This window comes from Podarcis filfolensis, assembly GCF_964270895.1.
Source record: "Podarcis filfolensis genome assembly, chromosome: 2".
NCBI lineage: Eukaryota > Metazoa > Chordata > Lepidosauria > Squamata > Lacertidae > Podarcis > Podarcis filfolensis.
In genome coordinates, this window is record NC_139605.1 from 56,546,093 (window position 1) to 56,618,023 (window position 71,931).

Here is a 71,931-nt window from a genome sequence, read left to right on the forward strand (position 1 = left end):
ACCCTATCATAACACATGCTCCATACAGGTCCCCTCCATCGCCAGCAGAGGACCTTAGACCTTCCCACTGAGGATCTGGTGCCATCACAGGTCTGCCTAGTACTCCATCTCCAGGTCAGACTAGCTGCTGCTCATCCAAAACCAGCTTGAAAAAGCCTCTGCGCATCCTCTCCTTTGAGTTTCAGCATCCTGACCCCAGTTGTTTCAAGCTTCATGCTGGAAACTCTTTTTAAAACTTCAACCTAGACTTAGCTTGAAGCCACAGACAATTGGATATTAAAGCTCTAGCACACAGCGAAAATGGCAAAACTAAGGGCCAGGCTGGAGAGGATGTAAATCATGTCGCTGGCCCATCATGCCTGCTTTTGTTCTCTGAAATAGCAGCTGCAAGGGACTGGAGCTGTAGCATGTGGGGAGGAGAGGACCTCCATCCAGATTGGGTATGTGCATAGGTATGTTGCTGCAATTTGCCTTGAGAGGAAAAGCTCCCACTGATGCCGATGGGAAACACAGACTGCCTGATTCCAGGACAGTCTTACTGTGGAGTTATTGACAAAGTGTTTTTGCTTCTTTGCATATTGAAATTGTTAGTATCTTCAATAGACACTTCTCTGAAAATTTGTTTCCCCCCTCATCTGATCTTCGTGAATCAGAGAACTGTAGAGCTGGAAGGGATTCTGAGGGTCATATAGCTCCACCCCCTGTGATGCAGGAATCTTAATTAAATCATACATGACAGATGACCATCCAACCTCTGCTTTAAAACCTCCAAGGAAGAAGAGTTCACCACGTCTCATGGGAGTCTGTCGAACAGGTCTTACCATCATAAAGTTCTTCCTGGTGTTTAGTCAGAATCTCCTTTCTTGTAACTTGGAGCCATTGGTTCAGGTCCTACCCTTAAGAACAGGAGAAAGCAAGCTTGCTCCACCTCCATGTGACAGTCCTTGAGATGTTTGAAGGTGGCTATCATATCTCCTGTCTGTCTGTCTGTCTGTCTGTCTGTCTGTTCGTCTGTCTGCCTGTAAGTCCAGAGCCCTTCAGGAGGCTTAAGAAGTATTAGAGAACGACTGATATGTCTCCTTAAAGTCAGCTTCTCCTGCATTTACTGGTGTACCTCAGTTCCCACTCAGCATTTCACATCCAATGACGGTAAGCCAAATGGACAGCTAAACATGCTCAATGTGGTCCAGGGAGGTTCAAATTCCTACTCAGTTGTAAAGCACTCTGATTGACTAGTCAGCACTTCTCAGCTTAACCTACCTCACAGGCTTGTTGTGAGGATAAAGCTCCATATTCACCAGCCAGAGCTCTTTGTAAAAAAGGAAAAAGGGCAGAGTGCAAGTTGCAATAATAAAAAATTAAATCAATAGGGGAAACAGTTGAATAAGGGAGGAAGGGAATGGCAAGGTTGTAGAGGAAATGAATGCGAACGCCATTTCAGCCAGCACATGATTTTTCCAGGCTCGACAAAGAATATAGTAGTTACCTGAGGGGAGGAGATGGGATTCTTCTTTCATGACAAAGGTGGCAGCCCAGCGACTATTCCAGATGAAAAGACCACACTTCTCTGACTTGCTTTGAAGACCAAACTCCCAAGCTACTCCCCACTGGCTTTGTTCGTGCAGTTATTCCCTCTGCCTGCTTCTTGGAGGGGGAGAAAGCCACTGCTAGCTCTTCCTTCTCCAAAGCGGTTTGTCCCAGAGGCAGCTCCTCTCAAAACACTGCAGGGCGAAACCAGCTGGTTTTGTTGAGGATTAGCTAATGCAGCTGGGGCGGGAAGCTTTTTCAGGCTAAGGGCCAGATTCCACACACACACACACACACACACACACACACACACACACACACACAACCCCAGTGGAAAGTTGCCAGAGGCATCATGCCAGAATTGGGCCATACTGGTAGGGGCTGGACCTGCCCCGCCCCCGACACTCACACACCCTTTGCACACAAACAGCTATTTCCCATGAAAACAGATTTATATTTAAATCAGGGTGTATGGGGTGCTAGCTCAGGGGTAGTACCTCTGGTGGGGGACATGTCATGCTCCTTCTGAAGTAGCTTGTCCACCTTTGGTACCCACCTGTGGCTTTTTGAAACTGTCAGCATGCGACAGCAGCCACACCCCCTGGGAACAACTTCGACTGGCTGGCGAGGGTAGCCGATGGGTCTCAAACCCTTTCCCTGCATGCAAAGGCAGGCTGCAGTGGATTGAGAGGGCAAGACCAATAGTGGGTCCAAGTCTCAAGAAGGCAGTTTCTGCATGTGCTGTAGAGGGAAGCGAGGGGCAGATGGGGCTCATCCACCTAGGAAGGTAGCTCATCTAGAAGGAAAACTCTGGCCCTAAACCTCCACCACCTGCAGGACATCTTTGGGAGAAGAAAAAGCGAAGGAGTGGAGTCCATAAGATAGTGGGAGGCGCCTTGTATGCCTCCTTCCAGCAACTCCTGCAGCCAAGTGGTGCCAAATGTATTGCTCTGCTTTCCTTTGGACCACATCAGCAGCGCATATGGGCAGCCCAGGACCTCCCTGCATACAGACTGCCCAGGCTTGCACCCTGTGGTGCCACCACAGCGGTTTGCCTTCACCCCCAGGCACACTCCATTGTCTCTTGAGACAGACGGAGGCCAACAATTTAAATATTAGTAATTCCATTCAAGTTTTACCTTCTGTTTTCTCCACAGACATTGTTTTTAAAAGTTTTTTTAAATGAAAAAAGAACCCTGTCGAACTGGCTTAGGAGGAAGGCCAATTTAGTCCAGCCACTGTGAGGTCTGGGAGTGAATGGGCAGCCCCTTCATATTTTGGGAAGAAGCAAGGAAATATTTAGGAGCCTTGGGGGTATGCAAAAGCCGTCAGCACTTGACCTTCCTGAGCCTGAGACTGAGGATATGGTGAAAAGAAACGCCCATGACATTGCCTCTATAGGCTCCCCCACCAGTAAGAACACTGTCCACTGATGGCTGAGAAAAATTTCCTGCATGCTATTCACCAGAAAAGGAAGGCAGAAACTCTGTAGTGTCTAGCCTCAGCAAGGCCAATGAGTACAATTTGTCTCTCCCTACTGCTTGAGTTCAGTGGTAGTGGAGGGCAGAGCTGAAATAAATCCACTTGGGATAGAGGGGGTGCTCATTCACATTCCCAAATGTTGAGATTGTAATGATTATCTGTAGCTCACACTTCAAGGCCAAAATCTTGACATTTCTTAAAGGATTTATGTACGTGTGTGTGTGTGTGTGTGTGTGTAGTGGTATCAGCAGTAGGGGTATTCACTTACTCTGCCATTAAGTACCAAATGTTCCCAGAAAGCCCATCTTTATCATAGTTCTGACCTTCTTTGAGGGTGTCTCTTTTTGCTTGTGATCTGCTTGGCACTTCCATATTATGCAGATCAGAGTTGAAACAAAGGAGCTCCAAAGTCTCTCTTAATTTCCATACAGAAATTACCACTTCAAAATCTCCAGGCCCACCTCTGCAAACTGACACTTCGTAGTTGCACAAAGTTCCATTTCCACTCTAGACAAGGGCACTACAGTCACAGTGATCCATGCGGCAGCTGGGGGTTGGGGGCTCTCCTCACACTCTCTGGCCTCACAGGGGGAATCCATCAATCCACAGTTCATCTCCACCCTCCGCTCACTTGGCCTTTACTAGTAAAGCAACCAGCTTCTTTTGCCATTCTCACAGCTATGTGGAAACATGCAGCGGCTGGCTCATAGACACGCTCTCAAAACTATTACCAAGATCCCAGCAACAAGCATCCCGCTTTGAACAAAATGGGAAGGAACCACTAGAAAACCAGGCAAGGTGTTAGCAATTAGGTGAGCGCAGCCAGAAAGCAATGCAGTCTCTGAGAGGACAGGATAGCATCTCTGACACCAGGTCAGCTGCAACAGATTTTGTGTCTGATTTTAATAACCAGGAGTTTCTCCTAAAATTATCTGATCACTAACAACCTATCAGGATGGAATGTCAATGAAGCCTGTGCCATGCTCAGGGAGAAGATGTGTTGTGTGTTAGGGAGGCGTAGGGCAGACAGAAACTCATGTGCCTCTCCCTCCCCCAAGAAAGGATATAATGAAGTGCTCCTAGATTCCAAGGTAAATCTGATTAGCAGGTCACAGTTGTGCCATCTTTCTGCAAGGGAAGGCATGCTAGTCACCACCTGGATGGATTGCCCAGAGATCACCTTATGAAGAAGAGGAGGAGGAACAATAAGATGCAGGCATCCCTCCAGCTTCAGCACCGACCCACTGGCAACAGGTGCATAGTCACAATATTGCTGGAGGAAGCTGGAATAAGAGATGGCCAACGATGCCAAATCCCCTCTTAGAAGGTGGGAAGTGGGATGGAGGTGGCTGCCAGAGAATGATGTAGAGCAAGAAGGGTGCTGATCTGGGTAAGTGATAGGCAGAGAGCATCATGATATGGATGCTGAGATCCAACTACATGGAAGATTTCAAGTATCTGCCTGTGCGGTTTTGGGAATCTGGGACAGGCAGCGTTCCTTTATTCTGCACATGCGTGTGTGCAAGCGTGCATCCACACAGATGCCATGCATACAGGGAAAAACAGCCTCTCCTGGCACACTACTCGCTCCATTTTGGGGGGAAAAAATTACTAACAGCATTTGCATAAAAACAGGATGTTTTGCAGATCTCTACTCCATCTGCTCCTGCTGAAGTCATAGCCCCTGCGCATGAGCTCACGGCAGGTTGCCATGGTGACAATTGTGATCTCACATGTGCAGGAGTGCAGCTTTCGACCAGGAAGGGGAAGTTAGAAGACACACCTGGCCAGAGCCAACTGAGCCAACTTAGAACACCAATGCTCATGTAGACTGGAACACGACAAAATGGCACCCACCAAACCTATGCAGGCTGCTGTATTTCGCCACTCTCTGCCCTTCATTATAAATTATAGATCAAAGCTGAAAAAATGTCAACATTGTGATGATGAGGCACAGGGCCTTCTCAGTGGTAGCACCAGAGTCATGGAACTCTCTCCCCAGTAAAGCTTGCCTTGACCTTTCTCTTATGTAATGTGTGTGTGTGTGTGTGTGTGTGTGTGTGTGTGTGTGTATATATATATATATGAAGAAAAAGCAAGCAAAAGGTCACGGTGCAATCTGCTACGTGGGCAGCTTCCAAGTTTCTGTTCAGGCCTCATTGCACACCAGGTCATTCCTTTGCACTTGACCAGAGCAAGAGTGAAAGAGGTGACTGTAGGAGCTGTTCCTGCTCCTGGGACTGCCTGGGTCCAACGGGAGTTGTAGTGGAGGGCAAAGGCGGTGGTTACAACAGGCAAGCTCCATCCCCATCTTTTTCTTTAAAAAAAATCCTCCCTTGCTCTCCTTGCAGAGTGCCATTTCCCTTCCAGCTCATCATGCATGTGAGTCAGAACCCTCAAAATATACTTTGCCCTTTCTTTGTCCATTGCTCACTCTCTTCACCCTCCTCTTTCCCACCTGCAAGCCAGCGTCAGAGCTCTCTCCTTCGCGGTCGCAGACTGCCACAGTTCCCTGCCATTACTCTTCGTTGCCGGGTGGGCACCACCTTCCTCCCCGCTTCACCAGCACCCTGGCTTGCCTATCTCACCAGTCCTAGCGCCAAGCTCTTGCAGCACTAGGGAAGATGGGAGCCGCCTTCGAAGACGCTGCGTAGCACGAAGACTGAGCCCCTCGCTATCTTCGAGCACAGAAGGTGCACAGGGGGAGGCAGCTGGCCTCCGGGCTTGGTCCTGCTGAGCGCAGCTGAGCCTGGCCTTTGAAAAAGCACCATCAAAGGCGACGGAGCCGAGGAAGGGCGGGAGGGAGGCAGGCAGCTGTTCAGCATTCCAGCTCCTGCACTCAGCCAACAGGTGGCTGCAGGAACAGAGTCGGGTTGGCCTGCGCTAGGTGCTTTTTAGGGTGCAGCCAGCCCAGAGCCAGTGGGCCACCTCTTCCGTGGGAACCCCATGTGTCCTGCGACAGCAATCCGAGCTACACACACACACCCCGGACGCCCTTGGAAGAGGGCAAGCGGAATCCCATTGCTTTCTTTCGCCCACTAGGGGGCACCAGGGAACACGGCTAGGGATAGATTTCCCCGCAAATGCATACACATCAAATGCAGACATAAAAGGATAAACAGAAACAGGCTTTGCATGTAGATACACTCATCAAAGCTTTTTCACACACACGTGCCCAAAGTCCACACTTTGCATGCAAACATCGGGCACCCAAGCCGACATGCATAATACCCTCCTCCTCACCCCAACACAGACACGCAAACTGCAGAATGGGGCTATCTTGGGGCAAAGCGCTGTGGTATGTTTCTTCCTTGCCAAAGCGGCCAGCGCTCAAGCACTCCATCTGTTCCCCCCTCTGTTATTATTCTCTCTCTCCCCGCCGCCACCCCCCCCGCACGCCGCCGCCCCCTGTTCAGGATGATCTCCAGCTCTGGCTTCTGGTGCTGCCAATCCGATGCCAAGAAAAACACACCCAGCAAAGTGTAGAGCTGGCCAAACGCCCCCACGCGGGGATGAGGGGAGGGGCGCCGGGAGCAGCGTCTTGCCTACAACTGATAAAGTGTGTGGCTTTTTATATTAGTGCTTGAACAAAACATCGCAAGGAAGGGAAACTGAGCGAATTCCCCTCATTTGCAAGCATATAATTCAATTTTGAGCGCTTGCAAATGATCACAACTTTCACAGAATCCTGGGTCTGGGGTGCAAACCGTTGCTTTCTAGGCAATGAAACGTGAGTTTTCAGACAAGAAATCTGTCTTTGGGCTAAAAAAGCGGGACTTTGAGAGGAAACTCTCGATTCTGTGCAGACGGTTTCTGTAGATCGAGTTCGGAACTTACAAAGAGAGAGATTTTCATGTGGGAACTGGAACTCATGTCTGGTTTGTTTGTTTTTTCTTTAAAAACAAACCAACCATGCTCTATTTCTGCTTTTTAAATTTTTAATATATATTTTTTTACCTTGGAGAAAAGCAACGCTCACAGAGCTAATCTCTCTTTCTTTGAATCAAGAATGGCAGGGGTAGAAAAAGCCCAGCCAGCCAAGAAACTAGTCAATTCCACATAGCCTTTCTTGATTCTGGTCTGACCCCATCCTTGTTACCCTGGCAACTCTGAAAGCCAAGGCTTTCTGTCCCCAACACTGTTGGGCACAGGGCTGGCAATTGAAGCTTGCTCTCTGAAAGGTTCGCACTGCACCACCACCGCCAACCTCCTGTGTCCCTCTGGCTTGAGACTTCTCACAGGCCAAGTCGGAATGCCCCTCTGATATGCCTCTGAATGCCCAGCCTCATTCCCCACATATTGAACGGGCAACCCAGGAGACAAGGAGCCAGCATTTTAAGCATTGAAAATGGTGGGCGGGGGGGGGGGGAGAGAGAAAGAGTGAAAGGAGGACAGAGTGCACGGGCAGCAAAGCAGGCCTTTATGCTGACAGCACAGTGTCTGATCGAGAAAATTGAACACTTATGCTCCCCTCGTTACCATAATTACCACCGCCTTTAATGGGGCCGCATGCCTGCTCTCCTTCACTACCACACACAACACTGGAGGCTGACAGCTCCATTACCAAACCTTTGTTCTCGGTCTGCTGGAAAGCAGCACAATCTCGCTGGCCATGAACACTTGGGATAAGGAGACGTTCCCCCCAAGAAGTCCTGACTGGCTCAAGGGGCGGAGGGTAGCGAAAAAGGGAGCTGGCGTTTAAGTAGGTGCAAGCTTCATGCAGCACACAATTAACTTGCAGAATCCATTCCTGCAAGATAGGGTGATTGCAACTTGATATCATGGTTTCAAGGGGGCTAGACCAATCCATGGGCCCCAGCCATGACTTTTAGCTATGAGCAATAAAAACAGAACTCCAGGGTTAAGATGCAGTGCGCCTGGTGACCAGTGCTTGGCACTAAATGTGTCCTTCATGCCCTCCTTGTCATTTTGCCAGGGCCATCTTGCTATCCCCTAGGGCCTAGTGGCAGCACCAGTGGCCTAGGTGGTCCTAGGTGGTCCTTTGGTCTAAATCAGCATGGCGACTATGATGTTCTCACTCCCAATTTCTGTGGACAAGAATGCAAGCTTCTCGAGTGGCACAGAATTGTTCCTTAGCGCATGACACAAAAGCTGTAGGAGGATCTGAGCTGAAGACTCCCCTCTCCCATTAGAAAATAGTCTAATAAATGAGATCAGCTGACTGACTGCTTTGTTACCCAATTTTTGAGCAGCTTGGTTCTGTTTTAGGTGGCAGGTTTGCTTTGGGGCTTCCCAAATGACTTCCTGCTCTCCTTACCACCAGGGCCAGCCCAAGAATTAATTTTTTTTCTGCCTGAAGCAGAGCAGCAAATTAGTTAGGCTGCACTGTAAGCAAGGCCAGCAGTTGAGCTTAAGGACCCTGAAACAGAAAATCTCACAAACGCCTTACCCCTTGCTCCTTGCCAGTAAAAATACAGCAATAATAAATTAAATACGGTAACTAAGATTTTGCTGCCCTTTTGCAACACCCAAATGCAGCATCCTGAGGGGCAGCTATCTTACTCTACTCAATGTGAGGCTTAGCCCTGCTGGCTTATTATTGCCTGGAGGTTACCTGTGGGCAGACTGAATCCCTAACCGCTCTTCTCTAGGCACCACAGCACCTGTAAAGGGCCTGAACCAGGCCTACAGGGAGGCTTCTCCTTTTTTGCCAGCTCCTTGGGAGCAGCTCTCAAGGGCCATCGTGCCTGGAGGAGGAAGGAGGGCCTGAACTGCTCGGAAGGCCTTGCGTTTTGTACTTTCTGTGAGGCGCTCAGCTCTATGGGGAAGGACTCCAAGGAAATTGGAGGATGGATAACTCTGGCTGTGTGTCAGTTCCTGAAATCCTTCATTTAAAAAATCCAAGGGCTACATAAAACTGGACATGGGCTCTGAACAGCAGTAGCTGGGAATCACAACTGGGAGAGGGTTGCTGTTTTGCTCATGCCCAGCTTACAGGCTTCCCACAGGCATCTTGTTGGCCATTGTGACATTAGGATGCTGGACTAGATGGGTCATTGGCATGACCCAGCAGGTCTCTACGTATGTGCTTACTTGGTAAAATGCTCAGTGGATTTACACCATAATCTTCTCCTCAAGGCCAGACTCACAATCTAGGCCCCCCCGCCCCCAGCTACCTGCTTCATTCTTTTGTCCAAGACATTTCCATTGCATCCACTTCTCCAGGGCCAAATGTGTCCCAGTCCTACCATGTTCTCTCGTGCCTCAGGTATTGCCCTCATCTGGGCAAAACTAGGTGGCATTTGGAGGACCAGCACACCTTGAGGTCATTCCCACCCTACTATTCTTCTGCACATCTCTTTTCTTTTCTCCTGTCTCTCTCTCTCTCACACACACAGTATATACACACATGCACACACAGATTGCTTTCATCATTCATTTTCCCCACCAGCCAAATGGCAGGAAGTGGACAGCAATAGGGCAATGAAACCTGTCAGGCTCCTCTCCACCCCACTGCAGTCCACCTAGGGGCTTTATGTCCAGGTTGCCTCTAACTGAGAGCAAGGCCCTGTCCTGAACATGACCACGAGCGCTCTCCTTCCAGCTCAGCTCCCCCCTCTGCCAATAGATGGTGGTGGCAGCTCCCTTCATGGGAGAAGCGGCCCGTGCAGCCGCCTGTGTGCGCTCTGATGAGTTAATAGACTCTAATTAATACAGATTGGGGAGATCACTTTCAATTTCCCCAGCTCTCCCTCTTACTGAAGAGCCGCAGAGGATGCTGGCTGGAGTGTCTGCAGAGGCTTCAATGCATAACTAGGCCGTCCTCTTCACTCAGCCTAGTCTTGCATCCTTGGCTTTCACAAGGGCCACAGAAGAGGTCTGTCTGCCCAAGGTTGTGTGAGAAGGTCAGATGTCCTGCACATCACTGGCATCCATGTCACTTGCTCTTGCCAGGAGATTGGACATCAAGTGCATGGAAAGAAGTCTGGTTTATGAAACTGTCAGGTGGAATGCCAGGCCATGGGGAAAGAGCAGCATGGAGCCTCTTCTGCATCCAAGACAGGAAGGGGAAAGATTTTCCCTCCAGAACCAGGCTAGGGAGCCTGCAGACCTCCTGTTGCTGCAGAATTTCAGCTCCCAGCAGCCATAGCCAGCATGACCAATGGTCAGGGATGATAGGAGCCATAATTCAAAAATGTCTGCAGGGCCACAGGTTCCCTAGCCATTATAAAACGAGGCCCTTAGATGTGGTGCATCTCTTCCTTGCTAAGTTGGAGCTTCTCCCCTCTTTTGGAGCAGTCATCTAGAAATCAGACGCAAACAGAAATTAAGCAAATATTGGAAATGTAGCTCTCATTGATCCAGCAGCTGATCCAGCCCAAGGGTGACTTTTAAAACAATAGGAGTATGGAGTTTTTACATTGGCACCTCATTCTGCGTCGCTCAATGAACTTTCACTTCCAGGAGCGGTAAACAAATATTAACTAAATGGTAAGCTGGCTTTAATGGCTTTTAGCTGGAGAAGCAGAATAAAAGCATCTAAATCAGGGGAGAGGGACTTCATAGAATCATAGAACTGCAGAGTTGGAAGGGTCTCTGAGGATCATCTAGCCCAACCCCCTGCAATGCAGGAATATGCAGCTGTCCCATATGGAGAGTCAACCTGCAACCTTGGTGTTATCAGCACCACACTTCAACCAAATGAGCTATCCAGGCCCTCCAGACCTTTCTGAATGCTAACTTCCATCAGCCCCAGTCAGCATGGCCAGTGGTGAGGGAGGATGGGCATTGGAGTACAATTTGTGGGGTTTGCAGCCAAATCACAAATGCATGTTTTGCTAGACAAGCACAGGGCTAGTACACAGAGTTCTTAAACTTCCTAGAGAGGACCCTCTGTGCATGGTAACTTCCTTTGCTTCCTCTGGGTAGCCCTCCAGCTGTTTTAGGACTACAGTTCCCCTCATCCCTGACCACTGGTCCTGTTAGCTAGGGATGATGGGAGATGCAGTCCAACAACAGCTGGAGGGCCAAGTTTGGCCATCACTGATGTAACAAGTAAGACAATCCTTTATATTTCCTTCCATCTGTGAGGAGACTCTCTCTTTCCACCATGCTTCCAAGCTGACCAGATGGGCATGGCTAAAGTTTGTGCTTTTAGCCATGTTAGCTAAGACTACCAACTTCTATTTTACCGTAACTTAGAAGCATTTTTCTGCACACTGTTTTGTTGTATTTGCTGTCTGCATTGAAATGCAAGTAAACCTTTTTGTTTATCTTACTAAAATGTGTGGTTTATTCTGTGCAACAGGGGATGAAGAGGGGAAGGTCAGCAGACCACAAATAAAAGGGAAAAGTATAACTGCCTAATTCCTTAGCTCTTGTAAGCCGCAAAATGCGTAAGTGTTTTTACTCTGCTAGAAAGGCTTCACAGCCTGCTTACTTTTGTATTTCTCCCACACACATGGGATGGGAGGTTTAAATTTTCCCACACAATTGACATCTGAAGGGCCACAGCTTCCCCATCCCTGGTCTAAATAAATAGGGCCATTGGTCCATATAGATCAGTATTTACACTGTCTGGCAGTGGCACTCCAGAAATTCACTGAGGAGTCTTCCCTAGCCCTATTTAGAAATGCTGGAGACTGAATCTGGGACTTAATGCATGCAAAGCAAATGCTCCACCACTGATTTGCTGAATTTAATAAATAATAATATTCATAATAACACAGCCCTTCCCTGTAAAAACTGGAGCCGAATTGATCTGATGTCTAAGTATTTCATTCTCCCTTAACCTAGAGGGATCTCTGTTGCACCACCCACCCTTTCAAACACTGTTACTGAAGTTAGGGAAAACCAAAGAGTTTACAGCTTATGTGGATTTAGGACAGAGTTTGTGAATTTCCCGGGGGCAAAGTGGATAATCGTGCATGACAAAAGAGGTTTATTTACTGAAAACAGGACACAAATTCAGGAGTGAAAGGAAACAAATATGCATTCTCACTAATAATCTGTCATAGTTAAAACGTTGAAGGCTAAACAATAGGCAGGCATACACAGAGCTATGAAGATTAGAATATTACCATGATGCAGTTCCTGAAGAATCCCTCCTTCTCCAAAGCTTTCCCTTTGAGGGTTTTTCTAGTTCAGTGGTAGATTATCTACTTTGCATGCAGAAGGTCTGAGGTCCAAATCTCCGGTCTCAAATCGTGGAGAGTCACTGCCACCCAGGATAGACAATACGGAGCCAGATGAACCAATAGTCTGATTCAGTATAAGGCAGCTTCCACACTTCCTTTACGCTTATTTTTCATCTAGTACAAAAATATTCCAAACGCCTTACATGAGTAAATTATGCAAACTAAAAGTCTGAGAATTTCTTTTTAACATTTTTTACTTCTTTGTGAGACTATCACAGTGAAAGGCAAATTTCACCAAATAAGTCAGTGACAGTTCTTCATAGCTGATCTAGCACTAAGCGTGTTTAGGATGTTCTGAATGTAAAAACTTCAATGCACAAACCTTTAAAACCTACTTTGTGTGCTGGTACAGAAGCTCATTCTTCCAAAAGAGTAAATTCATTTAGAAATTAAAACTCCTGAAATTTTGGGAATGCACAAATTTAAAAATAGCACATTTCAGTGAAAATCCCTTCAACTTGAGTTCAGAGGGCACATTTTACCACAAATGTGTAGATCACTGGTTTTGCACCTGCTCTGGCATGCCAAGAACAAATGTCAACTTCACATTGTGGTTTATTTGGAGGAGCTCAGCAAAACAAAAAAACAGTCTCTGCACAATAAATACCCTCTTTCCCCACTGCATCCCATTTTTGTAAACCACTTTGAGGTTTTCTTTTTTCTTTTGTTTTTACAATCAAGTGGCATATAAATTTTATGAAACCGACAAACAGATGAATAGTGCTGTCTCCCTAGCCTTCGGTCTCTCTTATCTCAGCTTTTTTTGGTCCTATTTCTTACCTCTGCCCCTTATCTCTCCTTTTCCTCCTCACTTTCACTTCTCTGGCAGCAACAGCCCACAAGATTTCCATTCCCCCAATACACACACCGACACACACACTGCCATAGGTTGGATAAACTGGTGCCAATTCTCCATGTGCCTTTGAATCAATGCAGACATAGTGGTGCAGCCACTTTCCCCCTTGGAGAAGCTTCTATTTTCCCAGCCAACAGCTGTAGGAAAGGGCCACAAACAATGAATTCCCACAGTGAGGTGCAATTAGGCAAGGAGGGAGCTATAATTGGCCCATGGGCCTGTGTTAGGTTGTGGGGGAAAAACCTTTAGTGAAAAGGCTGCTTAAATTCTTCTGTTTTCCCGCAGTTCCTAGACGGCACTTTGATGACGAAGAAGGTCATCATTAAACTCCAATTTGTTTCCTTTCTCTGCTCCTGTTCTTAACAACAACATCCTTGTCTAAGATTCGCAGATTGCAGTTGCCTCCCCTGTAGTGAGCAGAAGAAGGGGGGGGGGAGTGGGGAACCATGGAGAGACTCTTCTTTGCATCTAGTGTGCCAGGAACCAGATGGACCTTGCTAGATGGCAGAGCTCCATTGCAGCCATCCATTTTGATCAGATATTGCGCATGACCATGGAAACTGCAGAGTGGCTGATCTACGCAAACGTTTAGCATTAACTACTACTCAGCTACCAACACCACCCCCTCCTCACATAGCTCAGAAGCAATCAGGGCTGGAGCGTTTCATCCAGCGTCCCAGCATGCAATGTGGGAAAAGTCCTGAGTGGCCACTTCTGGTAGCTCCCTCTGGGTCCACCAATTCAACTCAGACTGATCCACCGAGGCAGAAGGCTTTTATCTTTTCCATTGCAGCTGACTCCCCCAGCCCCACTGCAGCCATAAACTGTAATTGGTGGCTTCTTTGGGAATCCTACCCGAACTCTCGCCATGGTTATTTTATTCTCTTTATTAGCATTATGGCAGTCAATGCACAGGACTCTTGTCACTTGTTGATCTGTGCATTGTGCCAAGCACAGAGAAGCCTGTCTCTCCTCCTCTGGCTTCTTACAAGAGGCAGGCGGGTTTCAGGCTTGTGGGATCTGTTTCGAACGAGAAGCCCTAAGTACACCTACCACAGCCAGGTGCAAAACAGGGGTGGGTGGGACAACATAGTCTTAGAATTAAGGAAAAGAGTGCCTCCGCAACATGTGCTCAGACTGGGGTCTCCTGACCAGGCCAGATGAGTCACAGCTGGCTTCCCCCGCATCCCATCTCTCCTTTGGAAGACACAGACACAAGCAAAAAGGACGGATTAGACAAACTAGAGGATTAGACAAATTCATAGAGGATAAGACTATGGTGGCTCCTAGCCACAATGACTATATTCTGCCTCTGAATACCTGGGAATCACAGGTAGAGGGAGCGTTGTTGTGCTCAGGTTCTGCTTGGGCACTTCCTAGAGGCATCTAGCTGGCCACTGAAAAGAGTGTGGGGAATAGATGGACCTTTGCCTGAACCAGCAAGGCTCTTCTGATGTTCTTATAAGAGGGGAGGACAATAATGCTTAATCTTCTTTCCTCGGCCTCCTGGTGCCAGCCTTACTGCACTCTGAGGGTCTATGGCAGCCTGGCTCAAATATAGTTCACAGGAGATGGGTGCTCCTCAGCAGCCCCAAACAACTTTAGGAACTTTCAGTCTGGGGCCAAAAGCCCTATATCCTGAGGCAGAAAGTGGCACACGGTGGCTGTGTATTCTTGGGGGTTGGTCTTCTTATTTTATTGCTCATTCTGAGCCTCCCTTTGCTGCTTCCCACCTTCCTTCCCCCATGGTAGCAAGGCCTGCCTGTTTACAGAGAGCATTCAGAGGGCTTATCAGTGGGATGCATGGGAAATCCAGGTAGTTGTTTTGTGCAGCAGCCTGGAGTGGGGATGAAGGGAAGGACATGCTTGCAGTGCCACCCAAGGTGACAGCTTCCTGGCCTTATCAGCTCTACTCCTGCAGGCACATACCCATAGCAAGTGCAGAGCACGTTTTAATTCAATAGGAAAAAGTGCTTCCAGCCATAGACCAGTTCCTGGGATTAGTGTTGTTGTGGCCTCTGGGTGTCCATCCTTTGTTAACCTGATTGCTTGTTGCTAGTCAGGGATGATTGGTTAATGTTTCCTCAATGAGAGCTAATGATTGGACATGTTTTCCTTAATGGGCAATTTATCTGCATGGCAAGGAGGTCTGAAATCAGTGCTCAGGCATGGATAGAAAGGAAAGAAGAAGACATATGAGAGATGCAGAGAGCAGAGCTGCAGAGCTGCTTGGTCTATTAGAAAATCCAAAATCAACCTACTAGGACAGTACTCTTTTTAAACAACAACAACAACCAAAACCTCACAATATAATGAGCAAGCTCCTGAGTTCTATGAAAGTCTCAGTCAGGTAGGAGAGAGAGTTGTGGGTTTAGCTGGCCTGGAATCAGACTGGTGGGAGTGCAGAGATCCACTCTGTTGTTTAGATCAACTGGTGCAGGTACAGCTGTAGCTCTGGTGCTGTAGGAGGCTACTTGTTTCCACAATGTGTGCAGCTTGTATTCCTGTAAATAACAGAAATATTACAAAGACACCACTACTCTCCAGGGCTCTGTCTCTCATCCAAAGGAAAGTAAACCCTGTAACACTGCCGCTGAACTTCTCACCCCTGGGAGAAATGGAGAATGCTGTACAGCGTACTTTCCTGATGTAATTCACCCCATCCAAAGCCACATTTGGCTATTGGTTATGTTTGCCCCAGTGAGGAAAGTAGCTTTAGGGGAAATTTTGAAACTGGAAAGCTGTGTGGATAAAGGGTTAAATCTCCTCCCACCACCACAGCCCTGAACTAACCCCACCCCCCCAGCTTGCTCCGAAGGGAGGGGTGTTGTTGGAAATACTAGTCACATGATAATGATGATTCAATTGATTACCCACCCTTCACTATTATGTCATAGGGCACGTCGGAGGAATTTAAAATTCAGCATTTAAAACTTTGAAAATAAATTGCAGTCACAGGAATAGATTTGTGTCCGCCTCTCATCTTTTACCCTATGTGGGTCTGCTTTTTATCTTTGGCTCTAAGGACTATACCCAAGAGTGTCAAACGGCAATGGAGCAGGCAAGGCCAGGTAGGGGAGCAGTGAACAAGCCCCCTTCCTCACTTAACAAGATACCCTTCACTGTTATTGTCAGCATGCATGGGGATGTGGGATCAAGGCACCAACACATTTTGTATGTGATTTATCTCCCTTGGCAAACAGCCAGATGGAATCAGAAAAGCATGGGGCAAGACTAATTGAAGAACAGGGTCAGAAGAACTAAACCAACCCCTTGTATTGGGGCTGGAGACTTCCAGTCTGCACTGACTGGATCATAGCTGAGATGCCTGCAGCAGCCTTGGCAGAAAGTAAAAATGGGCAAACCTACATCTTCCATACTGGTTGCTGCACTGACACCTTCTGCATTTCCATCTATATTTTAAAAGCACCACGGCTGATTGTTTGGGATGCAGATATGGTTGTCAGAACCTGGCCCACCGACAATTAATTTAGGTAAGGGCTGCTTGCCAGAGCGAAGGCCTGCTGGTGTGAACTATAGCAACAAGGTCCAGCTCAGTTTAGACCAGAGCTTTCCAAACTGTGTGTTGTGACACATTAGTGTGTCGGCTGCAGTGTGTAGGTGTGTCGCGTAAATGCTCCCCATGCTCCTCCCAGGGCTGGAAGGGGGTTGGTTTGGTTTGCTAGTAAAACTGAATCACTGTGTCACGAAATGCTGCATGTCTAAAAAGTGTGTCACTAACATGCAAAAGTTTAGAAAGTTCTGCTAATCATCAGCTGCATCACATTCACAGCTACCAGCCTGCCTGTGAGCAGAGAACTGGAGGAACCAAAATACGGCATGTCAAAGAAGAAAGAGAGCAGAATGAGAGGAAACCTGGGAGAACATTCACAGAGGTGGTCAGTTGGAGGATCCAAAAACAGAATGGCAAAGGCTGGTGGTCAAGTTTAAAGGGCAATGTAGAGAGATGTGATAGATGAGGAGAGAAATAGTATTGTCCCAATCCTGGTTCCTATTAAAGGGAGGTGGTTTATTTGTCCAAAGCTAAGGCTTGGGTCATCACAGCAAAGGCAGTTTCACAGGGCTGCTTAGTGCCAAAATAATTACTAATTAAATGTGAGCAATGGGGAAGAGGCAGCCGCACAATCCGAAGGGACTAATCGAAGGCTCCAGACTCTCTCAGGGCACCTGGCATAATAATCGCCTCTGATTGATTAGTTCAGCTGGTCAGCTGACAAGGGCATTAGTCACATGACTCCAGCCCTCCGGAGCGATGGAATGCATGTGGCTGACCGTGCTGGTCTGTGTAAATGGATTATTACTCCGAGTAATTAAGATGGAATTAAAAATTAATTCTTTTCTACAGAGCGATTGCATTTCAAGGGATAAGCTGGATGTTACAGCCTTTGTGTGATTTTTCTCTAAATTAAATTGGATTGTGTCGGGTGGGGGAGATTGGACGGGGATTAACCGCCTGTTAAACGACTTGCATGAGAAATGAGCATGGACTGAGATGTCTTGGTCTGATGAGATACTCAGCGGGGCCTCTCTTTGTTTGGCTGGCAACCATCCTTTCCTTGTCTGGGCTTTGTGGTGTAGTCATGCCTTCTTGGCCCAAGTGGGACGTTATCTACTATAACACATCCTATCAGCCTTTATGAGGCAAAACTAGGGCATCAGGGATCCAAGGTCTTCCTGAGAGCAGCAATCAATGGCCAAAGAAACACTTATTCATTCTAACGATTTATAGACCATCCTATAACCAAAGTTCTCTGGGAGGCTTACAGGGATTGAAACAAACAAAACTACATCAAAATACAGCTAATACAATATCGCTATTTAAAAATTCTTCAAAACTTAGAGCAACACTAAGAGAGAATTTGCAAAATTCAATTAAAACAAGGGTGAAGCACTAAAACTGCTAGCATATTTGTGGAAATGTAAGGAGGTTGAAGGTACATTCTTTCACCTTTGGTGGACGTGCCCAAAGATTAAGGCTTTCTGGGAAATGATTTATAATGAAATGAAAAAGGTATTTAAGTATACCTTCTTGAAGAAACCAGAGGCTTTTCTCCTGGGCATAGTCGGCCATTTGGTGCCAAAGAAGGACAGAATCTTTTTTATGTATGCTACAACGGCAGCAAGAATGCTTATAGCAAAGCACTGGAAGACGCAAGATCTACCCACTCTGGAAGAATGGCAGATGAAGTTGATTGACTGTATGGGACTGGCAGAAATGACCGGCAGAATCCGCGACCAGGGAGAAGAGTCGGCAGAAGAAGATTGGAAGAAATTCAAGGACTATTTACAGAAATACTACAAAATTAATGAACTCTGAAAGATGCTGGATTGAACTTATGTGGTCTCTAGCTGTTATGATAAAAATAACTGGGATTAAAATTGTTTAAGTCATAAAATTTAAAAAGTTGATTGGAAAATAAGGTGTTAGTTAAAAGGAATGTTAAGAGATTAGGATTTGCTGGATTAACAATTTGAACTAGAAAACAAGAAGGGGAGGTATGAGGAAGTCAAAGAAACATGTTATTGAAAAACAGTTATTGAAATTGATTTGTTTTTAATATTCTTTTTTTTTCTTTTTCTTTTGGTGTTTGTATAAAATTGAAAAATTTAATAAATAAAAAAAAAACTGCTAGCATATTTGCAAAGCTAAACTGAGTCCGGTATGGTTTCAAATTGGGTGGGGAACCATGTATTGAGATTCCTGCACTGCAGGGGGTTGGACTAGATGACCCTCAGGATCCCTTCCAAGTCCATGATTCTTTTAAATCCAGAGATTTAAAGTAGTCTGAAACTATAAACATAATTTACAAAGCCCAAGAAACTTAAAAAGTCTTTGCATGGCACTTTGAAGGACATTAATAAGGTGTCAGATGGGAGAGCGTTCCACAACTGAGGGGCCACTTAGAGTGGATTGTCGGATGACAGTCTCAAGGAGCTACACGAGAGAAGAGGTGTTCCTTCAGATACATCAGTGGTCCCAAGCTGTGAAGGGCTTTGAAGGCCAAAATCAACACTTTGATCTGGGAATAATAATAATAATTTATACCCCACCCATCTCTGGGCGGCTCCCAACCGAATATTAAAAACATGATACAGCATTAAACATTAAAAACTTCCCTGAACAGGGGTGCCTTCAGATGTCTTCTAAAAGTAAGATAGTTGCTTATTTCCTTGACATCTGACAGGAGGGCGTTCCACAGGGCAGGCGCCACTACCGAGAAGGCCCTCTGCTTGGTTCCCTGTAACCTCACTTCTTGCAGTGAGGGAACCACCAAAAGGCCCTCAGCACTGGACCTCAGTGTCCCGGCTGAACAGTGGGGGTGGAGAGGCTCCTTCAGGTATACAGGGGATGTTAGCAATTTCACTCCTCCAATGCTGCAGATGAGATTGTTGTAAATCACATGCCTGTCTGGGACGACTCTGGGAAAGGAATACACTTATCTCTTCCACCGCTGAGGGTACTATTACACTGTACTTTCGCTTTTGTTTGTTTGTTTGTTCTCTCAGAGCTGGAGAGAACGGACGCCATTATGCTTTTGTCTGTACATAGTGTGTAAATAAGTAGATTAGCTCTACAATGTCTCACTCTTCTTGCTGTATTATGCCAGAAGATTAGTGTACATGTATCAATATGATGTATGTTGCTAGACGTGCACTGGAAGAGAAGGGAGATGCCTTTTCCAGAGCTGCGCGTACCAGAGGACACTCAGAGATCCAGGGGCTTGCAGGCACCCCCAGAGCGTTTTTCCAACAGGGCCGAGCCCATTTAGTGCTTTAAAGGTCAGCACTAACACTTTGACTTGTGCTCAGAAATGTACTGGGAGCCAATGTAGGTTTTTCAGGACCGGTGTTATATGGTCTTGGCAGCCACTCCCAGTCACCAGTCTAGCTGCCGCATTCTGGATTAATTGCAATTTCCGAGTCACCTTCAAAGGTAGCCCCACATACAGCGCATTGCAGTAGTCCAAGCGAGAGATAACTAGAGCATGCACCACTCTGGTGAGACAGTCCGTGGACAGGTAGGGTCTTAGCCTGCGTACCAGATGGAGCTGGTAGACAGCTGCCCTGGACACAGAATTGACCTGCACCTCCGTGGACAGCTGTGAGTCCAAAATGACTCCCAGGCTGCACACCTGGTCCTTCAGGGGAACAGTTACCCAATTCAGGACCAGGGAGTCCTCCACACCAGCCCTCTCCCTGTCCCCCAAGAACAGTACTTCTGTCTTGTCAGGATTCAACCATCCATCCTCCCATCGCCTCCAGACACTCACACAGGACCTTCACTGCCCTCACTGATTCTGATTTAAAGGAGAGGTACAGCTGGGTATCATTCGCATATTGATGAATACCCAGCCCAAAGTCCCTGATGATCTCTCCTAGCAGCTTCATATAAATGTTAAAAAGCTTGGGGGAGAGGATGGAACCCTGAGGCACCCCACAAGTGAGAGCCCAGGGGTATGAACACTCATCCCCCAACACCACTTTCTGGATATGGCCCAGGAGAAAATGGACTGGGAGCCAGCAAAGATAGCAAACTACTGGCACAATATGTTATACGCAGCCCCAGTCAGACCTATTGATACCGACTGAAACTTACCAATCATTTTTAAAAACAGCCTTGTGAACAATGCCTCATGGTAATTGAAGCTAGAGGTGACCAGGCCATAGATCACTCTCTCTGTTCAGGTAGGGTAGCAGCTGATAGAAGGCGCTGATAGAAGGAGCCTTGAGTGACAAAGATGGATCAATGAGCACCTCCAAACTTGGTTGTCCACGATGAGTCCAACCTCCTCCAGAACATGACTTGCCTGAGCAGATGAATCACCTCCTAACAGTTACAACATGTGTCCTGCTGGATCAGGCCATTGGCACTTCTAGTCCAGCATCCTGTTCTCAGTGGCCAACCCAGTGTCCCCAGGAAGCCCACAAGCAGGACCTAGGCAAAACAGCCCTCTTCCCACTTACAATTGCCAGCAGCTGATATTCAGCATACTGCCTCCAAGGGTGAAGGCAGAGCACAGCCATCATGGCTAGTAGCTACGAATATCCTTATCCTCCATGAATTTGAAGAATCCTCTTTTAAAGCCATCCAAGTTGGCAACCACCAATCTACTTTCTTTTGTCTATCCGGAAGAGAAGTGCTTTCTTTTGTACGCCCTCAGCTTCATTGCGAAACCCAGAATTGCACCCAAATGCCTTCATCTGTTTTCTGGATTGAGCCTCAGTATGCTCACCCAAGTCCAGCCCATTATTGCAGCCAGGCACTGACTAAGTGCCGAAGCCAGGCACTGTGTGTAGAAAAGAAGCCCTGCGTCATCGTTTCAGCAATCATCTGACAAAATCTGAATAGGATTTTCAGTCATCAGCGAGCACATCTTCAGTGCCCCACATAGCTCTTTTACTCTCTCTATGATGAACAGAAGCCAAATAAATCTTGCCCAAAAGCAAATCCTTACAATTGTGCTGGATTTGCATAATACATACAGGTTGCAGGATGCAGCTTTCTTGACCCAGAATTTTGAAGGTTTTTTAAAATATATGCTGCAATGATTATTCATCTACATAAGAGATGAGCGCCACCACTTGTAGCTCTGCTCTAAAAAGCTTTGCTGGAGTTGGGAATGGATTCATTCTCTGGAGTGGGATGCAATATGGAATCTAGAATGCAATCAGCAATCCACTCCAGCCAGGGACGTGCAGTAGCATCAGGTACTTGGGTGACATTTCTCAGTTTGCACAAGCCCTCTCAGCTCACGCTCTGAGACCATGAAGATGACAAGGAGTTAGCGACATTATCAAGCCACCTGGCTTGCAAAGCAAGACCAAAGGCCATCCTTTCCTCCCACGCTCCTCCCTAAACGGCCTCGGCCCAGTATACCTGAAGGAGCGTCTCCACCCCCATTGTGTGGCCCAGACACTAAGGTCCAGCGCCAAGGGCCTTCTGGTGGTTTCCTCACTGTGAGAAGTGAAGTTACAGGGAACCAGGCAGAGGGCCTTCTCGGGAGTGGCACCCGCCTTGCAGAACGCCCTCCCACCAGATGTCAAAGAGAGAAACAACTACCAGACTTTTAGAAGACATCTGAAGGCAGCCCTGTTTAGGGAAGCTTTTAATATTTGATGAACTATTGTATTTTAATATTTTGCGGGAAGTCACCAAGAGTGGTTGGGGAAATCCAACCAGATAGGTGGGGTATAAATAAATTATTTTTATTATTTTTATATTATTATTATTATTATTGAAACAGAGTTTGCCAAAATGTTGTAGGTTCTGAGTTGGTTCCAGAAACCACTGTGCTCCAACTGGAACCTGGATTTCCAGGCTGAATTCACCTCCTAGGTCTACATATGTCTACAGGCATATCTTCACAGACAATGACTTGATCAGATGCAACCAGCAACTCAAATATAGCTCCACATGTGATGCTGGGATGCCATGCAGTGCTGCAGATTAGAGTGGCAGATATTTGGATTGATTTTGTAGCTTTAATAGAGTAGCCAGGCAGCATTAAATGTAAATGTCACACTTATTAATGGGACCAAATTAATGAACATAGGAGGGGGGCCTCAGGTAAATCATATTCTGGGGACATAATATGCAGACATAACGGAAGATAGGCAACAACCACTAATGAAGCCCCCAACCACTAATAGCTCAGTTGGATAGAGTGTGCTGCTGATAACACCAAGGTTGCTAGTTCAATCCCCCTATGGGACAAGTTTCACATTCCAGCATTGCAGGGGGTTGGACTAGATGATCCTCAGGGTTCCTTCCAACTCTAGAATTCTATTATTCTAATGGCCAGTGGGGCACTCCCGGCATCTCAACACAGTGGGTTGCTAGTGCTTACCAGGAGGGGGAGGAGAGGGGCACGAGGAGCTTGACCCAGTGCAGCATTTGGTTCTGAGACCATCAGAGTGATGCCAACATTACGGACCACACTGTGCCAAGCTCCCTCGGCCTTTCCCCTCTCTTCTTGGTAAGCACTAGCAACCTGCTGTGTTGAGAAACTGGGACAGGATCTTGTTCCGCACCCAGTCTGACATCTACACGAAACCACTGAAGAGAGTGAGTGGCTCATGTTCACCTAGCAAGCTTTACTGCCAAGCTGGGATTTGAACTAAGCCCATCCCAGTCAAAATCCAACACTCTAACCACTACAGCATGCTGCTTCTCCTAGTGGCTGCTCCCTTGTCACAAGTCAAAGAAGCAGTGGCCAGTTTCCCAGGTGACAGTCTCAGGAAATAAGTCTGAGGACATGTAACTCTACCCGCTTGCTAAGCTAAGCAGATGTGGGTCTGGTTAGCATCTGGATGGGAGACCACCTGGAACCCCATGTAGCACTAAGTAGATCTCTTTGGGGTGAGAGAGAAAGATATAATAAATAAATGCAATAAGAGTGAGGAACAGAATACAGTATTGACTGTCCTGCAATGTCTGGATGCTGGACTGGACTTGGTGGAGAAGAGGACAATTACACACTCACAGACACGCACAGCCAAACAGGTTGCCAGGATGAAAAGTGGGGGGTAGAGCGCAATGTACACCTGTCAGCCTGAACTCCTTGGAGGAAGGGTAGATTAAAAATATATATCCACAAATATGTGCTGGGATTTTTAAATGAGGATGAATGCCTACCTCATACTGGAGACTCCCAGGCACCCCCACGGCCCTCCCTCCAATTGATCGGGAGCCTTGAGTATATTGGTGAAATGCCCACTTACCCCCAGAACATAACATCTCCGCTGAACCGCTGAGCCGGTCCCACTGAACCGGCGCCACTTCCCGCAGAACACCTCTGGGCCTTTTGATTTCGAAACGGCGGCCGAGTATTTACATATGCCTCCGTTTGGGTTTAGTCTATAGACTACGGGCGAGATTTAAGTCTAGAGCAATATTTGCCTTTGATTCCTTAACCTGGAAGGTCGCCCCTTCATTAGCGCGTCTTGCGCGGCCCCTTCCTCCTGGCCTTTCCTTTGACTAGTTTAGCCTCTATTAATCATGCATGTGGAACTCCTCATTTGCAAAGTGTGGCGCTCATCCCTGAAGAAGGAGGCCATTATCATTCCCACAGCAGCACGCAGGCAGAGAGAGCGGAAAGAAGGAGTAGCCAGCCCCAGAGACCCCAGAACTGTGTGGGGCGCAGCCTGTGGGGCGGACGGGGACCCGGGTCCCAAGGCCCAGTCATTGCCCCTTTCGCTTAACTGGAAATGCTGCGACATCCACGACGCCCAGGTGGCGCGAAGTCTCCTCTCCAGCTTCCTCCTCAGCAAAGCACCGGATTCAAGGGAAGGAGGTTGGCTCTGCAGCGCGCCGCTCGGCGGCCAGCGACAGCCAGGAGAAGTCCCAGGCGCATGTCGGCCTTCAGGGCTTCGCCGGGGCTCAAACTTCAGCATCTTGTGCGCGCATGAAAAGTACTCAGCCCCGCTGACTTTCTCTCCGTTACCTTCCCTCGGGCGCCGGCGGTCAGAAAGGGGCCGCGGAGCGCCGAGGGTTTTCTAAACTCCTATCAAATATTTAACTAGGTATCTGCGCTCATGTATAATGAATAGCTCGGGCCGCGCCTGCCGGCCGGCCTGCCTACCTGCGTGCTCGCTCACTCACTCACTTGTGGTGTTTAAGGAAGTGGAATATTGTTATTAAACGCCATTGTATTAGCCGAGCTGCTGCAGGCGGCCCGACGGAGTTACAGGCGGAGAAGGGCGCGCGGGCTAATAAACAACGCATTATGCGGGCAGACGGGCCGCCGGCTCCTGCTGCCGCTTTGCGAGCGGGCAGGCGAGGCGAGGGAAGAATCTCCTTGATCAAGGAAAGGCAAGGAATGACTATGGCTACCTGCTGAAACGTCTTCCCAATTAAATTACGCTCAGGCTCATCCGGCCAGGCCAGCATGGCAATAGGGGAGAGTTTCTATTTGCAAATCAAAGCAGTGCTAGAACCAGACACCGTCCATTGCAAGGAGTTACCCGTTGGGTCCTCCCTATTCTACCATTCTGTGATTCTGTTCCTAGGCCTGGTTGTGGAGGGCGGTCTGCAAACTATCAAGTGCATCTTGCGTTCCTAACAGGGAAAAAGGCAGGATATAAATAAATACTGTTATAATAATGATCTCCCTGGAGTTTCTGAGTTGGGTTTATTCAGCCAAAGGAGATTAGTGCTTTAGCAGTATGTAAAATGTCCTGTACTGCAAAGGGCTTAGGTTATGAAAAATGGAACATTGTTAAAGAGAATGAGTTTTAGAAGTTTGAGCAAGCTTTTGAATTCCACAGAGCTTTTTCTTGGACTGGACATTAAGCTGAGGAAGAGTTCTGTGAATCTTAAAACCTCTCTCACTGAGTTATGTATTGATGAGAACCAAAGGTAAATACAAGAAGCTGTCTTACACTATCATATCACTGGTCCACATAGCCCAGTGTTGTTTTATCTGGCAGGCAGAATTTGCTGCAGAAGAGATCCTTCCCAGCCCTGCTAGTTGTGAACCCTTTCTCGTTTTGTGATGGTGAGGATTGAACCCAGTGGTCTAGCAGACCACACACTCTAGCACTGAGCGATGATGATCCTTCACAAATAAAGGTATGCTCTCACTTTTCATTGGAGCAGGAACTTGTCAGGAAATTGAAGCCAGAAGCAAAATGGGGGGCACAGCAATGCTACAGCACTATGTTAATGAGCTCTGCTGGGGGGTATATCTGTGTTCATGGTGAAGGTGATTACCCCAGAAGGTATGGAATGGAATGGGACAGAATAAAACTTTGGTCTAGAGACTCTGGCTCATGATGAAAATAGGCCTGAATACCTGTCGTGAGGGTGTAACTGTTTTTCTGTCAGCAGTGTGAGAAGCAGAAATGTGCACAAGGCCTTAGTCGAGCTAAGGCAATGCACCAGTGTGAGGAAGGTACAAGATGTGTTATTCCATGTGACTAGCAGTGCTGGGTGACCTTCTTGAGTCTCTCTGAACCTCAAAAAGGCTTGGGGTCATGTTAACCCCTAAAACAATGGTGACTGCTTCTGCCGATGTTTGTCCTGTGACCTGTCATTTACCAGTACAAAACCAATTTTAGTTGCAAACAACGGGGGAATTAAAAGGAACCAATCAGCTCACAAGAAAATGTTTTATGTGATGCTGGGAAACAGAAGGAACAAGTCTCCTCACTGGACTTCATCTCTTTTCTATACAAGAAGCTTTTTCTGATCTTTTTTGTGTTGAAACTTTTCTCTGGAACACACACATACACACACGCACAGAAAATTTTGCTTTTAGATTCCATTCTTGCTGCTTGTAATAATCTTACACTAGGTTAAGTGTTTTCTGATAACTTTCCCACATACTTTTTGTACAGCTCTGATAATCCCTCCCCCCCCCCCCCGGTGCAGTTCAGACTTCACTATTTTATTTTTATTTTATTTTTACCTGGACACATTTTCTCTTTTGATTTTGCTGGATCCCATATCCTAAACTCCACTGACATCTAGTAACATGCATCCATGGGAGCCTGTTATCTATAATTTCATTCTGGATTGACAGCTATGTTCTTCTGTTTCTTATTTCTCTCTTCCCCAAGAGTCACTCATGTATACTGTGCTGTTGATTTCTCCTCGATACTATTATGCTTATATCTTTCATAAACTGAACTTCCTTCACTGGTCTTCTGCTATCATGTATTTAAAATAAAAGTTTCTAAACAGCTTTTAGCCTCTCAAATTCTGTCTGGTCACCATCCACTTGCCGTTGGAGCAATTTAAGAACCTCGTTTTCATTGCTACATTTCAGCTGCAAAAAAATCCCCGAGAGGTTTCTGCACTCCCAGCCACCTGCATCTGTCTGTCTTCCCTCCAGGTAAGCAAGAGTCATTATCGCAGCTCAAGGACACATTCCAACCAGGCGAAAGCACTCAAGGAGAGCAGAGAGCTGGGCTGCCAAGAGATGTGGCATTGAGAGAGAGAGTGGTCTTAGAAAGTTTTGAGGGCCAAATATAAAGGCTTGGAGGGCCTGAGGTCCCGTCCCCCCACTAAAGATCAATAACACTTTGACATAGATAATATGAGGGTATTATATGAAAATTCTTTAAAAGATGAGTCATCTAAAATTGTGTTGCAATTGAAGGAAGTCATGTGCGACACAGTAAAAAGAAGAGTAAGAAGTTTTTGTCTTCCAGCATAGGGCAGCCAAATCACTTCAACTCAGGTGCTCTACTCTAGGCAAGCTGTAGATGGAGCAATACTTTTCCCCTGCCTTAAGCCCTGATAAATTTATTATGGATCTACCCTTTCAATTCACTTGGGTTTTCCACCTTGAGTTTTCCTAGCTCGCATTCTTACTTTCTGTTACGTTCTAAGCAGGGCTGGATCTGCCCTAGCTATAAAGCTGAAATGAGTCTGCGGCAAACTCTGGAGGTGAAGCCACACTGCAGATTATTTGAATTTAACAAAACACTCATGTTTCATAAAAAGGCAGAGGCTGAATTTCTATGCACATTTCACAGGGAGGAAATTCCATTGAATTCAGTTGGACGCCGTGGGCAGGATCAGGCCTGCAGATATCTGATATCACTTGCTGGTGGGATGACAACATGTTTTGACTTGTTGTGGCTGCCAGCATGTGTGACTCGGGGGAAACTGGATTCCAGTTCACTTGGCTGAGTAAGCTCTGTATGAGTTGACCATTTGGATGAGACATACCTTATTAGTCAGGAAAGAATCTTGTTAATAAGCAGGGGCTCTGAAGTGCAGTTTATGGTGCTTTTCCTCCCTTTTCTTTTCTCTGTAACCATCTGTTTCCAATCCTTCTGCTTACTGCTATTTGAATCTTTATCAAAGACCTTGTTAAATAAGCCTCTACATGGCTTTATTATAGACACATCTAAGAGCTGTGTGTTTTTGTAAGAGAATTGATGGTAGCTGCGAAGAAGGAACACAGTTTTGTTTTGTTTTTTGAAGCAATAATATGTTTTGTGCTGAAGGCACCAGGAAGGTGAAGAAACAGTCATTCTATTATGTGAGGTTGTTAAAACCCATGTGTAATAATGAAAGACAATACTTTTGAATTGCTTCTGTTTGTTTGTCTGTCTGTGCATTTTGTCAATAACAAAAGTTTACATAGTACCTGAAGTGGAAATCCAAATGGCAGCCCCACCCACAAAACACATACACAAAAATCAACAATAGCCACAGTACATGGGGAGAGACCCATTGCACCCTGGTTCTGCTTATGGGTTTCCCAGATTGGCCTCTGTGAGGACAGGATGCTGACTTCTGGCCTGATCCAACAGGTGGTTCTTATATTCTTATGGAAGTTCTCCTGCACAAGCCTAACTGAAACGAATAGCAATTGCACTATGACTATGTATGTAGCATGTGCAGGAGAAAACCCTTTTATATTGTTCCTTTTGGGTCAGATCTGACTCCTAGTCTGCTACTTTTAATGCGACTCCAGATCCACCTCCAGAAGCTCCTGGCCTCATTGTTAGGCCCACAGCTGAAATTCAAAAAATTATAGTATGGATGGGAGCAGAAAATGTGAGTTAATATTCTGCACTGGAATAATCATCTGTGCTCCTTCCTAAACCACTTGCCTAGCCAGAGTGTTTCTCACACCATTGCTCATTACCAATGGCTTAGCTAGGGAGCTTTGGTAAGGCTTGTGCCTTCTGATCCCTGTTCTCATCATCCTGGCTCCCAAAGCAGGCAGTAGCAGCATTTGTTCATTGACTGAAATGCATATTTTAGGATAGGGATCGTGCAAGCAAAAGATAAGGAACAAGGAATGTTTTAGAAGTGTCTCTCTCCCCACCCAACCCACCCCCCCCCCGATTCTTGGCTGTTGTTGCTTTGCCTGGTGGTGACTTGACTGACCACTTTGTGATCTGCCTTTGACCGGATTATGTGTTAATATTTCAGAATCCACTCTGCTGCTCAGGGAACTGGCTGATTCTTTCAAGCTGACTGAGAATAGAGCAGGAAACGCAAGGTGTACCTTCTCCTTTTTTTTAACCCAAGGCAAGAGTGGAGAGGAAGCTACATGGGGTGAGAGTTAATAAATAATGGGTGCTGCCATTCATTTGAATTCCACAGACAGAATAGCAGGGCTCCAGCAAGACAGCGGGGAGAAGAGCCAGGCCTACGATAGACTCTCGCCTCTTACTAAGTATACCTGCCACTTACCCGCCGAGGATGCTGTGCGTAGTTTTCTTCTCCTTCTTTGAGCAGGAACAATTGAATAGGGGCTCAACTTCAGCAAGCCAGGTTACTTACCCAGGAAGGAAATACAAGGACTGGAGCAGGTTGCATATGGGTGAATACCTTGTTATAATCACTCAGAACCCAAGACTCAACCAGAATGGACTGATCTGGCTGGGACAGAGACACAGGAAACATTCGGAAGACCCCTTTGGGCTGCAGTCTTGTTTGTCAGGTGGTGCAGTGGGTCAATGCATCTGGCTGTTAACCAGAAGGCAGGTGGTTCGTGCCCACCCAGGGATGGCTTTGGGCAGGATTCCTATATTTCAGGGGGTTAGACTCGATGACCCTCGGGGTCCCTTCCAACTCTGATTCTAGGACTTCTATGACACATACAGGGGAGTAAATTCCATTCAGTACAGTGGGACTTGCTTCTGCCTAACATGCATAGGATTGTGCCACACTTGTCTACTGCCCCCAACGACAATCAGTATCTTTATCCATGCAGTGGTTTAAGTGGTTAAAGGTAAAGGGACCCCTGACTATTAGGTCCAGTCGCAGACGACTCTGGGGTTGTGGCGCTCATCTCGCTTTACTGGCCAAGGGAGCTGTTGTACAGCTTCTGGGTCATGTGGCCAGCATGACTAAGCCACTTCTGGCAAACCAGAGCAGCGCACGGAAACGCTGTTTACTTTCCCACCGGAGCGGTACCTATTTATCTATTGCACTTTGACGTGCCTTCGAACTGCTAGGTTGGCAGGAGCTGGGACCGAGCAACGGGAGCTCACCCTGTCGCGGGGATTTGAATCACCAACCTGATCGGCAAGCCCTAGGCTCTGTGGTTTAGACCACAGCACCACCCATATCCTGGTTAAAGTGGTTAAAGAATGGCAAAATGAAGAGTGTTGTCGTGTGATTTAGGTTGACTTGCCTATTGTATTCCATGAAAGCAGCCTTTAGGACTCTCCTGATGAAGTGAACCAAAGTCTAAGAATGGCACGCTTTGTGAGAGTGCTCCCAGAAACATGTGAGGAAACAGCAGTGCTGTACCTTCAAACACCCCAGTTGTCAAAGGATGGTTTAAAAATGGTACTACAGCAAACTTGGTAGCCATCTTTGGTCCAGATTAGCTCATTCAAAATGAAGGAACGATTGGGCTTTTTTTAAGCCAGAAGGAAAGAATGTCATTGCCGTGGAGAACTGGTTGAAGGCATTCCACTTTTCTTCCATTGAAGCCATACACACTGAAACCCCACTGCTGGAAGAAATGTATAGACTGAAGGCCAGTATGCTTGTCCTTGAATTACATTATATTTCTATAGGAGAAAACTCACAGGGTGGGAGAGTTTAGAATGAATGCACTTGTTCATGAAGAACAACATGTTGCATTTCCACCCTTCCATTTACATAATGCACATTCGTAAGCAGCAACCCAAGTGTATTCAAGGTTGCCATTATGCATTGTATTTCTTGCTTGATCCAGCACAAAAGAAGCCGGTATCTTCTTTTATGTCCATTGTCCTCTTTTTCTCTGCGTCTATGGGATGACATCACAGTCCATGACGATGCCTTCCCCCGCCAGCCCGCCTTCCTCTCCCACCTCTCTCCTCCACCAGGATTCTCCGAAATGGAGCCAGCCATTTGAGTAGAGAACTCAGTCATACAAACGTAGAGGGGAGTGGGGGGGGGGGAGATTATGAAAATGAACAGTAAATAAATACCAGTGCTGAGGAGCTAATGCTGATAAGAGGATTTTCAAAATTAGCCATTTGCAAGAGCAGATTAAATACGTTTAATGTTGGGGGTGGAAAGCAGCTATTAAAATATGCAGCAAATGCCGCTGCAGCCCTTCCATGCGGCCCAGTCGTTTTGCCCTCTGCACACACTGTTGGCTCGGCGTTCAATGCTGGTTGAGGACACTAATTTACTGTTGTCTTGCTGGTAAACAAGCCGGCTGCTGGCAAGGGTCCAGAATTGCCCTCAGTTCACCATGTGAGATAGAATGCCAAAGGACTTCCTTAAAGGACGATGAAGCATAGGGCAGCAACTGATCTTTGAGAAACACAGAGCGAGGAAGCTATAGTGCAGGGTTGGGCTTTGTTAGCTAAGGGGAATGGGAGGCCCCAGTTACGGCCTGCAGGGTTGAAGGACCTGCCCTTTCAGGGATACCAGTCATCATCCAGACTGTGTTCAGAACACCAAGCAGCTTTGCATGAAAGTGGCCTTCTCCCGTCACAGCCCCATCTGCTCCAGGCAGCTTAAAGCAGCATACCAGGGCGCATCTAGCAGAAGGGAGGCAGCATAAAGGGAACTGCATGCATTGGTGCAAAAGCTGCAGGTAGGGGAGGCTGGCCTATTTGGGCAAATGGGGGCACTGCCCCACCAAGCTCAGTCTGCCTTCAGCCAGTTGTGCCACCCCACCTTATAAGCAGCTCAGGTGGTGCACCGCCTGTCAGCTTCCTCCACTTCAGCCTCTTGTAGGGGCTCAGCAGGGAGGAGAATGGGGACGAAACTAGAACCCATGTCTATGGCTCTGCCTTTTGTTGACCTCCCTGCCTTCTGCCCAGGCAGCCCCAATGGACACCAGCCCCCACTGGCTGGCAATATGGGGGTTGGCATTGCTTATGGAATTTATGGGAGCCCTGAGGAAAGGACCAGACTAGGTGTGGAGGTACATTAAATGTTACATGACTTTCATCATGCCAGGAAAAAAGTGTGTGTGTGCGCGTGTGTGCATGCACATCTGTCAGGAAGTTCTGGGTGGGGCTCAAGCTAAGAACTTTTGGATCTGTATACAGCTGTTCCATGTGGCGAGCCACTTAACGATTTTCTTTCACAGCTTTCTATCCTCAGGTCCTGGCCTGATCCCACACAACCATGCTGGTCATAGGATGCACACACCCCTGGACACGAAGGGGGTTTCCTGCCCCAATAAAGCCTTGTTTGAGCAACAAGAACCTCCTACAGGTGTTGTCTACTCCACTGTATTCACAGTGGGGGAGTTCAGGCCCGTTCCTGGCCTGCCTACTTATTTTTAAAAGGCGGGACCGGCCTATCTAGATTACTGCAATGTGTTATATGCAGGGCTGCCTCTGAAGACAGTTCAGAAACTTCAGCTGGTGCAGAATTCAGGTCTCATTGTTTATCTTTTTACTTGGGTTAACAGAAAACAACAGTGATATTTAGGAACGTAAACTTTCAGATTTTTTACTTTTATTTATCAAAAGATTATATACACACACCATTAAACAGATTTAGCAGACTGCATCAGACTTTGTTGTGCATTTGCTGGGCTCAGCTCTTGACCTGGGTGCTTCGCATTGACTGGTGACCTGTGAGGTAATATGCTGATGGCCTTATTTCATGCTTGTCGTGTGTGTGTGTGTCTGTGTTTCGCAGTCTATAGAGGTTTCCTCCTCCAGACATTCCCCTAGCATGCGGATGATCCTGTCATCCCTCAGCATGCAGAGATCCAGCATGGACACAGGGTGGTGATCCAGTGGGTCCTCCAACTCTTTTCTCCACACACAATTAGAGAATGCCTGAAAGGGATTAAGGTTCCTGTATCCTGTGGCTGGCCTTTGGTTTGTTCCTGGCTGTACCCTGGTATTTGACCTTCAGCAGGGGCGAAACTAGGTTTTATGTCCCTCCCACCCCCATTCCACTATGGCCTTGCCTTCATTTGTGACCTACTCTTCACCCCATAGCTCCTGGTTCATCTCAGACTGTGGCCTTGGACTCTGATCCCATTCTCTGCCCTGGCATCTCTCTGCACTTTTCTCCCAGCCATTCCAGGACCTGGCGTTTGGCTAAGAAAAACATATATGGAGAAAAGTTTCCACAGTCCAATTCTCATCTGCACACCACTCTTGTTTTGTTTTTAATTGGAAATATCACTCCTCCTTCTTCCTAAGCAATTGGGACAGTTCTGGGTCGAAGCACACAGAACTGTCCCTGTCATGTCATGCCAAGCTTTGCTTATCTTCAGGTAACACCAGTGTGCTTCCTTCTCTGCTGTGGTTTGTTCCCTTCAGCATCCTTCAAGAGGAGAAGGAGACCTCCTTCTGTCCTCTCCCCCCCCCCCCACTGCCCAGAGTAGGCAGGCAGCTTGGTGATTGATGGCCACTTTCCCTCCATCGCGATCGATGCTGTGTCACTCGGTCAACATGGTAGGGATTTTTTCCTTATTTAAATCAATCAGGCCTGAAATTTCTTGCTGGCTCTGACAGCTGTGGAGCCCGTGTGGCCAGTCCAGGCTTTCCAAGAGCTGGGGAGCCATGAAAGGGTAAAAGGGTGGGGGAAGCCGTCTATGAGAAAACTAATGGGCAAGTCAATCTGTGCAAGTGAGGTCCAGGGACTTCCTAAAGACAGGAAGCCGTTTTCGAGCACAGCCTGGATGGCTGAATTAACCTCCGGTGATAACTGGGTCTCCAAAACCAACTCTTGCAGGAAATCTCGCTTGGGTACTCCTCTGGCTCCTAGGGGAGTGGAGGGAAAGTGGATTCTTCCTCCCTAAGGCCCCTTGGAAGCTTATCAGGGAATGTGTCGTGGACTGGCCGGATGCAGAGGAGTGGTGGGAGGGAACCCCCGGGGGGAAAGACTCAGAGCCAGGGGATTGGTGGTGGGACAAAGATGAGTGGTCAGGGGGTGAAGTGGGATCAGACTGGGAGGTATCAGAAGCTGAAAAGGCAACAGGGTTTAGTGAGCAGGGAGAGGCTGTGGCAGAGAGAGGTCTAGAAGCAGAGGCAGAAGCAGAGACTGGGGAAGCAAGAGGCAGAGTGGAGGCAGGCTGCTGAAGAAGCCAGGGTGTCTCCTGCTCCTGCTGTGACCAGCTCCTCTCCCTTCTGGTCTCCTAGAAATCAGGGGAAATGAAGAAGGCAGAGCAAAGAGAAACAAGACAAAGGAGCCTCGGGTTGCTGGGGAAGGACCTGGGGGAGGAGGAAACTTGGAGAGCTGTGGGAAGGCAGGGTCCTCCAGTCCTTGCAACTGCCTCATTGGGGCAAGACCTACTGGGAAGAGTTGCTGTGATCACTACGTCTGAGCTGTTTTGATTTCTTTGAATAAAGAGTTTACTTCATGGACACTGAGTGTTTTATTGCTGACCAGCTCCTGGCTCTGGACTTAACATTCAGTGACGGAAGACAAGCTTCTGGAAAGCTAGTCTTCTGTAACTCATCCTTCCCTGCAATGTGTGTGAGGCAGGTTAGATGGGCACATTTCAGGGTGAACTCTTGATTCATGAAGAGAAACTGACCCAACCAACCAATGTGGGGGAAAGTTCCCAAAGGGAGAAGTGGAAACTCTTCTCATTTTCCTTTGGGTTTCACAGAGTCACAGAATTATAGCGTTGGGACCATAAGAGTCATCTAGTCCAACCCCTGCAATGCTGGAATATTTTGCCCAATTTGGGGCTTAAACCCAGGACCCTGCACTCAAGAGTCTCATGCTCTTTTGACTGATCTCTCTCTCTCTCTCTCCCAGTGTGGTGTAGTGGTTAAGAGCCAGTGTGGTGTAGTGGTTAAGAGCGGTAGACTTGCAATCTGGGGAACCGGGTTTGCATCTCCGCTCCTCCACATGCAGCTGCTGTGGACCTTGGGCCAGTCATGCTTCTCTGAAGTCTCTCAGCCCCACTCACCTCACAGAGTGTTTGTTGTGGGGGAGGAAGGGAAAGGAGAATGTTAGCCGCTTTGAGACTCCTTCAGGTAGTGATAAAGCGGGATATCAAATCCAAACTCTTCTTCTTCTTGTGAAAGGAGCTTCCTGTTTTGTAAAGCATTACCCAGAAAGTGATGCTGACTTATGTGTGGTGGCGTTCTATGGCACAAACTCCCAGGTAAGTGTGTGTTTACAGGATTTCAGCCGCAGTCTCATTTCCCTCCTTACGCCCAGATAGGCAACCGATCATCCTGTTCCTGCCTGCACCTGCCACACAGCGAGGCTCCATTAAGGACGCCTCCTTGGCTTCCAGCAACATGGTCACAGCAGTCTGCCGTGCAACACATCGCTTTGAAGCGCGTGGGTTTTGTACGAAGGCCAAGCAGCTGCAGCATCTTCCTCGCGAGCACGCCATGATGCCCCCAATCCACTGTCTACTCGCACACCTCGCAAAATAAAGTGTGTGTGTGCGCGCGCGCGCGCTCCCTCACCCATCCGGCCGCGGTTTTCCCCTCGAGTCTCGAAATACGCCGAGTTGGGAGAAAAGCTGCCGAAGAAGGCTTGCATCGGGAAATGACTTGCCAGGGGTGAAATATTGCCCCTCTCGCCTCCCTTTACGGCTCTTCGACGGCGGCAACAGGTTGGCCGCCGCCCATCCAGCGTTTCGAGATTGGGGGGGGGGGGGAATCCATGGGCTCCAGCCACAAACCCTCGCGATTTCTCCATCCATTTCTTCTCCGCTTCCCGCCAATACACCGTCTAAATCACACAGGCCGCACTGATGCCCAGCGACGCCGTCGCAGGCGTTAAGAAAGTGCCAGGAAAGGGAAGAGCTTTTTGGAGGCTGGGTGACACTGTTGGGGGGTGCAAGGCAAGCTGTGTGTGCTTGGTGGGAAACTGGGTGACGAGAAAGCCACCCCCTCCCCTCGCTGCCTGCGGCGACTGATGGTTTGATGAGCATATAATCTGGCCCAGTTTCCACGAGGTATTCAAAAGCAGGTCACCTAGGAGCGCGCGGAGGGCCGGCGCTTGGCAGCGGGATGCGCTCCCCCTGCTCTCTTCCTCTTCTACACTCCAGGCCCTAATGAAGCACGTGGCGCTCGCAGGGGGTGCGAGGGCGCCTCTAACGCGAAACGCCTGTTCTTGTAGGCCGCAAATAAAAAAGGCAATTTATAGAACCCACAAATAAGAGCGTTGTTCATTTAACTGACATGGTGGTTTGTTGCGGTTCCCCCACCGCCTGCTTTGTTCGAAACGGCTGGGGGAAAGACCCTTGATAAACTCTTCTTTTTTAAAACCATAAAATTGTAGAGTTGGAAGGGACCCTGAGGATCATCTAGCTCTACCCACTGCAAAGCAGGAATATGCGAGGATCGAGCAAGCGGGGTTGGGTTTTAATTTGCATTCGTTCTATTGCTGTCGGCCGCCCTGGGGCGTTCGGGTGCAAGGCGGGTGAATAGAAACAATGGTAAGAACGGAAATACACGGCAATTGCGTGACGCCGCCTTGCCGGCCGGGCGTTTCTTCCGCGTTGCCGCCTTTCTTCTTCGGGGAGCACCCACTAATTAAAGCGCTCGGCTCGGCTTTGCCCGAGGCGGCTTTGCCCGGCGGCTGCTCCTCCTCCTCCTCCTCCCTGCCTTCCTGCGTCCCTCGCTGCCTCTTCCCCCGACGCGCGAAGAAGGGGACGCGGGCGCAGCTCCAGGTGGCTTCCGAGACGCCGCGGCGAAGTGGGAGCGGAGAGCGAGAGAGACGTCGAGTGCTGAGGTAAACAGATTCAAAGCCAATTATCCCGAGCAGCCTCCCGGCCTCCCCGCGATGGGCGAAGGAACCGCCGCCAATGACAAGCTCGCACGCTGGCAGGGACTGGCGGGCCGGGGCACGTGAATTTACAGGGATGGAAAAGCCCGCCCGTCTCGCAGAGTTCACTTGGGCTAACTAGGGAGAGCGTCAGCGCAGGACTTTGGGGCCACAAGTCCGCAGCAGTGCCGGATTTACGTATAAGCTAAACAAGCTATAGCTAAGGGCCCCACTCTCTTGGGGGCCCCCAAAAAATTTAAAGCAAAAAAACCTAGATGTACATTTCCAAAATATAAGATAAAAAACAAATAAAATCTACATACAGCAACAGTGTTTTGTGTTGTGTAGGCTATTTATTATGTGCAAAATGGCTTTAGAAACCTATTAGGTCCATAAATTACGTATAGCATATATTCAACACAAGAAACAGCGACAATTTGTTATTGACAAAGGACAGCTGTACATATAAAGGGCCCTATTACCTTCAGTAGCTTAGGGCCTCATCAAACCTAAATCTGGCCCTGGTCCGTAGCCTCACTCCTGAGGGACCCAAAACGTTGTAGGTCACGTTCTGAAGCGACTTGAAGGAACACATCATTAACATCTGAAAAAGCCCAATTGCGTTCAGAGTTTAAAAGTACCTAACTGCACCACTGGCGGTACTTCTGCAGAGGATTGGTATACCTTGCTTGGTATGTGTGATTCTGGGGTTGGCATCATAGAATGTCAGAGCTGGAAAGGACCGCGAGGGTCATCCAGCCCAACTCTCTTGCACTGCAGGGATCTTTTTGCCCAACATCCACAACCCTGAGATTAAACGTCTCATGCTTTGCTGGCTGAGCCGGCCACACAGTGCCCTTGACTTTGCACAGGGGTGGTACTGGAGGGATAACCTGAGTTCAAATCCCGGCACTGTTGTAAAATCTGCTGGTGACCTTGAACCCGTCACTCTCTGACTCTCTCCCAGAGTTGTGAGGCTGAAGGAGGTGGAGTGGGGACCTTGAAAACTATTTTGACCTCTTTGGAGGAAATCCTACATTGGACCTGCCTCAGCTGCATCCGAAATGTGAGTGAACAGTGGAAGGCTGTGCGCTGAGGTCAGAGACTGTATAGAGAAATCCAGAGAGCAGTGTAAAGAGGAGCTAGAAGCAACGCCCTTTTATTTGTTATTAGGGGCTTCTTGCAAAGATAGCAGGAAGGTGAATATTGGATGAATGAAGCCATAAAATGCAAACTAAGAGCCAGTTCACATAGATATGGTTATTCTTCATTACTGCAGCATCAAATGAGGACTTGCTCATGTGAATGAGCCACATAGAATTTTCACATCAGTTGCTCTGCTTTTTTATGGAGTTGGTTTTCACTTTCAGCTGCAAATCATCCTGGTGAGTAATCAAAGGATGTTCATGAATGCTTGAACCACTGACTCAATGCCTGCAGTTCTTTTTGGCTGGGTTGAGATGTGGAGGCATTTCCAGGTGAAGGCTTTTGCTGACACCCAGCCGGCTGGATGTGGGTGTCCAAGCACATAAGTCAACCCCGGTGCTACTGACTTCCTTGTCCCAATAGTACAATTGGCAGAGTCTGTGTTTGTGGCAAAGTCCAGACAAGATTTTGTTGTGCAACCCTCAGCATTTTTTTGTGTCTTTTCTCTAGGCCCTGTTTCACCACTTCAGATTTTGCACTCAAGTCTGCAGCCAGCACTGCACTCCTATTATTAAGAGTGCTTCCTTCACTTCATTTCAGTTTTGTATCCCTCTACTGAATATACAGAGGTAATGCAGAAATGAGGTAAAATTCACCAAGGATGCCAGTTTAGTTATAAAGAGTGCAATCTATTCCTATGATCTGCCTCCTTCCTGAATCAAAGATGTTGGATCTTCTCTTTATACTTTGGACTTTAGTGAGGCCGGTTTGAAAAAGCTTAAGGAACTACTGGATGAGATCCTATACTCAGAAATACTCAAAAGAGAAGGGAGTCCAAGATGGATGGGAGTTTCTTAAAGGTGAACTATTGAAGGCTCCAATGCAGACAATTCCAACAAGAAACAGAAGTGGAAGGCATCTAAAGAAAGTGGTGTGGCTGCTTAAGGAGCTTGCAGATGAGCTCAGATGTAAGAGGGGCATGTAGAAGAAATGGGAGAAAGGGAAAATCACGAAGGAAGAGTATACACAAGTAGCTAACAGTTTCAGGAAGGTCAGGTGGGCCACAGCTCAGAATGAGTTCAGGCTTGCAAGAGAGGTTAAAAATAAAGTTAAAAGGCTTCTTTGGCTATGTTCAAAAGCAAGAACAAGCGGTCCTCTGCATGGAGAAGATGGAGAAATGCTGTTGGGGGACAAAGAGAACTGCTTAACACCTACTTTGCCTCTGTTTTTACCCAAAAGGAAAGCAGTGACCAACCTGGTGATAACAGAATAATGCAAAGAGGGAGCTGCAGCCAAAGTCAGGAAAAGAGGTGGTAAGTGAACACCTAGCTACTTTAAATGAATTTGGATCTCCAGGGCCTAATGAGCTGCATCCAAGGGTACTAAAGGAGCTTGCAGGTGTAATCTCAAAGCCTCTGTCTATATTCTTTGAGAATTCTTGGAGAACAGGTGAGGCCCCTGCAGACAGGAGGTGGGCAAAAAGGGGGGGGGAGACCCACCATTGGCAGGTCAGTACCATCTCTATGTTTCTATGAATTTGTGCAAATGTACCTGTTCACGCCTATGTCTCCTGCCCAACCCCAAAAGAAGAAGGAAGCAGCTGGGGGGGGCATCATGCAGTAGCTGGACTGACAGTTCATAAATAATCCGGTTTAGCTTCTATTCAAGGGAAATTAGTGAAAGGGTGAAAATGATAAATGTGAGCACAAGTACACAAACACATCTGAGCAGATCCCTAAATTGAAATCGCATGCATGCTCACACACAGTGATGATTACAATCTCTTCCTTGGTATCTGCAAAAATCCATCCTCTTTGCTAATTTTTTTTTAAAAAAACAGATGCTATTCACTTCACTTAGTTTAAGCACCGTAACACAAATACAAAGCATACAATGGCTAGAATGTACGTTCATTTTTAAAATGGTTCTCTCCCCCCGTATTCCACATTAATAACATTCACAAATGACATATTCCAGACTGGAAGCCATTTTTAGCATCAGTTGTGAGAACACCCTAAGCCTATTGGGCAGGCATGCAGATGGAAGGGCCTCCCTGGGGGCTGTCAGAAAAGAAATTATATTGTGACAGAGGGAATCCATGTTGCTTATCGCTGTACAAAATTCAGCAGAGCACTGTGCAGGGAGAAACAATCTTTACACATATTTGCTCAAGTCTTTGGGGGCTTGTTTTGCAAACTGTGCAGACCACCTTCCCTGCCATCCCAATCCTGCATCAGCCGAATGAATGTGCTTGTGGCAAACTGGTCATGTGCACTGGCCTGGCACAAGCACAAATCGCTGGCGTGCTCACAATGAGCTATGTGGATTTTCTCCCACAGCTTATCGATGGCATGCTGTCAGTTTGTGCTTATGGAGGTCTGATGCACATGACCAGTTTGCCATGCGCATGTTCCATTCGTGCTAGGAGAAAACAGTGGCTGCACAGATTGAATTAAGCCATAACCATGGCCATATAAATTGCCCTTTAGTTTAACAAGCACTGAGTCACAGCAGAATCAAAGCATTGTGAGGCTGCAAGTGATCCCAGGTCATCTGTCCAATCCACTACATGGAGGTGAGATATACTGCTGTCTGTCACATTGACTTAATATATCCCTGACCATTGCTGTCCCTTCTCAGCCTCCATTGAAGGACAAACTGTGCCAGCGTGGATAGTGTTAAACTTTGAACAGGAAGATCAGAGTTCAGATCCCGATTCTGCCATTAAGTTTGCTGAGTAGTCATAGTAGTCTGCATGTCATGCTTGATTACAGGCAGGAGTTCACCAGGACCTCCCCCCACCCACTCACCCCCATTCTTGCAGCTACATCCGAGCAATGAGAATTTGTGTGTGCATTGCAACATGCAGGCCCTGACAGAGCATATTGTCAAAATTTGATTAAGGAAGAGCTTTTTCACATAATGCATAGTTAAATCATGGAATTTGCCACCACAAGTTATACTGATGGCATCTATCACTACATCTTTTGGTAATGAATTTCATAGTTTAAAAGGGAATTACACACATTCACAGAGGATAAGGTTGTCAACGGCTGCTAGTCACAAAGGCTAGATATATATTGCCTCCAGTATCTGAGGCAATATGCTTCTGAATGCTGGTTCCTGTGAAGAAATCAGAGGCAAGTTCTTCCATTTTCAGCTAACCACATTGGGTGGAATTCAGGGTCATGCTCAGTGGGATATGGGTGCACACAATGAAGTCCATTCACAAAGTGAGATTTGCTCCCCCTGTGCACCTCCTAAATCTGTTCTTGGTGTTTCCCCAAACCCCCCAGAACAGATTTAGGGGGTGAGGGAGGGGAAGCACCATTGCATGACTAGACTTCAATCTGTGCGCACAGTAATTGACATGGACTGGTTGGACACAGAGGAATGGTGAGAGGAGCCAGCTGGGGAACACCCAAGGGAAGAAGGTTCAGAGCCCTGTGAGTGGTGGTGGGACAGCGATGAATGGTCAGAAGGAGAAAAGGGAGAAGACTGGGAAGAGGAGGGTTCAGAAGCTGAAGAGGTAGCAGGGCTTGGGAGAGTGAGTTGGGAGAGTCGGTGGCAGAGTTAAGTCCAGAATCAGAGGCAGATGCTGAAGCAAGAGAGTGGAAGGAGGGAGGCCAAGAGGCAAGAGGAAGAGATGAGTCAGGCTAGTGTCACAGATGTCTCCCCCTCCTGCTGTAAGAAGCTCCCTTCCCCCCGTCTCCCAGAACAAGAAGAGGGCTGAAAAGAGCAGAACAATGATAGGCCGCATGAAGGTGTGGTCTCAGACTGCTTGGAAAAAGCCCTGAGGAGGAGGAGACTCAAGCTGTGGGAAGGCAGGGACTTTGAGCCTCGGCAACTGATTTCATGGAGTAAGACCCACAGGGAATGAGCTGTTGTGTTCATTAGGTGTGATTCTCCGCCAAGTCTGCCAAGATTATGGTTTTGTTAATAAAGAGTTAACTCCAGCTTTGAACTTTGTGTGGTTTACTGACCAGCATGCACTCTGACAGTAACTTAGATTAATACCACCCATTGTTTTTTTGTTTTTTTAAATATTTTATTAAGGGTTTTCTTGTTTTACAGTGTAAGTGTAATGCCTCGTATTTTTTTTCCTTCCATGTAACATTTTTACAAATCTGTTTCATTTGATGAGGCATTAGGGAGAGAAAAAAAAAGAAGAAGAAAAAAGAAAGGGGGTGGAGGGAGGGGAGATGGATGGGGGTGGGGTCGGGTAGCGGTGTTTCTGTTATGCTTAATGTATGTAGAGTTTGGTGTCAGCGTGCTTGTGTTGTTCACTTGTGTTCCTTTGGTGGTGAGAGAGGTTGGGGTTGGCCTAGGGTGTGATTGTTTGTTTATGATTGGCTGTGGTGATCTTTGTTTTCATGTGAATACCACCCATTGTCGTGCTTGGTGTGAACCAGGACAAGCTAGTTAGTTTTCACTGTGATTGGTTCAAACAAGCCACCTTCAAATGTTGGTTTATGGTCCTGGTTTGTTCAATAAACCAGTTAAAACTTAAGGCAGTTTGCAGTGTGGATGCAACAAGAACCTGTGGTTAGTGAAAAATGGAAATGGATGATTCCCCCTCGTGCCTGTGCCGTGCGAGGAAGGAGCAGCTTCATGCAGGTAATGGTAAACTATGGTGTAGCATCACGTCTGAAACATGTTAGTGTTTCTGATAGGTTTTTAGGGTAGCCATCCTTATGCTCCTGACCCCAATTGACATCAGTATCAGGAAGGATGGTTTTTCATCTCACAGAAGCTGGGCCAATGCTTGTGAGGGAGAGTTACAATGGGCAGGCTTGCAGCATGGCTTGGGGAGACAGTGCAAGACGTCTGCTTTGGATCGTCTCTCCACTCAGCCAAGCAGAAATCTCATTACAGTTCAACACAAAGACTCCATCCCTGAAGCAAGTGCACCTGATCTTGCAGGAGGTGGCAGGGAAGAGGTGGAGGGAAACATACAGATGCAGAGCAGCAGAAGGGAAGGATTTCAGGAGTGCAAATGAGGCTAGCGAAAGGGTTGTTCCAGCCCAAACCATACCACCCTCCCCACTTTGTGCTTTCAGCTGGATGCTAGTACCCCTTTGTGCTCCACTCCTCCTCCCTTCTCTTTCTCCCCTTCCTTCCATTTAACAGAGTCCAAAGCTGGCCTGTTTCCATCCAGCTTAACCCCAGTCCCTGTCCCTCACTGCCTACCACAAACACACACTCTTCCCTCCCTCCCAGGCTTTTGTTTCTGGCTGGGATAAGAACCAGGTCATGCTTGGGATAAAGACCAACTGCAGCTTGTTTCCCAGGGGGACAACTGGCTATGCAACACCTACCTCATAAAGTGCTGCTGTCTGCTCTTGTAACACAATTAAATGCCTGCCTGTGGCTCTATGATAAATACTCATACCTCCTTGCCCCACTTCAGGCAGTAAGCTCTTCTGGCCCAGAAATAAAAAAAAATCCCAACTTATCTTACAGAAGCCCTTCAGATGACCCAGAGAAGGCAAACCCTGACTCTTGGTGGTAGGAAGAAGGCGGGGGGACAGGACACTCCTACCCCTAAAACTGGCATCTTTAACCCCTTTGGACCCATGGGTACACCTGCAACCTGGAGGAACTGTTGTGGGCACCACAAATGAGTCACAGCTTTCCCCTCTCCACCTGCACCCCATTGCTCCCTGCACCACAATTAGGCTCATGAAAAGCATTCTCTTGGCTAACGAAGTCTTCTTTAAAATTTAATTTCCACACTGGGAAGGCTAGAACTCCAGAGAAAGCCTCTGTAAGCAGATGTTCATCCATGGGGCAGCCACACTGGTGTCCCACATCCAAAGGCATGACAGAACACATCACACTCAGCTGTCACCCCTGGAAGTGCCCTGCCTACTAGAAGACCTCCGATCCTACAGGATGCCTTCCTCTACTCACTCAGAGGCTGGGGATTCTTTCAATGGCATTGCTTCGGTATTAAGTAGCACAATTAACTACTGGCTGTCATGGTGGGGCTTTGCTACTAGCTCATTACCATTTAACAATGCTAAATAGTCAAGAGTTAGCCAGGTGGTCTCCTAGCATGTGTTGGACCCTTGCTCAGATGTAGCCATCCACATGGAACCTCTGATGGGCTATAGGGCCAGAAAAAGAGAGATGGTGTGCAAAAAGCAGGCTGCGTGGTATCCATTCCAGCATGCAGTGTGCCCAGTGGAAGTTCTCCCAAGACCGGCTCCTCTCCAGCAGCATTTTGGCCTTTGCGTGCCTTGATGGCTCCAGCTCTCACATGCAGCTCCCTCTCCTCTCTGTATGCGCTGCTGGGCTTTGGCTCCCAGCCATTGCAGGCGCTGTGCAGTGCACAGCTTCTCACCTGTCAGGAGCTACATGCACTCTGGGAGAGCTTGGCTGGTGATAATGGAGTCCCCCCGCCCCCAGCTGTTCAGATAGATCTACATCAAGGAAGGTAATCAGGTTGATTTTCTGCAGCAGGTACAATCAGACAAAATAATTCTGACAGGCTTGGAAAGAAGTCCCTGCCAGGGAAAAGGGGGTGCAGAGGATACGCCTAGCCTCGGAGCAGGGAAAAACAGGGCCCTCTGTCTCAGTGTAGGCCTGTAGCAGCACTCGATTGGTGGCCCTATGTCCAGGAGCCTCCACCTGGAAGACCCCACCAAAGAGCTCTGCACTGGGTTTGGGACTTTGCCGCTTGATACTTCTGAGGCCACACAGCCTCATTTCCATTGCACACCTAGAAGAATACCCCATGTTCAAGCAAAGAGGTCTGTGCATATGGGCTTTGTGATCCTGGAACAAGTCACCCCCTCTGCCCAAGCCCCACTTTGTACCATTGCAGCCATTTGCATCGAGTGCTCACATAGCGTCGTCATTGTTTATTATTTATAAAATGCCTAATATATACTAAGAACTGTACCTGAGCAGAGCTCCTTCCCTGAGGCTCACAATTTAAAATACATGAGACCAAAGGAGAGGGGAGTTGTAAGGAGGGGAAGAAAGAACTTTGCTGGATGAAAGCAAAAGGAAACAAGACAGAGTTAAAAACTATTCAATTAATAATCGTAACAATAAGAAAAGAAGAAAACACACAGAAATGCAAGAGAGAGCACGGCGAGTGTTTTAATAATATCCTAAAGCAAGGCAAAGAGGCCAGCTGAGTATCTGAAGTGAGAAAATTCAGTGCACAAGGGGCCAAGAAAAACCCAAGCCACAGAAGTGGGGACACTTAAAGGAGGGTTAGTAAGATATGTATTTGATAGACTGAGCAGCTAAGAAGGAGGAGAGGCAGAAAGCAATGAAGATAGATAAAGAAGAAGGAGCAAGACCGCGAGCAGGCTTAAAGGTCAAAAGTTTAAATTTAAAATGGAACAATAGAGGAAGTCAGCGAAGGGAAACAGAGACACGTAACATGTTTAAAGTGCAGGGAATAAAAGATACACAAGCAAAAATGTTGAGGATAAAGATAATAGGCTGAAACTGTGAAACAGGACAGGAAGAGAAGTAAGTAAAACATGACATCTGGGATGGGGAACCTGTAACCATAGGACTCCATCTCCTACCTTCCCTGGCCACTAGTCGTGCTGGCTAGGACTGATAGGGAGTTGGAGTCCAATATACACTTTTTCGCCAGCCCAGGTGCTGATCTGAGCCTGGGAAAAGCACATTGAGATGAAAGAGGAAGTGTGAAAAGAGCATTGCTCTTCTGACTTCCTTCTTCAGCTCTATGTAGTTTTGGGGCCGGGGCCGGTGGTAATTACCCTTGCCATCTCATGGCAAAGGGGGCAGTGTATGTGTGGGGAGCAGGAGTGGGGCTCATAGGCTTCATGCACCTGAGGATAGGTCCTCAAGAGTGTCAGAGCACCCACTGGTGGCGCATTAGCAACCCCAGCAATAGGGAACGGTCCAAGGGAGAACATAGAATTATACAACCTTGCGGGTTCCCTAGTCCAGCTCCTTGCAAGGCAGGATCTCAGCTTAATCATCTGTGACAGATGGCCATCCAACCTCTGCCCAAAAACCTCCAATGGAGGAGACCACCATCTTGTGAGGGAGTCTGTTCCACTTACGTCCAGCAAGACCTGAAACTCCTCTTTGTTTATTCTACAAATGGGTCCTAAGTAGCAAAAAAAATGGTTAGCTGTTTCTGAAGCGGAATTTACTTAGTGATCTTAGGAAGCTATGCTCCATGCCTGACTGTCTTGTTCATTAATATAAAGTGAAAATGACACACCTGAATAACAAACTGCTGACTTAGTAACCAGATAAGAAATCCTTTGGGTGTGAGGAGACTCCTGATTGCTGTCTTTTTTCCTTCAAAAGAAGTTAATAGCAACTAGCTCAGCTGGTAAAGCGTGAGACTCTTAATCTCAGGGTTGTGGGTTTGAGCCCCTGTTGGGCAAAAGGAGTCCTGCATTACAGGGGGTTGGACTAAATGATCCTCATGGTCCCTTCCAACTCTACAATTCTATGATTCTTTTGACCCCGACTTCATATGACTGGGACAATAGTGCTGGGGGAAGAGGTGTTAGCCCCATTTGAAATACACTGTTCAGGGCCAGTTCTACAATGGAGCAGGATGAAATGAAAGGTTTGTGTCATAGATAAAGACTGGGATTGGTGTCTGAATGGTACAGCATATCTGTCTGAAGAGATAACCCTTGTGTGGGCACAGCACCATCTGTGCTCCACTTCAGACACCAACATATCTAGGATTAGTCCTCATCCACACCCCCATGACTTGCTATTTACCCCATGAGAAGGAGGAAACATATCTATTCATTTGGTACCTGTACATTCCCCCTACAGGCATCTAGCAGGTTAAGAGGCTGGTTTAAATTGAGACGATGATTGGGGAGGAAAGGGCTAAATCTTCCTTTATCCCAGCACCACACCAGAGTCCTGATCCAATTTTCCCCAATTTTCTAGATGCTTTTTAAAAATACACAATCTTTGGTGTCTTGTCTCATTTGGTCCAGACAGAGAACGTTTATCATTGAGTATATATGGAAAGAAATAGAGAGGAGCAGTTCAGCAGAAAAACCAGCGCATGTTCATACTGTCCACATGTAGACTATGTCCATGCAATCTCAGATCAATGAATTGGCAGGGTCATAATTGTGCTGATGAAGAGGTGCATGTTTTGTCTAATCTCTGTTTGCCTCACCACTTAACCCCGGGAAAATCCACGGTTTGCTGCTGAATCGGACCAAACAGCAGTCAGGTTTTCCATGGATTGCTGTTTGTTCCAATTCAGCAGAAAAGAGTATGCTTTCCATGGGAAAGCAGTGGGGAAAATGCAGAACTACTCGGACCCATGCTTTCTAGGCAGGGGACAAGCAGAAGCGTGGACAAACCCTCACTTGGTCCAGCTAGTGAACATGTCACTGAGTATTTGTAGACAGAAATAGAGAGGACCAGTTTGTTGCTTTGGTTAATGTTTGTAGAAATATCTCTGCACCTCATATTGTTGTGTGGGGTTGCTTTCATTAATTTGGGGGAGGTTTCTCCTTACACAGTGTGTGCGTGTGTAAAAATAGCTGTTCTGGTCTAGGAACCAGGGTCAAATCTCTGGCCTGATGAGATGACGTGACCTGGAGAGGAGCCCGCTCAGAACTGAATTCTCTTGGGCATGAGCTGCTCCCAGAATGGGTACAGGAATACAGAGATTACACATGATAGGGCATGGCTGTTCATGTGTGTTTGTGGAGTGTGGGCAGGGAGACATTTGCACACACAGCCACTTGTCACAGGCTCATCTCAGACCATGACAGGCATATGGAATGGGGAAGGAGGACAGGTGCCAGCTGTGCGACATAACCAGGGAGCCAGCAGGAATATGCACAGCTCCAGCACTGAGTGCAGCCAGGCAGAGACACAGCAGGGGACTCGGTTTGGGAGGCAGACGGCTGTGCAGGATGCTGATCAGGCTGGTTCTATGCATCCAGGAAGAACTCTAAAAAGTGAGCAGGCTGTGGTGATGAAGACGGGGGAGGGATGCCAATCAGACTCCTCACCACTGGCCAGAGAAAACCAGCAACGCTGCCCCTAACAAAAAGTCACTGTGACAACATCAGTGCAGAGCAAGTCAGCAGAATAAGCAGCTTATTTGTGAAGCAGAAAAGATGCAAGCCCTGTTTAGGCATTCCTCTTTGCCCACTAATTGAGTGCCTCCTTTCTCATGTTCAGCAGAGATCCTACACATGTGCATTCTGCCTGTGCAGTCTCAGATCCTTGAATAGCCAGGGTCAGGATTGTGCTGGCAAAGACCAGGGAGGCTTTTTCAAGGCACAGTCACATAAGGGAGAGGCCAGCAACTGAGACCCTACCTCGCCTCCCTTCCAGATGACTATATGAGCAGGGCTGTGGTATATGCCCAAAGAAAACCTTTCAGCCTCTAACTGGATGCAAGGCTAAGTGGGAAAGTCAGAGAGAACATATTACACCTATTTTGAAACATCTGCACTGGCTGACAGTTCATTTTGAGGTGCAATGTAACGTTCTGCTTTTGTCCTTTAGACCCCTGCATAGTCTGATCCTATGCAGCCTTCTCTCAAATGACACTGCAGAGCTCTTAGATTGTCCAAGGAGACCCTCCAACAGATTCTATCCTCTTGGGAGAGGAGATTGTTATCTACAAAGGCAGGGCCTATATCTATTTTACTTACAATCTTTATATGCTGCACAACAACTAGGTACTCTGGGCAGCTTACAATAAAAATAGCCGGTGGCTCTAGTGCCAGTGCTGGATCAATGAGCACCCCTGAACTGTGAATTTAGGGAGAGTGCAACCACCATCAAAACCACCTGGCCAGACTGACAATCCCCCACCCTCTGCACAGTATCCCATCTTGTCCAGTGTATTGGTCCTGTTCAGTCGATTGCCGCTGATCTAGCACATCCACTGCCTCTCCTGAGTTTGATGAAATTGAGAAATGACGCAGTTAGGTACTATCTGTGTCATTCCCGTGGGGCATTCGGCTCCTGCTTGGTGGAGAGAGATAGATAGATGACTATTTCAGAGCAGCCAGATCATCCCACTGGAGCAGGGAGCAGGTTTAATTTAGCAAGATTTCTGCCATGTTGTTGGTGCAGGGTCCCCAGGATGACTGATTATTATGTGGTGATATTATTGGTCGGAGGACCTTACGTAGAGATACAGGACCAGCTTCTGGCTGTAGGAACTGTGTCCTGGAGCTGGGCTGGGCTATGCTCTGGAATGGAGGGCAGTCTTATAAGTCGCTAACAGAGTGTTCCTCACTCCCCACACAGAAAGGGGAATTCCACCGACACATGAGACTGAATGCTGGTGCAGTGAGGGAATGTCCAGAGACAAAACTCTGCTTGGAAGGGATGGGATGGGATAAATTCATGAGAGATGCAAGAGGGTCTTCTTTTGGGGTAGGGATGCCCAAGAGCATTACCGTATCCTAGATACTCCCAAAGAGGAAGATGGGAGCAGGGTACTGAACGCCAAGGAGTTTGAGCACATGAGCGATGACAAGGATGGATGACCAAATGTCAAGAGAAATCCCAGTGGGATTATGAATTGTTGGCATGGTGGAGAGTTCCACTTAGCTTCCTTGCAAGCAGGAATGTGGACACAAAAAGCCCTCTTTGGCACAGGCTGGAGTGTCACTCAGGACTGTCATTAGGGAAGCATCAGAGGGCAATGGCTGTTTCCAGAGTGATACCAATTACTCATTTGTGTTTTCACACCACAGAAGCCGGAGGAGCAGCCAGGCGGGTTGTGTCAGAGCCGTGCCAGTGCATTTCCCAGTGCATGGTGTGTGCAATGTTGTGGGGTGGAAAGGGATGGAGATGCAGCAGGACCCAGTGCAGAGCTCTTAGTGGAGATTACGGCCTGCTGCTCTGCCAAGTGTGGCCTGGTTGTTCACTTGGATGGCTACACATGTTGAGCAGATGCTGCGTGTGTGGCCACTTTAAACCACTGCGTTGCAAGCCATTCTTCCCAAGTGATCCACAAAGGTATGCATACAGGTGGGCTGGGGGTGGGGCGGTGGCAATTGTGGGTCTTTCTGGGAGGTGGGCTGTACCAGAAGAAAGGCTCCCCACCACAAGGCAGCTGCTATATTGTACAGTCTTACACAACAGAGTTTAGCACTTGCACTACAGGGCAGCTGTTTGTGTGTAATTGCCCATAGTCAAACTATAAAATGCAAGAAGAGAGACACCTGTGACATCATTAAACAGGAAATGAGGCTGTGGACATTGCTGTAATGATAGGAGTTGATTCTTACTCAGAATCAGATGGGGGGGGGGGGATAAGTGTTTTTCTTTTTATGGAAAGCTTCCCAAACTGCTCAACCAGTTTCCTTTGAAAGTCCATGGTGGCCAAGCAAAGATTATACAGTTAAATTTAGCAAAAGTTACTCATAAGTCTAGGAATTCTCCCAAGTCCTCCTACGCACCAAGCTGACTGGTATTTGACTGTGCAGATACAAGAAAATACATTTGGATTAGGGAATTTAGAGAGAAACTACATGCAAATGCAAATAAAAAAGCCCTGTTTTTTGTTTTAATGAAAAGCAACACCAGAAGGCTTTAATTTTAAGGTTAGTAGCAATGGGGGAAAGGGGCACTTAACCCTTTCCCCACCACCTGTTTTTCTGCTCAAGTCTCCCTCCCCAAGCTGCTTTTTTTTCTGCCATAGGAAGAAAAGCTGTTTAGTGGGGCAATTTGGAAGGAAAAATGGCTAACGGGAAATGGTTAAGCACCCCTCCCTGCTGCTGCTCTTCCACTCAAAATTGCGGCTTCCCAAGAATGCTTTTCATTTTGAAAAATGTCAGGGCTTTGTTAACAATCATCTGAATATAACAGAGAGTATGCCCATTTAAAAAGAATGATTTTGGGCTGTTCTTCCATCTCCTTTTGTGGGACCAACAGAGCATTAACTACTCAGCCTAAAAATACAAAGAAGAATCAATGCTGAGTCCCCAGCTTGGGAAGAACAATGCGACTGCAAGTGACAAAGCAAGAGAGAGGAAATCCATAAGGCTCCTCTCTGTGAATGTGCTACGGGTTGGAGAAAGTAACCTGCAAAGGTGTTTGATTAGCACTAGGGAGGACATGAGCTATTGTGAGGAATCTGAATGCTGATCGATGGTAAGGGAATCTCCAAGGGTTATGCAGATTTGATTTACAAAGCGACTGTGTAACCAATACATTTCCCCTGTCTTTCTGTTCCTTATACTGAGAGCCAAGATGGCATAGTGCTTGGAGTGTAGGGCTAGGGCCTGGGAGATCAGGGTTCAAATCTCCACCTGGCCATGAAGCTCACTGGGTGGCCTTGGGTTAGTCACTGCCTCTCTGCCTAACCTACCTCACAAGGTTGTTGTGGGAATAAAATGAGGAGGGGGAGAACCAATTCACCACCTTGAGCTCCCTGGAGGAAAAGGTAGGATATCCATTAGATAGATAGATAGATAGATAGATAGATAGATAGATAGATATTCAGTTGACTTACTGCCTGGCACTGTCATGGCTGACCATGAAGGAACATAAAAAACTGCCTCTTGCCAAGTCAGACCATACGATTAAAACCAAGAGTACCATGCTTGAGTAGTCTTAAGAATGGTTAGGTATATGATTCTCCTGTCCTGCTACCAGTTTTTATCCCCATGTTTTCTCAGAAGTGCGTGTGACTTAGCTTGACGAGGTGTGTTTAGGACTGCAGCCTTGGTGACCTAAGTCTAAGCAAGGAATGGGCTTATTGCATTCTGGAAGCAGTATTTGGCAACCATTTGAACGGGAAGAACTATAGCTCAATGACAGAAGACGCTTGAGGAACACACTGGTGATCACGAGCGAGCGAATGCCATTGCACTTGTGTCCTGCTTGTGGGAGAAGGGTCCACTCTAACTTCAAACAAGTGTGTGCTTGGAAACGTCTCTTTGGTTTTGCAGGCATCTTATTATGGGCTTCAGAGGCAGCTGGCTTAGCTCCCCCTTGTTCTCTTTACCTGAGTCTGGGTGACAGAAAAATGGGCTCCCTGCTCAGATCAGGCAACACTTTGTGCCAAAAGCAATAGGGAAAACATACAAGGCCAACAAATACACTGTGGCCTTGCTCGCACAGCCACCTTTTCCCCTCCTTTCCTCAAAGTGGCTTCCCACTTGCGACAAGCAGCTTGCGGTTGTGGCAGCATGACAGCAAACCTCAGCATGAGCATCTGATCTGTGCAGTGCAACATCACAACTTCTGCTCATGGCAGGTGAGTCACAGAGCTTGTTTGCCAAGAGTAGGCCATTGCTGTTGGCCAAAACTGTGGGATGCAGCCGCTCTGGGGAGGGACTGTGCCCTTAGCGTAATTCAATTCAAGCTGCCCAGAGTGGCTAGGACAACCCAGTCAGATGGGCAGGGTACAAATAATAAATTATTATTATAATAAGGACACACCTGTATTCCAGACAGGCAAGAGTGCTTCCAGGGTGTGTGGAGAGCGGGACTAAGAAGCGATATGTCCTGAAGGCCAGAGAAACCTGAAAATTGTGAGTTTCCCCCCATACTTTTGTTTTCTGTAAAAGCTGACAAATTCTTTTTGTTGTTTTAAAGTTTTTCTTCAAATTGCGGTCCGCCGAGGCCTGGCTTATGCATACAGTGGGGCTAATGTGGATGCAAGAAGCATGCAACAGGAAATAATGGAGAGAACCCAAAGAGGCGTTTATCCAAATTCAGATGTGAGATGCTGCAGAAGAAAAAGAATGAACTGGATCATCATAGACGGAAGGTGAGTGACCCCGTTTTTCCAGTCTTCCCTTGAAACAGAAACCAGCACAACAGGCTTGAGCCTTGACTAGAAACTTCCTCCTTTACATGCTAGTTTCCTACTTGCAGCAAAAGCTTTTTTCAAATTGGGGAGCATTCAGATTGGCATTCTGCCCCCTGCAATCTGAAGTGGTACTTAGCATTCCAACGGCATTCTTCCTACGTCATCCCCTGCATGTGTAGTGCTAGCCTCCACAGAAAACTCTACCCTTTGCAACCAAACCTGTGATATTCATTCTTTGTAGGGAGCATATTGGTTTCAGCTCTCTGCTACAATCGAGGCAGCTGCCTCTAGAAGGTCAGGTAGCTCTGTAAATTGGAGGTTTTAAAAGACACCCCAGTTGTCACCAGAACTGGGTATCTCAGTACAGGAAAGCCAGTGCAGGGACCACGGAAATACTGGGCTAGCAAGCCACACTTGGCTCCCGTCGGGGGCAAACTCATCCTTTGAAGCAGACACACTCTGCTGTGGTGTGGATGAGTGCCCCCCATGGCGCTTTCTGCTGGGGAAAACAACAGAGGCTGGACGCTCTTGCCGCAGTATGGAGTGCCATTAAACACACTTGTCTGCAGCGAGAGCCTTACAAGCCAAGGGAAAGCAGGCACTTGTTTTGCTCTGCAAACAAAAGCAATGGTTGTCATGCACCCCACATGTTTGAGCTCCCCCACCTTGTCTTAGCAGAAAAGAACAGCAGCAATCTCCAGCCCGGAGCCGGGATTAATGGCAGCATTTAATTATGCCACTCTGCAGCAGCAGCTGCTTTCGTTCCACAAGGAGTTGGGGATGGAGTGTGCACAGGGGAAGCGATCGTTAGGAGCCAGACAGAACCATCAGAGTCATGTTTACTCAGGGCTAAGCCCCACGGCGTTTAATGGGACTTCCCTGCTAGTACGTGGGTTGAGGATTTCAGCTTAAGGTTTCTCCAGACAGCTGTTCCACGTCCAGTTCTCGGATTCGCCCCTTGACCCTTCAGTTCCATTGCCCACTTCTTCAGAGCCATACCAAGAGACCCAGCTTGCTCAAAGAAAGCCTCTTTTGTTAGGGTTAGATTACACTGAAGAGCCACTGCTTGCTGAGGTAGACAATACTGAGCAAAATAGACCAACGTACATGGCAGCTTCCTGTGTTCCTTGTACATAAGCCCCAGAGCTCCATAAAATCATTCTCTGTGCTTGGAACAGAAGCCTGGATGAGTCAAAGGTCCAGAGCAGCCGGGTAATTTCAGATGATAGCTCCATTTCAGCAGGGGCAGATCTACTATGAAACTAATGAAGCTTAAACTTCTTGGCCCCTAATCCTGGAGGGGCCCCCAGAAGCGACTTAAGTCCACATTACTTAAAAATGTTGGGTCTAGTGGGCGCAATTTGAGTCACACGGCTTAAATTGATTATTTTTTTGTTGTATATTTTTCAACAATCCCAAAGTTTGAGAGTCAGTAGCACAGATGTTGCAAAGGTGTGGTGATCTGTCATGGAACAACCCCATTGAAGAAGATAACAGTGGTTACCCAGACCTCATTGCAAAGGGACCCCCATAAGAGTTCAAGTTTCAGGGCCCAAAATGTAGGTCCACCAGTGCTTTTGAGTCAATTCTAGCCCTGCTTTCATCACACAGTTTCCTTCCCAGTTGGCACCTGGGTCTAAGGCCCACCAGCTGAAGGTATTTAAAGTCTGCATCTCATAATCCTCTTTGGGATTTGGGGAGGTGAGGCTGGTTTTCCCCTAGCTGTGAGTGATGGCACCTGGGTGTCCCTTTCCACCTCAGCCAGAGGCAGGGCAACACTGATTCCAGGGTTTGCTCAGGGAGAGATCCAGCACTGCCTCTCGTTGTTCCCTGGCAGTCCAGGTGTGGCCATGGGAGCACTGGAGGGAATAGACCAGATCCCTCTGGATAGGGAGGGTGCCTGCCTTCAGTCTTCCCTGGGGAGGTCTATGAGGTGAGGGCTAGTCTTGAAGGGCAGCTTTCTCTCCTGGAGGGAGTTCAGCCACTAGCTGTAGGCTATGTTAGACTCAGCTCTCCCCCTTCCTGATTAACTCAGGGCTGCTTAAACCAGCTTCCTCCCCCTTCATCAAGCCCATAATCACCAGCTGAGACTGTACTTGCCCAGCAGGCAGGCATGTGAGAAAGCACCCTACTGCCTGGTGTTTGATTGTGGGTGATGTCTCTTGGTGACACCCCAATGTGACCAACCCCATTGGATCTGGCAGGAGCAATGGATGCTGTCTTAAAGGTACAGGCAGCACTGATGCTGCTTGGGAGGGAGGGAGCCCTTGTAGCTCACCAAAACAGTCATTACTTGTTGGTGAGGGGTGCAGCAAGATCAAGTAATCTTTGAGCCACCACATTCAGGATAGGAGAAACAGCAGACTTGCACCTGCAGTTTGAAGTGGTTCAGAATAGCAATCGGTAAATCACATCTGTCTCCTGATTGATGTTGTTTGGTTTTTAGTGTATTATTCCATACTATTTGGTCTTACCAGCATGGGACCAAGATACGAGCTGGCCAAGGGAACAAAAAGTCCAATACAATACACACTTATTTTGCAGGTCTGTAGAGCACCAAGGCTTCACACCACCACCCAACCTGTGCTGTGCATATTTGGTGGAGCAACTCCATCCCTGAACAAGCCTATTCACTTTCAGGCTTGTTGTTTTTTTCCTCCACTGTGGTCATTGGCACTATCCACACCCAGACCCCTCCCTTCATCTACAAAGGTCTTGCTATATCATTGCACTTGCTTTAGGCTGCACCATGCAGACTTGCTGAGGAGTCAGCCCTGCTGACCTCAGTAGGACTTCCTTCTAAATAAAACTGCATAGAGCCAAGCTGTTAATAAAGGAGAGGGCCAGTTGTCTAATAAAATGGAGATTTAATTAAGAATGCCAAGCACTGGATCTTACAGAGGAAATTGATCCAGGTTCTGGAAGTGTACTCCTGTGAAATGTGAAACCCAAGCTGTTTTGCTAAGAAGGGAATACAGTAGGAAATATTATTCACACACAATTCACAGAAGAGTTGGGGAACGCTGTGAGTGTGCCACATACCTGAACGTCCTTTAGACAGACATTCTGGAAACACAGGATAAATGATTAACAGACTCGGAATGCAATCCATTGACAGAAGCCAGACGAGCGCAGACACAGAGCATACCCAGAGAGAAGAGGCTGTGCAATCAGCGTGACTGAGAGGAGACTGAAACACAGAGGCATTGTCTGCCACAATGTCCCATGTATGAGGAAGCCAGGAGATGCTATCGGTGATTGTACAAGATTTCACATTGAAAGGGAAGGGGGGAAGGATTGTGTCTGATCCTGAGGGAAGGAAGAGAAACATTGGAGGCAGTCAAAGGCTACACCACATCGTGCAGCTGGATTTGAAGAGTGGATAAAAAGAATGGGACCGCAAAGGTGGGGTCTTGACTTTACTGGACAGGGAGATATCTCTCTCTCTCTCTCTCTCTCTCTCTCTCTCTCTCTCTCTCTCTCTCTCTCTCCTTGAATTCAGGGTAATTCAATGAAATTGACTGGCAGCCATCAATTCAGACATTAGACAAAATAACTTCTTCACACAACACATAACCTATGGAATTCACTGATGCAGGATTTATTGGTGACCATGTGATTTTGAAGAAGCATCAGAAAAACAGGGGAGATGGAAGTTGTCAATGGCAACTCTCCACGTCGAGAGTTAGGAATTTAAATTTGCTTCCCTTGGGCTGCATTCATATAACTGTCAGGGCAATGAAACTTGGGGGGGAGTATTTTTGTTTGTTACTATGGTATGCATGCATTTTTGTGTTTTTACATTGTAAACCACCCTGTGATCCTTGGGTGAAGGGTGGTATAGAAATTTTAATTAATAAATCATCATCATCATAGCAGCTCAGTATTGTCTACAGTGACTGAGAGTGGCTCTCCAGGATTGTAGATAAGTGTCTCTCCCAAGCTTCGGTAAATATCTCTTCCTTTCTCTCAAGTAAGAGCCTCTGTTGTCATGATCTGAGTGGGAGCCAGGAAAGGCAGTTGGGTGGAACAGTCAGACTCCCTGGTTTCCACACTGCCCAAGGTTTTGCCCCTTCTGCAGGGCAGAGGTAAGACACCTGTGCAGTGCATGAGGTGTCCAACTCTAGGCCTGCACTGTTCTTCCTGCTAAAAACAAACAAACAAACAAACAAACAAACAAACACCTCACTTGGGTTTGTGTCAAAGGAAATGGTTTCAGACTCAGCATTCCAAAGGGCTGGTGGCCCCTAGACATGGGGTATTTGGCCATGTTCCTTATAGGGCTGGGAAAGAGGGGTTGGAGCCTCCCCACTGAGATTTGGGACAGGTGGGTAGAACCTGTGGAGAGGGCTAAATGAGGAAGGCCCCAGTTCCATATTTAATCCAGGTCAACCCACCTGCTGTGATTCTGCCCATGGAAAAGTATATTGTGGGTGCAGTACATTTCCTCAATGCATAAAAACAACTTTGCCCTAGCCACACACAGAGAGATCACTGTAAATCCCACTTATCATCCTCTTATTTCATCCTTTATCCACCTGTCATGCCACGTCCTTAACTGGGAGTTATGAAAGATTGAGTGGGCCAGCGAAGGCAGCTGATGGATTCACGGTTGCAAGCTGGGAAATGTCCTTTGGATAAATCTCCTACCTTCTTAAGGGAAATGGCGATTTGCCATACCTAATGCTGAGCCAAGGATTGGAGACTTGGGGCCTGCATACAAGGAAGAAAAGTGGAAAAGGAAGACAGGGATATGGTGTATGGATGATGCAGCAATTTGAGAGTTCCACACAGGTAGGATGCTATGGCAGGAGGGCTGCCACTTGGCTTTTGAATGCCAGGCAGGCTGAAGCTGGCATGGAAAAGTGAGCAGAGACCCATCCTCTTGAGAATAAGGAGCATATGCAACTAGTTTTGTGGAAACTGCACTGGCTGCTGGTTAGTTTCCAGGCCCAAATCTGCATGCTATGATTTTGGTGTCAAAATTCTGCATAGCCCAGAGTTAATTTCTCCCCCTATTTATCCACTCGCCACCAATGAAGTTCTAGTTTGGGCACCCTGCTTTGAGTTACCCCCATTGTTTGAGGTTAGATTGGCCGCAGCAAGAGCACAACATGGATGTCTTTTTAGGAAGGCGTTTAGGAACTGAACAGGGTTCTAACAGGAGGTAAATGTTTCTACATTATAATTAAAACAAAAACAATATATGTCTGAAATACTGTGTGTGAGTTGTCTGGCATGTAGATGTGGGAAGGTTAGAAATAAATATGCACATACACACAAAGAGATCCCAGTAATTCAGCTTGATAATATATCCATGCCAGGGGTACTGTCTATGATCCCTGTGGAATTGTTCTCTCTCTCTCCCTCTGTGTGTGTGTGTGTGTGTGCGCACGCGCATGTGCGCGCGCGCACACACACACACACAATTGCTTTCATGAGGGCTTGCAAAGAGAAAGAATTGACTTGGGAGGGGCTTGTTTACTCTACAAAGATATAGAGCTTGCTATCTTAGATTTACTCTCCCAGGGTTGTTAGCCTTGGATAACAAACCCTGTCAATAGAAAGAAGGAATTTCGGGGGTTCAACCCATAACTCTTGCTAACGCTTTCTGGTCACTCACAAGCCATTGTGTTTCTCCATGGAACTGCACACTGTACTCTCATCAACTGGAGAAAGCAATCTTGCCTCTTTTTTTTCCCCCATGGGTGAAAATGAAGTGAGCCAGGAAGGGTCTTTGACCACAGGCTTGACTCCCCGAGCTCATTCCAACTTCAGTATCATTGCTCTGCTTAAGTATTTCAGGGAGGGCATCCTTCAAACCTACCACCTCTGCATGGCAAATTGCTTTGAATTTTTCATCTGCCTGCAAACACTGCCCCTAAAACTCACAGCCCTGTAAACTGGCTGAAATCATTCAGTGGAGAGGAGAAACAAGCTAAGGAAGGCATGTTTGACAAACCCTCACCGTGATCAACTCCTGCCTGCAAACCTATGTCCCCACTGTGGAAGGACATGAGGGTCCAGAATTGGCTTCCACAGTCACTTAAAACCATGTTCATGGAAGACATTCTTACTCAGCCAGGAGTGGTCACCAAAGACTCTTCTCTCTGGGTCATGCAATGCACTGTCCATGGTCCTGATATGGGACCCGCATGTTCTCCTCTGTTACCTACTTTGCCCAGTACTCCACTCCTGTTTCAGATTGCAGGCTCTTTCCTCCCTCCCTCTCCGTGTAGATGCCAGATGTGAACAGAAGAAACTGAAGTTCCTGCACATTCTGTTCCCAACCTTTGTACAGAGTGTTATGCTTCTGTCCTGGCCCTCCCTACACTCTCCCTAGACTTCCTTGTTGCAGGCTTGGCATAATTCTCTCTCACACACTCTCTGCAAAACCACTCAGCTCCTCATCTCTCATATGGCTTGGGGAGGTTGCCATGGGAACATGGCATACTACCCCACTTAAACTTGAATGCAAAGTGATTAACAAAGCTGGCTTGAATCACTCAGGAAATCTGAGGAGGACCCAGAGGCTCTGAGTTCAAATGAACATCAGGAAAAGTACACATCCCGGGGCAGAGTGCAGCTTGCTTCACTCCCCTAACAGTGAGGCAAGGCAAGTGCCCATCAAGGGTGATGATCTCGATTTTGAAGTGGTGGGCTGTGCGTACGAAAGAGGGGGTGGGCTTAGCAGGGAAACTGCTGTTGCCATGACAGACAGCTCCCAGGCACAATAAGTGGCTCAGTGCCTACTAGGAGAACTTGTTGGGTCTGCTGCCCTCCATCTCTCCCCACTTGGATCTATTCACTTTGGCTTTCTTGATATGTAGCGCTCACCTGGCACATTTCAGTCCTGCTGGCTTTCCCCTTCCGACATTCTCTCTAATCTTGCTCTTGAGAGAGACTACAAAGTCCAGTCTCACTCTGCCGGCTGATGCGGGAGATCCACTATTATAGCATCCCTGATGATAGGTGGCCGCCCAGCCCCGCTGCTTGAAAACCTAGCAAAAGAGAATCCATCTTCCAAAGCAGGTCTGCTCTGATGTTGAATAGCTTGTACTGTCAGGAAGTTTAGGGCAGCTGCCTACCATCTCCATTAGGTACTCTGGCTGAGACTCTGCCTGCCCACACACCATCTTGCCAGAGTGGTACATGCTCTGGCTATCTGCACTCTCCGTGGGCCTGCCTTTGAAGGTGACTACAATTAATCCAGAATGTGGCTGGTGACTGGGAGTGGCTGCCAGGACCATATAACACTGATCGTAAGAGATTTTCGCTGGCTCCCAGTACGTTTCCAAGCACAATTCAAAGTATTGGTGCTGACCTTTAAAGCCCTAAATGGCCTCAGCCCAGTATACCTGAAGGAGCGTCTCCATCCCCATCATTCAGCCCAGACACAGGTCTAGCTCTGAGAACCTTCTGGCGGTTCCCTTACTGTGAGTTTCTCATACAAGAGAAAGGAATGAGGCTGGCTGGTTTGTGATTGCCAATGCATTTCCTGACTGGTTCAAAGTGTTGTAAGGCCAATTTACTTAAAGGGTCACCTTCACATGTATGAACCTACCTGTGCTTGAAGATCAAGTTCAGAGGTCCTGCTTGTAAGCCTGCCCATCAGATCAATAAGCTTGGCAAGCTCTAGAGACAGGTGCTTTTCAGTGGTGGCCCAGCATTTGTGGAGCCCTCCCTCTCAATCAATGTACATATGGCCTCATCAATACAGACTTTAAAAAAAGTTTTAAAAACCTGTTTCCTTCAGGTTGCTTTCTCTTAAACGTTTCAGAACACTGCTGCTTTGAAATGGTTTTTAAGCATTTTTAGCTGATCTACAGCAGTATTTTGCAAGCTTGTTGTTGGTTTTTACTGCTGTTTGAAGTGGTTGCTTTACTGTAATGCAATATAGCGTTTTGTGATTATTTATATTGTACCACGCATTTTATGTAAACTGCCTTGTGATGGCTCTCCCTTTAAAGGCACCCTTTAAAGAGGCCTAAATAACTTGGTGAGTGCATGGGCAGCATGCTTTGAGGAAGGATTCAGGAGTCACTGGCTCAGTCAGTTTGGAGATCGATGGAGGGCAGTATCCCCTACAGCAGGGACAAGGGGCCCTGTGTGCCCGCCTCCCACAGGTGTCACAGGACTACAACTCCCATCATTCTCAACAACTGGCCATGCTGCCTGGCGCTAATGGGAGTTGTAGTCCAACAACACCTAGAGCATTTGGTGCCTCCTACATCAGAAGTAGCTACCTCAACTATCCCCCTCCTGGCTCCCCAGCAGCCTTTACTGCTTTACTCTGTGCTGTATAGAAGCTTTATTTTTTGACAAACACAAAGTGGCACTCGCCGCCTGGCGCCTTCTGAGGGCAACCCTATTGATAACAGGGTGGTATGCAAAAGAGAAAGGCTGGGAGTGGGGAAGAGATGGAGAAAGATGCTGCTTTCGAGAAGGCCCCCAGCTCCAAGCAAAAGCGGCCAGGAGGGCAGGAGGCTGAACATTCCTGAGGGCAGGACCCTGGCAGCTGCAGCCCACACACGGCTCCGTCTGCGCCATGACCTGCTGCTACACCTTGTCACACTCCAGCCCCTCCCTAAAGCAGCTTTGCCAATGCACTGCTCAATGCAGCACTTTTTACTATTCCAGTCTTGCCATCTCCAAACATACAGAAATGGCTCTGCTTCAGCACATCATTCCCGGCTTGCTGTGCCTCTTCCAGCACCCCTGCTAGGATCACACGCTTGCACCCCCAGTGACCACCCCCAGCCCTTTCCTGCCCTCTTCTCTTCAGCTGCCCCAGACGTGGCTCCCCCCAGGTGCTCATTTCAGCCAGTGACCAACAGGCAGATTCTGGTGCTATGCTCAATATTCACCCCGTTGGGTCATTTTTCTTCTCCTTTCTGATTCCCTCACTCCTGGGCTTTGCATATTTTGAACTTTTTTTTTAAAAAAAAGGTGAGTTCTGGGACTTTTAGCACAACGTCTGCAGGCGTTTTGTAACATTGATTCTGCTTCTGCACATCACGGGGGAAGGACAAGAGACTGAGGTCCTGTTCTCTGGTTTCTGGAAATGTTCCTCTCCCCCTTCTGAAATGTCATTAGGCTTTCCAGCCTATTTCACAGCCTTCAGTACTAGAAACTGGCTTTTAAAAAAATAAAAAGCTGAGCTTCTTTGGGTCCTGACTTCTGTGCCCAGTACCAATGGTGTATTTTTCAAATGCAGATGGCAGCCCTGCTTGTAATTTTTAATCTCTTCTAGTGTGAGAGCACCTAGAGCTAAGCTGATTCATCTTGAGCTCAGTGCCAACACTTCCCCCCCCCTTACCCTCAGGCTCTCTCCCCTTGCAGGGCTGCACTGCTGACACCTTCCACTAGTGGCTCAGCACCTATGGGCCATGGCTGTCCTAGTTCTGATGCTCCTCTTGCCACATCAAAGGCTGCCCTTGCTTCTTGAACCCAGTGTGTGTGTGTGTTTGTGTACGCACACACCTTTTCTGTGCTTATTCTGGTGCCAGCGAAGAGCCTACCACTGACTACGATCCTGCATCAGGATGTCTTGCGATGTTAAATTCTAGGGGGAAACCCTCTAACAGCCACATCTGAAAAAGAAAAAGCAGCAGAGGCCACCAAACTCATCTCACGGGTGACCTAAATCCCAGCTCTTCACCTGTATCTCTGGAGACGAAGGACTGGCTCCGAAGTTAATTAACGTCGCAGACAATTGTGCCGTTTGCAGGGATGTGCCTCTTTTATTGACAGCTCCAGCGGCATCATCTGCAGTGACCGGATAGAGTGCTATCCTGGAGGGAACTGAGAAAATGTGTGTTTGTGGAGTTGGGGGGAGATGTATATACATTGTGGGTGGGATGGGGGGGGAGCAGAGGAAGCGCCTGCAGCAGAGCCACAGGTACACACTCACCCTGGTTCCCAGATCCCCATTTTATAGTGTGTCGTTGTTGCTTTTTTAAAAAAAGGCTTATGGTTAACTTGAGGATTGAGTCACTCGACTCCACAGCAATTTAGATGCTACTGTTCTGGCCACACTCCAGTACTATACAGGGCCTGAGGATATGGACTGGGCGCTCGCAGGGACATGTCCAACTAAATACCCTCTTGATCCCTGCCCATTATGACAGGTGAAATCGAGCCGGGAGGGGGGTTGATCAGGTGGGTCCAGGGAGCAGTAAATATGTCTTGCATTAGTGGGGTGGGAGGACTTGCCACTTTAAAGGAGACAGTGGTGTAACCACTACAGGGGGAAAACTAGCCCTGGACCCAATGAATTGGAGCAGCTATTGGCCAGTTGAAGCACTGACCAGTTTCTGGGGAAGGTGATTGAGAGGGTTGTGGTGGAACAAGCACAGACATTCCTGGATGAGACTGTCTATCTGGATCCATTCCAGTCTGGGTTCGGGACTGAATTAGCCTTGGTTGCCCTGATGGATGACCTTTATAGATAGAAGGATGGAGGGTGCAACCCTGCTTGTTCTGTCACTGACTTTTGATACCTTCTGGATTGACTCTGCAGGATGGGTGTTGATGGCCCCATGCTGCATGGCTCCAGTCCTACCTGCAGGGTTGTGTCCAGAGACTGTCTCAAGGCACCATTTTGTCCCCAGTGGTATTCAACATCTATATGAAGCCCTTGGGAGAGGTCATTAGGAGTTTTGGAGCAAGGTGTCATCTATTTCCTCAGGGCTTGTTTCTTGCAACATTTTTTATGTGGGGCTGCTCTTCAAGCTTCATGTTGCAGCAGCCAGTGTGGTGTAGTGGTTAAGAGCGGTAGTCTCGTAATCTGGGGAACCGGGTTCGCGTCTCCGCTCCTCCACATGCAGCTGCTGGGTGACCTTGGGCCAGTCACACTTCTCTGAAGTCTCTCAGCCCCACTCACCTCACAGAGTGTTTGTTGTGGGGGAGGAAGGGAAAGGAGAATGTTAGCCGCTTTGAGACTCCTGAAGGGGAGTGAAAGGCGGGATATCAAATCCAAACTCTTCTTCTTCTTCTTCTTCTTCATAGGAGCAGATTACTGGCAACATGTTACTTCATTGCTGAAAGAGCTGCATTGGTTGCCAGTTTGCTACCAGGTCAGGTTCAATGTAAAAAGGTAAAGGGACCCCTGACCATTAGGTCCGACTCTGGGGTTGCAGCGCTCATCTCGCTTTATTGGCCGAGGGAGCTGGCGTACAGCTTCCGGGTCATGTGGCCAGCATGACTAAGCCGCTTCTGGCAAACCAGAGCAGCGCACGGAAACGCCGTTTACCTTCCCGCCAGAGCGGTACCTATTTATCTACTTGCACTTTGATGTGCTTTCGAACTGCTAGGTTGGCAGGAGCAGGGACCGAGCAACAGGAGCTAACCTTGTTGCGGGGATTCAAACCGCCGACCTTCTGATCAGCAAGTCCTAGGCTCTGTGGTTTAACCCACAGCGCCACCTGCGTCCCTAGGTTCAAGGTACAAAGCCCTAAACTACTCAGGCTCAAAATTCTTTATGCTACACCTTGATCACTGAGATGCTCTGATGGGGCACTTCTGGTGGTTCCCAATGCCCCTGAGGTCTGGTTGGCAGGCCCTGCCCTATGGAACTCCCTGCCAGTAGAACTTCAGCAGGAACCATCCCTCCCATCGTTCAGATTCTTATTTGGACAGGCCTTTGCAACATGAATTTTCTTTTTAGTCTGGCCAGTATCTATTGATGTTTTTAATGACATTTTTATGGATAGAGCTGTTGATTTTGTGTTTATATGTTGTACTCTGCATTGCTGCTGTTATTATCTTTTATGAAAGTGCAGCTTATAAGTTCATAAATAAATATATTTAGCAGAAGGGAATCAACTACCAAGTTTTGCATATGGTGTACTTAGGATACCCCCAGAACTGTCATTTCCCTCTATGGTGAAAATGAAAAACCTTTCCAGTGCCACATTAAAACTGTCCTGTCTGGGGTTTATTCTTTGCTGCTGGGTTCAGGGAAGGAATTCCTTTTTAAAGGGGGTTGGGGGGGAAACAACTTTAAAGATCAATAAGTCAGCCAGTGAAGTGTGAGAATGCACAGCATGATGACATCACTGCATGGGTACATGTGGCCAAATGTTTCAGGAAGAGGGCCAAGAACTTGGCACAGGGATGCCGTTTCGGGTGGGAGCCTTGTGTTGCAACATGCACAGTTCTGCCTGGCTAGGCAATGAGCAATTTAAAAATTCAGCACATTAAACCGAATCAGCAATATTGCTCCCTCCCTACATGTAACTGGCATTACTAAAGGATTTGAGAGAAACCTGGGCAGAAGGGAAAGCTCATAAATCCTACAGCCAGGAACAGGGGAAGCTGCCTTATACCGAGTCAGACCATTGCTCCACCCGGCTGAGCATTGTCTGCTCTGACTAGCAGCAGGCAACCCCTCAAGTTGCTGGGGATTGAACTGGGAGCAGGTAAAGCCATGCTCTGTCCTTCTCGCCTACATGGAACCTGCTGGCAAGGGCCAGAGAGCCCTCTGAGACTCCAACTCAACATGCAACTGTGCGGTAGCTCTGGCGATGCCGATAATGCCACCAAAAGGAATCCCTTCAGCTGAAGGCTTTCAGTGGAGCACACAGATAAGCCCAGTCTCCTTATTTCCTTAGAAGCAAATGCAGGAAACAAGAGGCAGGAGGGTAATAAGAGGTTTCAACTCATTGTTCTGCATAGTGGAAAGCCACAGGAGAAGGGGGGGAGAGAGGTGGCTGAGAGCTTTGCTCAGCTCCCCGCTCTCCCTGTTCTCATGGCTGCTTCTCTGTTGCAGCTGCCGTGCTGGGCCAGGTAGCACATGTGGAGTTATATTGCCTATAAATAGCTTGGCTGATGAATGGGTACCACTGCACAGTCGTCAGCGCTGCAGCCCCGTTCCCCTCCCCTCCCCTGCTCTGTGTGTGCCTTGCCACCTGTTCTGTCCCAGATGGGGTGGAGGGGGGAGGGAGGCAGCCTGCTTGCCAGGCAGCCAGCATCATCCATCCAGAGCTATTAAGTACCCAACAAAGTACAATGTTTGCAGAGCAGCCTTCAGCCCCTTCCTTGCTTCCGTTGGCTCTGCCCATCAGTTTGGCAGGGGCGGCAGCTCGTGGCTTGTCATGGGATGAGGAGGAAGGATCCAAACTCAGGGGCAGAGCTAGTGCTTTGCGTGCAAGAGGTCTTGGGTTCAGTTCCCTGGCATCTCCAGGAAGGACTGGGGAAGGGCTGCTGCTCAAAATACTGGCGGTGCTGCTGTTAACAATATTGGGCTATATGGGCTTGTGCAAGGCAGCACTACTGGAACCTAGGAAGCTGTCTTATTCTGAGGACATCCAGCTGAGTATTGCTGGGCCTGGACAGTAGGAGCTCTCCAAGGTAGTGCTTTAAGCTACCTTTTTTAGCACAATTCCAGGTGTCGGTGCTGACCTTTAAGGCCCTAAACAGCTTCAGCCCTGTATACCTGAAGGAGCGTCTCCACCTCCATCATCTAACCTGCACACTGAGGTCAAGCTCCAAGGGCCTTGTGGCGGTTCCTTCATGGCGAGAAGTGAAGTTACAGGGGACCAGACAGAGGGCCTTCTTGGTAGTAGCACCCACTCTGTGGAATGCCCTCCCATCAGATGTCAAGGAGATAAACAACTATCTTTTAGAAGACATCTGAAGGCATGCCTGTTCAGCAGAGTTTTTAATGGTTGAAGATTTATTATGTTTTTATATATGTTGGAAGCTGCCCAGAATGGCTGGGGCATCCCAGTCAGATGGGCAGTGTGCAAATAATAGAATTAGGAGAAGGAGGAGGAGAAGGAGGGAGACATTCCCAGCCCCACCTGGAGATGCCAGGGATTGGACATGGAACTTTCTGCATGCCAAGCAGATGCACTGCCACTGAGCTATGGCCCTTCCCCGTGCAGTGTTCTATGTTCCTATGCCAGGGCAAGTCCTGCATTTCTGTAAGAGGCTGCAGGGTGGCAGGTGTTTTTTGTTTCTGCTGGAGGAAAGAGCTCCAGAGACTTGGATGGTGTTTTTCAATATCAGCCTATGTGCAAAGATGCAGGTCAAGCAGGCAGGGAGCAGGAAGGCACAGCAGCATACGAACACGGGAAGTGGCCTTATTCTGAGTCAGACCATTGGCCCATCTAGTATTGATGAGTTACAAACTGGCAGTCTGGTTGGGAAGGTCACTTCCTGTCCAGACTTCTCCTTGCCCCACTTCAAGGCTGACCACTCTCTCCATTCCAACTATCACTCCAGCTCTATTTTCCCATCCTCTTCCTCCTACACCCTGTTCCTTCCGTCCACTCCACACAAACACATACATTTGCCCACTTAGCAATGCTGGTCATAGTGCTGCCCATCCGAAAAGCTATTGTATGATAGCAGAGCATGCAAGCCCTCCACTCCTCCATCCCCTCCAGTAGCTGTCGCCGGAGCAGACTGCAAAGAGAAGGCATCGCCAGGCACTACCCCTCCCTGATCGCGCGTATAATTACAGATTATCACCCCCACCCGCCCCTTCACCTGCAGCACAAACAATAATGGAGCCCTGCCTACTCCAGCACTTTGGAGCAAGCCCTATTGAAAGAGGGCAACATCCATTTCCCTGAAGAGACCTAGAGTAATATAGCAGCTGCTATCCCCGAAGCAGCCATACAATAACAGAGCAGTGTCTTTCTCTACTCCAGCATGCTAGAATAAACCCTGTAATTACAAGGCAACGCCTGCCTACTTCAGTGGGTCTTAAAGGACATCTTTCAATAACATACCAGAGACGGTGTGTAACATGGCATTCACAAGCAAATCTTAACATTTCAAAATGCCAGAGCAGGTGCCTAGGGCTTAGTGCTATCTCTGTCCCTTTTCCTTTCCGCGGCCAAAGAGGGGTGGGTGGGGAGGGGGGACTGGGAACAACGCAGGAGGCAAAAAGGCACCTGGAACCAATGCACTCAGCCAGCCCTTGGCAGATTCAGCACATCTCTTGATCACAGAAGTCAGATTATTTATATGCCGCATGGTCTGCAAATAGCATTTGTGCGCGCATGGGCTCACAGAAAATGAACAGCCAAATACAATAACCATAGTACACAAATATCAGTACCATGAAAGGGAGGCAGCGGAATAAGGAACAGTCAATATATACAAGAAAATGTAAGCGAGCATCAAGCTTATCTATGGGCCAGTTCAGAAGATCCACATTCCAAAGCGGAGCCAAAGCTGGTGGCATGAGTGCCTAGCAACCTCCACCCAACTTTTAGACGCAAGAGGTCAGGAAGCCCCCTCACAGTTCCTCCAGCAGCAGCTCCCTTATGAAGGTGGGGCAAGGGGCAGGTGGAAACAGCCATCCCCTGAAGACATACGCAGATTCTTTCCCCCCACCCCAACCCTTCACATCCCCAAACCCAGAGCTTCAGTAATGGCTAACTATGAACTTTTGTGTTTCTTGGCCTGACAAGAGATGGTCCTTCAAAGGGGCACCCACCACACTTTTTTTTCAATTCAGAAGTTCCAGAAACCATTACTGCGCATGCATGCACACACGCAAACTAGCTTTTTAGAAGCCTCTGGGTTAACTTTATTTATAGAAGGTGTCATTCATTAATGCTAGTCTTGCATCACGCATCACAGCAGCAATCATCAAGTCGTTCAGGTGGCCAGAAACAAAAAGAGGGAGCACATTGAGATTCACACTGGGTGCTGCGTCTTGTTTGTTTAAGAACATGTTTACTAAGGGAAATGAGCAACATTGCCTCTATGCTCCAGCAGCTGTCAAACAGGCAGAAGTTTCTGGTTGCCTCTGCCTTGGGGGGTGGGGTGGGATCTCTTATTTGCTAGAGGTAATTAAGCAGAGGCTGGGCAGCTCTCTCTCTCAGGGATGCTGGATGTGCAAGATTCTTGCATTGAGCAGGGGGCTGGACTAGATGACTTCCAAAGAGCTTGCTGGCACACCCAAATCCTGCAGCAAGCAGGACCAAACTTCCCACACATCAGCTGATGCATGGCAAGCTCAGTCCTGCTTTATGGCTATCTCCCTCCACTCCCTCAGGCCAACTTTGATCGGTGGGTGGGGCAACCCACCTGTCAGTCACATGGTGTCATTATGATGTCAAATGACTGACAGGTGGGTGATCCTGCCCACCCTTCAAAGTTGCTGCTGCCGTTGTTGTTGTTGTTGTTGTTGTTGTTGTTTATTTATTATTATTATTTAAATTTATATACTGCCCTATACCCGCAGATCGCAGGGTGGTTAACAAGATAAAATTACAATATAAGAACACAAAATACAGAACCTAAATGTAAACAGAAATAGCCAAATAACACCCCCCCAAAAAAACATAAAAACAATTAAAAACAATGTTTTTAAAAAATGAAAAACACAATAAAAAGCAGTTTAAAAGAATGTAAACAGTACTCTCAACTGGGCAGCAGCAGTCCTTTTGTATGCTGTCAGGCCCTGCCCTAGGTGGAGAGAGGCAGGAGCAGGACCCTCAACCAGTCAGCATGGCCCATGCAGTGGGTGGAAGTAAAGATCTGACCCATTGGGCCAAAAAAGTTCCTGAGAGCCAGTGTGGTGTAGTGGTTAAGAGGAATAGACCCGTAATCTGGGGAACCGGGTTCGTGTCTCTGCTCCTCCACATGCAGCTGCTGGGTGACCTTGGGCTAGTCATACTTCTTTGAAGTCTCTCAGCTCCACTCACCTCACAGAGTGTTTGTTGTGGGGGAGGAAGGGAAAGGAGAATGTTAGCCGCTTTGAGACTCCTTCAGGTAGTGATAAAGCGGGATATCAAATCCAAACTCTTCTTCTCTTCTCAGCCCTGCCATACGCAATGACACTGACTTACCTTACAACTGTAAGGATTGCAATGACACTATACCGTATTTTTCCCTCTATAACACGCAGATTTTTTCTCCTAAAAAGTAAGGGGAAATGTCTGTGCGTGTTATTGAGCGAATGTGTGGTCCCTGGAGCTGACAGGCGCGAGTGAAGGCAAAAATCAGGCAAATATCAAATCGTCCGGAGAAGGGAAGCCTTGAAAAGAGGAAGCTGCTGCTTTCCTGCATTCTGCCTCAGGGTCTTACTGCCCACCCTCTTCTGTTTCCTTACTGTATTTGCTCAAACGGAACAAAGAGCAGAGAAAACCCCTCCCCTCCAGGCAAGCAGAGGGGAAAGCAGAGCGTCCTTCCTTCTAATTCCTCTCCGTGCGTCTAGGGACTCGCAGGCAACATGCAGGTGGGAGGGGGAGAGAGAGAGAGAGAGAGCTGGCTGGCTGGCTTGGGTGGGTGGTTGGGGGGAATTTTTGCCTTCCTTTCCTCCCTCCGGTAAAACCCCTCTCCTGCATTCTTAGCCAGCTGCTTCTCCGCACACCCCTCTCGGTGCTCCTTGTCCCTTCTATGTTTTTCCTTCCCTCCCCACTTAAAACGTGGTTCCAGTCACGGATCCACATGGATCCTCAGGATCTTTGCATTGAGTCACCCCAAATTCACCATCAGATCACATAGCAATGATCTGATGCAAAAACAGGGCTGCAATGGTGCAAAAACGTGGTTACAAAGCACGGATCCACATGGATCCTCAGGATCTTTGCATTGGGCTACCCCAAATTCACCATCAAATCACATAGCAATGATCTGATGCAAAAACAGGGCTGCAATGGTGCAAAAACGTGGTTACAAAGCATGGATCCACATGGATCCTCAGGATCTTTGCATTGGGCTACCCCAAAGTCACCGTCAAATCACACGTCTGTGGCCGCAGCATGAAGCACAAAAATGATACAGCCACTGTTTCATTCAGATTTTTTTTTTCTTGTTTTCCTCCTCTAAAAACTATGTGCGTGTTATGGTCAGGTGCGTGTTATCGAGCGAAAAATACGGTACATCAAGCCCTCTGAACAGGCTAGGTATTATTTTTCAGAAATATTCCAAATACCTGACTGCCCTCCTGGAAGCCCCCAAATGGGCAGGAAGCTGGGTCAGGTCTCCCCAAGGCATGCAGATGGAGAAAAGAGATTAGGTATTTCATTAATTAAAAGAGGCTCTTTCTGCTTGATAACAACCGCTAACGACTACAAATAACCAGTTGATGAGGAGGGGAGGGCAGCAGAGGGGGCAGCGAGGAGGCAGAGTTCCTTTGCCAGACATGTCTATTTGATAAACATCAACTAATTGCAACAACTAATTATACAGAACTCTTCAATTTGGAACAGAGTCTCCTTCCCACAACGTGACAATAACATCGGTGTAAATCTTTCAACTAGACAATAGGTAACACTAGTTATAGATGGCTTCACAGGTTCTGAAGATTTTATAGAATTTCTCTCCTAGTTCTAGAAAGTATGGGGAAGTTGGGTCATTACAGTCACCAAGCCAGGGATTAGCATGATAATGGCAGTCTCTTTCTCACAGGCACAGCACCTGGGTCAGAAGTAGTCCAAGCATAGCGGCCTACAAACCGAGGTGGAGCTTTAATTGAACTTTACTGCCCCCATGCACCTTGGATTAGGGTTGTTATGTCCACATGGAGTGCCTCTTTGGAGCACAGGTGTGGGGTGCGCATGCATGCATGCACTCTGATGTACCCATGTGTACAACTGCACACTGGTTTTATACGCAGGTTTTGGTAGTCAGATTTCGTGCCTCTGGATAAACCGGCCCGTGAGAGGGTTCCTGCTGGCATGTGGCCTTCTTTAGGCCAGTACCAGCTCCCTCGCTGAGTGTGTTGACTGGAGCCATCAGGGGCTAGAGCAAAACTGGGCTTAGCTGTAATGAGGCAGCCTGCAAACGGCAGGATTGATTGTGTCACTCCAGCTTTGGGGAGAAGGGAGGGGAGAATCAAATTATCAGGTGGGCGCTTGTTACAGAGACGCTGCTTTAATGGATTTGCTCATATTTTGTCAATAGATGTTTGTAAACGATTGCCGCAGCTTAGCCATCGATTTGGCACAGGCAAAATCAACCAGCTGCTCATGCATGCCAGCCTAGGTTGGGGAAAGCTGCATGGCCATAGGCAGGGGCAAGACAAGCGGGGAGATGTCAGTAACCGGGCAGGCAGGAGAGGCTGGTACTGCCCCCTCCCTCTGGAGGGGGAGCAGATATCCAGAGCGCTTAACTGTACCAAAGCTTTCTACAGCATTGCAGCTGCCAAAGGGTTTAGCATGAAGCATAGCTGCAGCAGCCCTGCACGGCCCTCCCAGACCAGGTGCGTACGCCTCATGCTGCTGAGACTGGGGACTAGGCCTGGAGGAGCAGCAGACCTAGCACAGACCTCAGCTCAGAAAGATTAAGCTACATCCAAATGTTTGTCTTTCATCTTTTCACACTAAGCTGGCTGCTTCTCCAGATCATCTCCAGGATCACAGCACAC

At 47.7% G+C, this 71,931-nt stretch overlaps 2 long non-coding RNA genes across 3 annotated transcripts; one reads left to right on the top strand and one right to left on the bottom strand.

Moving 5' to 3' along the window:
* Positions 1-15,284: 15,284 nt before the first annotated feature.
* On the bottom strand, positions 15,285-26,669 carry LOC310754162. 2 transcript variants are annotated; one of them, XR_014543655.1, is made up of 2 exons: positions 24,248-26,669; positions 15,285-15,527 (listed from the first exon to the last, which is right to left on the bottom strand). It is a non-coding gene; the product is annotated as an uncharacterized lncRNA (long non-coding RNA). The 2 variants fall into 2 exon arrangements; XR_014543656.1 differs by having other exon boundaries at positions 23,767-26,669.
* A 9,731-nt stretch (positions 26,670-36,400) lies between these two features.
* On the top strand, positions 36,401-41,780 carry LOC310754081. Its single transcript, XR_014543601.1, has 3 exons — positions 36,401-36,637; positions 39,056-39,129; positions 41,533-41,780. It is a non-coding gene; the product is annotated as an uncharacterized lncRNA (long non-coding RNA).
* The last annotated feature ends 30,151 nt before the right edge of the window (positions 41,781-71,931 follow it).